Below are 72089 nucleotides of genomic sequence, written 5' to 3' on the forward strand. Positions count from 1 at the left end.
TTTACAGCTGCACATTCTGTCGTCTTTTTCCTGTATGTGTGTTTGAAAGCAGCTTCCTCCCCTATGCTTCCCATCACCCAATTTCCTCTCAAATAACATATAGTTCCTAAAAATATGAATCTGACCCCAACTGAGAGAGAAAGGTTAAAAGGAGCTGGCAGGACTGGATCCATCTGGTCAATCATATATTATGGCTCTGTATTAAATGCTGAATTTAATCACTGAGTACGTTACATATATGAGAGCATTAAAAAATAGGAAAGAACCATAGGGAAATCATTGAACCGATATATCACAAAGATGGCTCTGTTGTCAAGCTTTATTTTTCCAATTAGATCTGAACCATGTCACTTTTTTGAAAGAAAAAAACATGACAGAATCATAAGCTGTAAACTATTCTGTCATGAAAGCCACAAACTCCTACTGAAGACAAGGAGATCTTGAATGTAGTGAAGTCCTAATGATTTTATTTATTTTATTTTTACTTTAATAGGGACAAGATTTCATCAGCAAGTAGTCAGAAATCTTTAGGAGTTCACAAATAAATAAACAAATAAAAGGAAAATCAAGCTTGTTATATCTGAATAATAAATAAGAGTAAGCCATGATGCTAATTAGCTTTGTCTTTCTAAAATGCAGAGTCTATTGAAATAGAAAAAAGTTTTTATGATGCTCTTAATTGCTTGTGCTGTGGTTTTCATTTGGACTTTTCTCTCAAGATAGTTCAGCAGCAGTAACAGTAGGTGCTGACATCTCTCTCACAGGATGAGGACCTTGAGATGGGGAAGAAAAAAGTGATCTTCTCTATTATTATGGGTTTTTAAAATGTGACAGAGCATGACTTTTTAGTTCTGATTTTTTAAATTCATTTGCCAGCATTAAATTTGTTCTCTTAAACTGAAAATTCTTATTCTATTTAAGAATAGCTAACCGAAAGGGACTTGATACAAGAAGTTGAACTTTATGCTGCCGTAACCTGAAATTATTGGTTTTGCAACACCCAACTATATCTGTTAAACAAAACAAAGTAAAACAAACAAACAAACAAACAACCCTCCTCCCCCCCCCTCCCTCCCCCCCCCAAAAAAAGTACTTGACACACCAGGGAAATGGAATTCTAAGCCAAGAAAAATACTCAGTTTTTTTCCTTTTCAGTTCCCACTTATAGTAGCCAAATCTTTATAATCCAGCTGGGCTCCCATAGACCTGGGGAGCCCTGGGGCTCTAATTGCTCTGAGAAGCACAAGAATCAAAAAGCCTGGCACATTATCAAGTGATCTGCAAGAAGCCAAGAAGGATGGGGAGATCATGCCTCTCAAAGCTTCCATGTTCTTGGCTAAGACTTATCCCTCCAAGTGGTCTGTTGACAATCCTAAAGCTCAGAGAGGGGTTCTGCTTAGTAGCCAGGGAAGGACATTTTCATCCATTATATATGTCTACATTCCTGCAAATAGTTTAAGCAAATCAGCATTTTCTAGTAAAGCAATATTCCATATAAAAGTTTGCAGTCATTCGAATGCTGCCTTCCTAATAGAAAACAGAAGGATATGGACACTCACTGTCCTGCATCCCTACACTTATTTTTCCTGCCCTTCTATGCTCTTTCTACAATGCTGAGTTTCAATACATGACAAAACATACTCAGATCTTATATACTGCTTATTCTGTGTTTTTATTCTTCAATATTTCCTTGAATGATCCTTCTAATTCAGTGTTTTGTCTAAATAAGTTCTTTAAAGTTGGAATTTTGGTCAAGTTTGGTCAGATCATCAGTTTGAGCATCTGTAGTACACTACTTCCTTTCTGGATTTACTTTATACTCACTGTATGTTATTAAAATATCTGCTGCATTAAGTAGTCTAACGAATGTTGAACTAAGCTAGAATTCAAGAGCTTTTCATTGTATTACTTGTCATACACCTTGAACATTGGACATCTGTAAAATGGAAATACCAGAGACTTTATAAAGAGTGTTAATATTTATGGATGAAAATTAGTTTATAATCCATATTTATGGATGAAAAGTTTTTTTTTTTTTTTTTTTGGTAATAACTGCAGTATTAATTTTCATCCCGTACTTCATTAATAATAAGGAGATATCTGAATTACTCAAATGAAAGCTATTTACAAATAATAAATTTATTGCTGGTGGCAGAATTTGCTCTCCAGGTCTCAGAACCTCCATAAAAGCGCTGAAGAATTCAGAAGAGGAGTGGTTTAAAGACTCTGAAAAGGAGAAGGAACAATAACATGTTAATTAGTTCATGGTCTTTGTTTCATTCAGAAAATCTCAAGTAGTTTACAAACTTGGAGAAGATAGTTTAATATCCACATCTTAGAAACTGCATTCCAGTTAGAATCAAAAATATCCAGGTGCCTAAAACTCTATAAAATCACTTAAAAAATAAGCCAACATTTTCAAGTCTTGATGGCCCATTCAAGCCACACAAATTGGGCAGCACTGCTAACTGTCCCCATCTCATCCCAAGCAAGAAACTTTCTTATCAAGTCAATTCTTTATCAGTTCTTCTTTAAAGATGACATAAATTATGAAGAAGTGGTTCTTTAGATAACAGGAGCCTGCTTAGCAACAAGGACTCTTTATAACTGACTGCTATACCTGATAACCATAGTACATGAAGTCATGCTACTTCACAGCCAGAACTCACTTTGCCAACAGGCAAACCATGGAGATGGTTCCTTTCTGTCATAGATCACAATGGGAAGTAGAAGTTTTCAAAGAAAAATCAAACAGGGCAATGAATGCTGAACAAATATGCATATTTGTTGCAATTAGTCTGGATTTGGCAATTTGGGGAACATAGGGAACCTAAAAAATTGAAGACACAGTCATTTACACCAACTGTTTGTAAATAAAGATACTGCAAAGTCACTAGTGTGGTTCTGTGTGACGTTTACATTACCTCAATGTCCAAAATCCTTTCAGTACCAGAGCATTTTTTTCTTCAGAGTAGAAAGAATTTATATCTTTTACCTTTTTTTTTACCTGCTATTACAAAGTGTGCATTTTCTGATGTAATGATGGAAGTTTGAGTTTATTCTTCTTTGTTGATGCTCTTTCCACATGGATAAACTTGAACTCCCTTGTGCATCTTCCCAGGCATTGCCTTTAGCAGTACTGTCTTTTTGGGTGAATGTTGAGCTATTCTAACATTAAGAGTGATGCTTTTTATTGAATGACACTCTCAACTGTTTCACCTAATAGTTGTGACCAGGTTAGAGGCAAAATTCAAATCCCAGAAAAACTTTGAAACCTTAAGCCTCAGGAAGATGATTTAAAAGCGTATTTTATTATTATTATGTCAGTTGCTGTAGGTGATGAAATGCAACATCAGACAATTCATTCTTTGCTCCAGGTGCAACTTAATATATGCCAGGAAGAAGTAATTCAGCATGTCAAGGGGGCTTCACCACCTGCCTGACCCAACTTACTTAAGTACTACCATAAATAGGAGTGACTGATTAAGCAGATGTACCTTCATTGTAGTGTATGGCTAATTCTAGACCCTTGTCATGCAATGCCTCTGGGATGCTTAAGCTCTACGATAGATAAAAGATTTCAGTCAGAGTTTTTGACAAAATTGTCACGTTCCTCAGATGCCAAGGAAGTTTCTCTTCCACGCAGTCTTCAAACTAACACAAGTAAAGACTTTTGAAATTGGCTCAGTTTATCTGTGGTGAGCCCAAAATGGCAGAAACCCATATATCTAGAATAGGCAGTTTTAATCTGATTAACTGTTTGAAGCATAGTCAGTATGTTAGAGGAAGCTAGATCATTTTACCTTTCTTAGTGAAAAGCATATTCCCTTGAGCACAGCAAGTATGTAATTTACCCTCCGTGCAAGTCTGTTATGAAGTAACTACACTCATTACTTAGAAAAAAACTCAAGTAAGCATTTAGGGTTTTTATAGTATTTTTATCTAAAGACAATGCTTTCATTCCACATTATAGTATGGTGACTTCTATTTGCAATTTAAAGTTATTTTAAACCTTCAAAAATCTGAAAGCATGGATTGACACTGAAGTCAAACTAGCAGTAAAGGTTCCCTGACAGATCTCTTAGATGCCAAATTATATCTGGAAGCATTTTTTATAACCAAAATCTGAACTCTGAGATAAGGGTTTATAACGAACAGTTACAAAGGCAAAGCCAAATCACTGCATCTGGATTCAATGGGAGTGCCTTAAGGCACACGTTCTACATCTAAGTCTATATGAATAAATGGTAAAAACCTACAGTGATCTAAACATCTACAGAAGTATACAATCTTTTCTTCATGAATAAAACAGTGAGGATGTAGCAATAAAAGAGAAATATTTTCGTGATATGTCTATCTTATTATCTTTTATTTTTCAAAGTATTATTTCTAAATACATTGATGTAATACTTGCTACTGAACTCTATGTCTGTGCTGATAGATTTAAGTCTTCTTCTATATACAATCTGTAAACATTGTTTGGTATATATCATAGGAGAAAGACAGGACTTTTGCTATATCTGCATATTAGAGCAGCCACATATTTTGTGTGCTTCTCTAGTCCCAGCAGGAAGATAAATCAAATGTGTTCACTCTCCTAGAAGGATCCTGAAGGAGCATACTGCATGGTATTAGTATGGAATGGGATCTGCAGGTTGCCTGAACTCAGACTGCTCTTAGGACTGCAGAACCTTACAGCTAGACATGGATAAGTAAAATGAAGTCAGTAGAAAGCCGGCCACTTACTTGCCCTTTGTCCCATGCTCACAGAAATAAGTTGCTTTCAGTTTGATACTGCTGAAATATGTGTTTCTGATGTGTACTAAAAAAAAAATACAAAAATCACATACAGAATAGAAACTCTAATTTCCAATGTTCTGGTCCACTGGATTTCATTCAATCATTCATACCATGCAGCTGTGTCCAATGTTGTACTACTACAAGCTTCTTAAAACTTCTTACAGTACATCAAAACATAATCTAAAGCTGCCCGTATCTGCCCTAACATCCTGAGCTTGAGGAAAATATCCAGTCTTTTCTCTTTGTTCGCATTCTGTTACATTATTTACACAGCTCACACCCAAAATGATTACAACTGTTCATTCTGTAAGACTACATATAAGTGAATGAGAAAAGCTAATCATTGCTAAAATCCTCTAACCTCTAAAAATAAACATTGTTTTTGCCGTTTTCTTCTCAGTTCTCAGAGAGGGCATTACAAGGATGGTATCCAATAGTTATCTTTAGAGTTAAGCAAACACACTTCATGATTTCTCAGAGTCAATCTTCCAGGGTTAGTGATCAACAGAATCTTATTTATGACCTGGCACAAACTATTCAAAAACTACTTGGTACAGCTACCCTTAGTGCTACTATAAATGAGCTCAGTACCTCGCTTTGGGCCTTCCCATTTGGGAAGACTTGCCTTCAGGAATGTAAAATACAGTGACTGTGAAGTGAGAATACCAAAAGGGGTAGGATAGGCTCTTGCTTAAATAAAACATTTAGAAAAGTAGGGAAAACTGGAAGCAAAAATTGCAAGTTCAAAAATGGTTTCTAACTGGGCGTGCTAGAGGGAAAGGTGTTCAATGAAAGCAAGTGGCAGTAGAACTCTGAATAGTTTTCCAAACGATGCTATTAAATTTATGAAAAAGGTTATGCATCAGGATAGTCCGTGTTAATAGGAAGCTAAGTTCATTGGCACAACAGTCATATGTGCTGATTAGTGAGGTAATGTGACATGACTGCAGACTGCAATGTGTTTCAAGCATACATCAGAAAGGGTGTCAGCAGGACACATCTTGAAGGGAGGCCTACTGCTGAGAGGTGAGTATTTGGGTCTGTGTTTCATTGGCAGAAAAATCTTGCACAGCTGAGTAGAGGATTGGCAGCAGAATGACAAAGTAAGATTTTGTTCTTCAGTTTGAAATGTTATTCTTCAATATAAAATGAACATCAGGGGCTGAGAAGGTTAAAATTAAGGAAGTAGATAGATTTTTCACAATTTGCAATAGCAAATAATAAAGTGCAGCTTATGGTCACCTCGGTAAAGGGAAGGAAAATGGAGGGGAATGTTTACAGCACACTGCTTTAGGGCCTTCCTGCATTTTTTTCCTTAGATGCCCTAATGAACTTGAATTCTTGGCTAAGGAAGGAAAGCAAAGGAAGTAAATTTCTCATCACCTCTTTTATTTCAGCCTTTATTTTGAAAAGAGAGAATTATTTTTCATTCATCAGTTCTTTAGCTGGCAACATAAAGAAGGAATTGTAGCACTGTTATACTTTGTTTTGTAAGTGTGGAAGCAACACAGAAAATGCCAGACAACAGTTTCCATGTTATTACTCTCATGGAGTTAACAGTCTGACAGAAGCATTCTTTGCTGTTAAAAGAAGTTTCCTCTTCTCACCATTCCGCTGGGAGAAAAGGAATAGAAGGAGAGGAACAGAGTAAACCACATTCACTAAGAGGACACTAAATCTAGACCTCAAATGTATCTCTCAGTATAGATTGCAGAAGATACCTTCATTCATCCTCCTGGTCACAGTGCATCTTCCAATACCTCCACTTGTTGGGGGCATATCTTTCACTGCCCTTTTTTTATCGCTTGGAGAATAAAGGCAAAGCAGTGCTTTGTCTCTGCAGGTAACAAGAGGAATGGACTTGCCCTTCAGGTTTTCACCTGGATCACCTTTCAGATAAGCCAACTCGTAAAGCTCTGGTTTGGGAAAGGCCAGAGAGCTCAGTGCAACTGTGAGAGGGTGGATGAATGCTTGTCTGGCCTGGGCTCAGAGGCTGCCGGATGCGCATCAGCCCAGAGGTGCGTGATATGCCACAATGTTAGCGCAGCACTGTGCTCAAGCAAACAAGCTCTGCAGAAAGGCAGACATGGGATCAAGCTCACCCAACGACACAACTCACGTCTGGAGCTGGTCTGCATCCACAGCCCATGGGCTCCAGTCAGGCGGCAGCCACCCGCCAGACGTATCCAAAGGCTTGGGAAGCACGGGCAGTCATGTGACATCTTTGTTTGCACTGGCTAAAGAAATGGCTCTAGTTTGCCTGTGCCAGCTGACTGCCTACCGAGGCTGAGGTGGGCCAGTAATGTGATCTGTTATTAACTCCCTTCCTTTTGCTGCCTGTGCTTTTTGCATACTTCAGTGAGTCATGGCCCGTATTATTGCCTGGCCTCCCATATTGCTGACCTTCATTTTTCTTTATTTTATTAATCATCACTTACTCCAATTAGTTTGTGATATAAGTTGCCAGGCACCACAGTACAAACATGTGAAATGTCAAAAGCAAATAAAGGAAGCTCTGGCACCAGCAATAAAGTTAGCATGCTCTCCCAATACAAACATGCAGGGCCTGAAGACAAGCAGAGAACAAGTCACAACAGCACATGGTTATTATTTCTGTAGGTTAACAGCTTGTTTTTCTGCATTATAAAATTGAAAGCAGTCCATCAACTTTTCTAGAACTCCTCATTTTTCTGCTGGAAGTTAAACAAGGTCCTAATTCATCCAGAGAAATTTGTTCCCAATTTTCTGCCAAGTAGTAAAAGCAAGAGTTAATCTACTACCAGCTCCAACTTAAGGTATTTTAAAACAGCTGCTTTTCCACATATGTACCATGACTGGATTTTAGTCTTCTGGGCTCCATAATTCTGTCCTTCAGGAGAGAGCTGGGAAAGCCAAATTGTCCATGAGGTATATCCATCAGTGAGATTGTGATGACCAGCTCCTCTCTTTTCTGATTGGCAGCAAATGGAAGTCTTCAGCTTCAGAAAGTCTATCCTGTTCAATAAATGTTGTTCAGTGATTTCTCTTTCGTTCCTTCTTCCATGAGGCCATGTAAAGAAGACAGCTGAGGCAGAAACCCTGCTCATCCCTCTGGGAGTGACAGAACTGAATGCTACCAGCAGAGGAGGAAGCTGCATACCGTGTGGGCACAGGGCAGTACACCAAGTAGAAGCTTAGGCAAGAAAAAGCAACAGTGTGATGGCAAAACAACCCAAACAGGAAAACCTGAAGGCAAAGAGGAGATGTCTGAGGGAGGGTGTAGGAGGATCTCACTCGCTGAGCAGTGAGGTACTGGCACTGCAGCCGCAAGGACACAGCTGTAGCAATCCCTGTTCTAGAAGGTTAAGAGAACAAAGTGATCCACTGAGTGAAAGAGATACAAACTTTCCTATGTAAGCATAAGCACAAAAAATCTGCAATACCATCTCCTCTCTGATATTCTCACTCCACTTTCATCCCTTCATGACACTCAGCCTTGATGTCTGCATACCACCATTGCCTCACGGTATAGAAGTGCTTCCCACAAATTACTATTGTTTAGGTTCTAAACTTGATAAACTTTGTTTCAGTCCTTGATTTGGTTTCCTTGATCAAACTTGTCAAAAATGCTTGGGTAGGAAAACTGGTGACAGTCCTAGAAAAACCAAAACTTTATTCCTGATGGGGCAGCAGTGCTATGATAGCTTGCCAAAGCCAAAACATTTCAGAGTTAGTGGGGAAAAGGCAGTGAAAATAAGAATGATAGCTCTATTAATACCCCTTCTCAAGCTGTTATGCATGTTTTTCGCTTCACTGCCTTCACAGTCTTGTACAAAAGAATGTCATTAGTTTGCTGTCATCACCCTCCTACAACACGAGTTCTCATTCATGTGAATAGCCTTTTATCTTCAGGCTATCTTTCAGAAATGGTTTTCTGAGAAACTCAAAGAGAGAGTTGCTCCATACCATTCTGCATAGTTCTGCTCTGTTTCCCTTGCTACTACTAGCACTTTCCTTGTTAAGTATGGTAAGCAGCAGGTGCCGCAGCTGAAATAGCACATCACAGTGACATAGACATTTATCTCCACCATTTATTTGCTTCACACATCCTTTTCCACTCTTGTAAGATCTTTAACCAGTGTAACTGAAGGTATATTTATTGCAACAGCTACCAGACATCCTGACATCGCTTGACTGACAACTGACATATACCGGTTGCCAGTCTAGATACCAGTACATGTCTCTTGTTGAAATATCCTCGAAACTTCAACCTACAAAAAATAACGAGAACACAGTACTGCCCAGGCCTGTGCAACACCTATGACTACTTACCAATCACAGATAATCCTTTGCTGATAACTCCCTAATTGTATCTGCTACATAAAAATAAAATAAATCTGTCCTTAATAATTTTCCGTAATTTTCTAACTGGATTCAGCTGGATTCCATGAGAAATGAAAAATCTTGAAATAGGATAAATATGTAATAGAGCTGGATGTTCTTTTTATTTTGTCAAAAAAAGTTGTGTTTTAGCTAATGAACTGTTGATGTCATTTACTGTTACTGTACCGTTGCATGATTTACTGTTAATACACAAGCTATGGGTTGATACTGACATTGGCTTGTCTGAAAAATCATTTGTGTTAAAGACAGTGAGCATTGCATTAGTGATTTAAATGCTGTTATTGATTAATGTCACTCTAATATTTGTATTATTTACTTATTTATTTATTTATTTATTCAAAAACACCCTCAAAGCTTAACACAATTTTTTGAATGAAATTCCTCTCAAATTTCAAACTCAAAGTACCAAAGTATTTGCTACACAATCCTGGCAATCTGGATTTTTGTACCATGTTTTTTCCAGCTCTAGCTGCACAGATTTCTACATCTGCTTGAACCTACTATGTGATTTATTTTAATTTCACTTATTTTCAGAATGAACATGCCATTGAATGAACATTAAGTGTAAAAGGCTATCACAGCTAAGTCAACTGCAACTTCCTCTATGTATGATTGGAGTATCTGAATAGCTCCCCTCCCAGTAACAGAGACTGTATGCATAGTAATAGTAGCTTTGAGCTATAAGCTATGAGAAGGAGAGACTAGAGCAAGCAGGTGTCTACCCAATGGTAGAAGGGTCAAAATAGAAGTAATGATAATGCTATTATTTTAAACATAAAGATTGGAAAGTAACACTTCAGAGGCTGTTTAAATAATTTCATCAGTAATACTAAAAGTAATAGAAATAGCAACAGTAGTAGCAATTTGTAATAATATAACTCCACACACTACTTCTGGCTTGATAACATATCTGATTGAAGACTTGATATATTGAGTGAAACAAACTGTGTGTTTTCCCCATTTTCCAACATTTGTAGTGTTGTAACAGACGATCTGCCAAAGCTTTTCTAGATTTACTGTGACATTTGTTCAAAAAATGACATATTAAGGCAAAATAATTCCTTCCCTTCCCACTGCCATTATGGGTTATCAGATTATGCGTGGGTTGTGTGGTTGCCTTCAAACAGACATGAGCATAAGAACTCTGACCACTGCCATCTTCAGTCAGAGCTTAGTGAGCTCAGCTTTCTGTTGGCTGCTTTCAAACTGGCTCTACACACTGTAATTTTACTGGGATAAGTGAGGGGGATTGGATAATATACTGGTGGAGACAAAATGTTGCAAGTTGAGTATAGATATATGGTGGAAACATTCTCTGTGGCGCAGAAGAACTCAAAGCATTTTACTCTTTGGGGTCATTTTTCAAAACAGTTTCAGTCTTTGTCCAACTGAAAATATTTTCATTCCTAAGAAGTTCCACAGCTAAAACTATGGACACAAGCTTTTTCCCAAAACTGAATTTTTATTAGTGAATTTGGAAGATATGACTTGTCCAGTTTTAAACTGTGACAAGGGATTATTGCCAGCAGTTGAACTGGGCTTTTTTGCCTCCATTTTCTGAGAGCCACACCTTTCACAGGTTTCAGAGCCAATGGTTCATTAATGGTTAACTCATATTTTCATTTCATGTATTAAATTAATGATCATGTGCTTAACACGGCTTTACAGACTAGAACATAATGTTGTTCACCATGTTCTCACCTTAAAGGTGGAATTCACAAAGTCACAGAATTGCAGGGGTTGGAAGGGACTTCAAGAGGTCATTGAGTACAGCCCCTCTGCTAAAGCAGGAACTCTACAACAGATCACACAGGTAGGAATCCAGACAGGTCTTGAATATCTCTATAGAAGACTTCTCTGGCAAACTTCTCTGGGCAGTCTGTTCCAGTGCTCCATCAGCCTTACTGTACTGAAGTTCTTCCTCATGTTTATATCAGACTTTTTATGTTCAAGTTTTAGGCCAATGCTCCTTGTCCTACCACTACACATCACCGAGAAGGGCCTGGCCTCTTCCATTTATCTCCCACCTCCCTTCAGATATTTATAGACATTTATGAGATCCCCCTTCAGTCTTTTCCCTGGGCCGAACAGACCCAGTTTGCTCAGCCTTTTTCTCATACGGGAGATGCTCCAGGCCCTTTATCATCTTTGTGGCTGTCTGTTGGACTGCTTCTAAGAGATCCCTGTCTTTTTTGAAGTGGGGAGACCACATATGGACACAGTATTCTAAATATGGCCTCATCAGGGCAGAGTAGAGGGGCAGAATCACCTCCCTTGACCTGCTGGCCATATTCTTTTTAATGCACGCCAGAAATTCAAATTCAAAAGCTCCACACCGAAACTCAGAGCTTATGAGAGATCTGTGCTGATTTCTGCAACTCCTGGAAGATAGAATTCTTTATTGTTCAAGTACAGGTGGGGGTAATTGGTACACTGGGTATTTAGAGCACAGAAAATTGAGTTTAGCTAAAAAACATGCAGTGTAACAAGACAGATGGTGATAATCAAAACAGTCCTTTGTGATTAATCTGAGTGATGCCTATTTCACTGGACCAGAAATAAACTATGTACTAAAGAAATTTCTAATACAGTATAGAAATTGAGGAAATCGATCAGGTTGGATATCAGGAAAAATTCTTCTTAGAAAGAGCAGTGATGCAGTGGCACAGGCTGCCCAGAGAGGTGGTGGAGTCACCGTCCAGGGAGGTGTTGAAGAAATATGTGGATGTGTCACCGAGGAACACAGTTAGTGGGCATGGTGGGGTTGGGCTGATAACTGGACAAGATGATCTTGTTCATCTTTTCCAACTTTAATAATTCTATGATCTTATGAAATCATAATCACAGAATCTTAGAATCATAGAATCATGGCATGGCTTAGGTTGGAATGGATCTTAAAGCTCATTGAGCTCCAGCCCTCTGCCCTGAGCAGGGTTGCCAATGGAGTTCATGAAAATAGGAGTCCATGATTTAGTGATTGTAGTTTTTCCTTGGCAAAACCAAAGTCCACTTCTCAGGTGGATTTTATAGGTAAAAGGAACTTCACAACTCAATCTACATTCATTTGGTTCATCTTATTAGTGGTGCTGCCTTTTCCTGAGCTACTCTCATTGTCTCCCCATTCCAGTTTAGAGATTTTTCTGTTTGCCTGCATGTAACTGTGTCTTTCCTCAAGCCTGAAGCAGGAGATGAAATTCTCCCATACAGACCGGCTGCATGTTTCAGCGGCAGTGTTGTGACAGAGCATCCAGAGAACGACGGCTGCTTGAATACCACTACGAGAAGAACAAGAAGTCTAGCCTGGCACGTCCTGTTTCAGAATCACATACGGGACAGGGAGCTTGGCAAACTTAGTCAACATGTGTGCTTGAGTGTACGGGCGCTCCCGGCGCGCTGGACCTCCCCCGCTCCACACCGCAACCTTCTTCGAGCTCCAGCTCCCACCCCGGCCGAGGCGCTCCCCCTTCCCCGCAGCTCCCGCGCCCCCCCCGCGGCTCCGGCTGCCCCTCCGCCCCCCGCCCCCCGGCGCGGTCCCGCCCGCGCTCCCCCGCCGAGGGGCCGCCCACCCCGCAAGAAGAGCCGCTCCGCCGCGCCCTGCCCTGCACAGCGCCTGGCGCAAGGAGGCGGCCGGAGTGGCGGAGCGCGGCGCCGGGCACCCCGCGCCCCTCGTCCCCATGCGACCGCGGGCGAAGGGAGGTTGCCGCCGCGGGAGCTGCGCGCCCGGACCGCCCGGACAGCGGTGGGGAGCCGCCGTCACCCGCCCCCGGAGGGACGGGTTCGGCTCCCGCCGGCACTGAGGACCACGCGACTCGGGGGGACGGGCGACTTGCGGCACGGGAAAGGAGGGAGCAGCGGCACTATTCCCCAGCGCCGCCTCGCCCTGTTTATGCTCATCGGGGGACCCCAGGAACGGCGGCGACTTCTGCAAAATGACGAGCGATGACGAGCCCTAAGGCGGCGTCGAAACGTGCCGCCGCGGGCTGCGATGTGCCCCGGCGAGCCGCTGCCGGAGGGCCCGCGGGCAGCCCGCTAGGTGCCGGCCCGCCGCTCCGCTCCGCGTCGCCGCCCGCCCGCAGCGCCCCGGGGGCATGGGAGCGGCGGGCGGCGCCCGCTGAGAGCGCCGCGCTGGCCCGCAGGTAAGGAGACCGGGCTGCGGCGAGAAGGGGGCGGCGGCGGGGCGCCCTGCGGGCGGAGCCCTGCGGGGAAATTCTTCCCTAATGGGAAGCATCTGCCCGCGGTGACGGGCCCGAGGTGTAGGCGTCGATGGCGGCGCGCGGGGCGCCCTCCGGCGGCGGAAGGAGGCGATGCGGCCGCGCCCGGACCCGCGAGGTTCTGCTGAGGGCTGACGCGCGGCGTTGGGACTCCGCGCAAAGCGGCTCGGGCAGTTCTATGAGGTGCCCACTCCCAGGAGTGGGTGGGATGCTTTTGAAAGGTAGTTTTCGCTGAAGAGGGAATTAAGGAAAACGGCACCTGAATAGTCTCAGAGCAAATTATAAGCTGTTGGGTTTTGATTTTTTCTTTTTTTTTTTTTTGCAAAGAATGGTAAGTGTCTCATTAACTTGACCGCAGATATTTGAAAAACGTCTTCATCTCGATGAGCCTCTCCTTTGAACTTAATGGTTTGCACATGATGCAAAAAATGATGAAAAAAACTCACTAACTGGCAGATCTGAGAAAAGCTTACTTTTATACTAAAAGTAGTGACTAATGGAACTAATAATCTCCAGCAGAACTGTCTTTCCCTCTTTGTCACACTGTTAAACAAGAGCAGGAATGCTAAATTTCTGAGGCTAATAGTAGTTTGCCTCCTTGTATGGCTTTAATCTGAACAGCTCAAAGTCTTTTGATGGTGGAGATAAGAACAGGGAGGCAAACTTTCTTCAAAGCTAGGCGGCTTCATCTGTAATGAGACATCTGTACAAATTACTTGATACTCAGACTTGGTCAGTGCTCAAGGTGCTCATCAACAGTTGCATTTATTTGCCAGTTCTGACATAGTGTGCCTCTTCAAATGCCTCTCCATGAGTCCAGCCATTGGGCTTCACCTGCGCTGCTCTGAGAATTTGAACTTCAGTGCTGATGGACACGGCACTGCTATGGATACATCTGACCTTGCGCTTGTGCTTCCTCTGAGGGCTGTGCTTGTATTTCTAAATCTAAATCTAGTTAGTGGGCTAGGGACCTCAGGAGGTTGATTTGTACTATTTTAGGCAGTTTTCTGATGGGATAAATATCTAGTATTACCTTGTGATGAAAATGATTTATCTTTCTTTCATCGACTGTAGAGGGAGCCATGGCAACTTGCTTGAACTAGATGCTTCCTTTGAAATTCTGATTTTTAGATGAGATGAGCACTAGCCTTGGTGTGTAGAGCAAGCCTATGAAATGTATTACCATATGGAGACAGAACAACTTTAGTAGAATAGGTACTGAAATGTGTTACAAGAAAAAAAGTAGACTTTGAAGTGGCAAGACACTTGGATGAAATAAAAACTCTTTTCAGTTGAACTTTGCCTTAATTGCCTACAGAACTTCTGGGAGGTTGCAGAGCATCAAAAAGTATATAAAGCGTTTTCAAGGGATTAAAAAATCATCGTTTCTTCTCTCTGCCCCCCTCCCCATTCCCCCTTTTTTTGTTCCCTTGGACAATCCAGGAGGAGCGAGGCAAGGCGAGCCGACAAGATGCGGGAGAGGACCGCGGTGGGGGCACTCTCCGTGGTGCTGATCCTGGCGCTGGGGCTTCCACTAGGAGCCCTGGCCTGCCCCCACCCCTGCGCCTGTTACGTCCCCACCGAAGTCCACTGCACGTTTCGATCCTTAGCAGCCGTGCCGTCAAGGATTTCTAAACATGTGGAAAGGATCAATTTTGGGTTTGTATTGCAGTTTATAGCAAACAGTTTTACGTTCTTGGTGTGGAATCCTGGAATGTTTCGAACACATGCGGCATTCCAGGATCTTTGTGTCCACTTTTTAAGTAGAATTGCAGATTGTTGTTACTTCCAGACACTGTATTTCAAACATTGCAATTACAGGCATGAAGGGAATTTTAGTGTAAGTTCCATGTTTAAAAAAAAAGTTTTTTTTTTTTAATAAGTATTTTTATGGTGCTGTCATTTTTACGCTGCCACTTCTTATTGACAAATAGTACATGCATCTTACAGTGTTTGAAAACTGTATTGATTAAATCTGGGATATTTGCTAAATGTTGTTACACCTGATACACAAAAATGTAGTAGAAGTAAAATTCTCTAAGTAGCATTTTGGACCACAATGAGATAGCATATCTCAAAGCAGTACAGTGAAGACAAGTTATTCCATAGGATTTGGAGTTGTTTGTTTGTTTTTCCCAAGGAAATTAACTGTGATAGAAGTAGATATCACTGCTCTGGGGGGAGATAATTCAGGCTCCAGCTCACCTTTCTCTGAGTACTGCCAATTCACATCTATCTATTAGACTGTGAGATAAGAAGGCAGGGTTGAGAAGATGCACATGAGCCAGCAGTGTGCAAAGGCTGAAAGCCCACTGTCCTGGGCTGCATCAAGAGAGAGAGCCAGCAGAGAGAGGGAGGTGATTGTCCCCTTACCTCTGCCCTCGTGACGTCCCATCTGAAGTACTGTGTCCAGGCCTGGGACTCCCAACACAAGAAAGATGTGGAGATGTTTGAATGGGTCTGAAGGATAACCACAAGGATTTATCAAAGGGTAGGAGCACCTTTCCTGTGAAGAAAAGCTGAGGGAGCTGGGCTTGTTCAACCTGGGAGAAGGCTCAGAAGAGATCTCATTGCAGCCTTCCAGTGCTTGAAGGGAGCTTATAAACAGGAGACTGACTTTGTAAAAAGTTTAACAGTGTTAGGACAAAGGGGAATGGCTTTAAACTAAAAGGGGAGACTTAGGAAATTCTTTACTCACAAAGTGGTGAGGTTCTGAAACTCATTCCCCAGAAGAGTTCTGAATGTTACATACCTGGAGGTGCTCAAGGCCAGGTTGTATGGGTCCCTGGGCAGGCTGATCTGGTGCATGGCAGCCCTGCCTATGGCAGGAGATTGGAACCAGATGATCTTTAAGGTCCCTTCCAGTCCAAGACATTCTATGATTCTGTGACTGCTGACAGGCTGTATATCCCAGAAGTGCTGTGTAGGGCCATTGCATGACACAGCATGGTAAAAAGTTGTAGTCCTCTTCTTCTTGATATCAGAACTACTTCACCGGCTGGTATGAACTCCTTCCACCATCCCAAGGCCTGTAACCTGTGTCTGATGATGCTGAGTGATAGTAGGGATCTTGATTTATTTTTTCCTCTGTGATTAAAATGTCTGTCCACCACTAATTTATCCATCTAAAGTCTGATTTTATTCTCATATTCCCAAGTACTCAGTAAATCTGTATTGCAGAAATCAATTTTTTAAAATTTTCATTCAATTTTTAGTCATCTCAGAGTCAAATTACTGGAATTAATCATAACTGTCTAATTACTGCAGTTACAAATTGAATTGAATGAATGTCCAATTGGGTAAATCTTAAAACATTGTGTTTGTGTGAAGGATGTGGGTTTGTTTTTGTTTTTGTTTTTTTTAACGGGCTCTCAGCTATTTGTTCATGGTCCCCTCTGAGAAAATAAAATTTCATACACAAAGACTACTAATTTTGTCTTAACTTGATGAACTTAATGCATGACTCCAAAGAGAGTCATTGAAGCAGATTCATTAAAGGGTGCTTGCCAAAGAAACTGTAGTGCAGACTGGCCAAATTCTATACAGCAGAACATATGTCTCCAAGCGGCCTTATATGCCTCTTTGTGCAATGAAAGTATTTTGGAACCTGATCAGTAATCCAGGTCCTTGTTTCTCTGACTCATTACTCTTCTTTGAAGCCTACCTAATGTTACTTTCTTCAAAAATCCTGTCACTGTAGAGTGCATCAAATTGCCCTCCCCTTCCTTCTCCCACATTGAAAACTATACATATTCAGTCACCTCTCCCCTGTACATCAAATTCTACAAAAGCAAATTCTTTTCCTAAATTGGTTCAGAAAATCTTAAAAATCTTTTTCTAAGCTTCTAAATTATGTAGGCATTTTGTTTTGTTTGTTTGTTTTATCTTTTAATAAAAGTACATTATTTGATGGTGCTACCATAAAAGTCCTTTCCCATATTTTGTATTTTCGTTGCTGCAGATGACATTTTTGGAAACAGTCTTACCTATCTGTTGCATTTCTTTCATTTTTTGAGTGGACATTTTAGAATATTTCCATTTTAAGGTGCTATGTATTTGGGATGTAAAAATGATTCATTTCCTAAATAGAAATAATTTAGGAAAATTTAATTTGTAATATTTAAAGAAGGTTGTTTTTTAGTTGGCTTTTTTTTTTTTTTTTTTTTTTCCCCAGAAGGACTGATTTAAGATAAAGGAGTTTTAGTAGGATGGCTGCAGTATAAATATAAGTGGTCCGTGGTAGGACTAAAAATATCAAAATATTAGTCTGAATTTTTTTTAAATTCAGTATCTTCAGATAGGTAAGATGATGAGAATCTAGAAGTATTCCCTCATCAAAGTATTTACATTTCTCTATGTCTCTTCCCTTCATGCCTAGAAAGAAACTCTTAAAAATAGGAAAAAAATCTTTACAATTGCATGCTTTATTTGGAGCTATCATGCCCAGATTAGCACGTATATCTGATTTTGTGTCTACACTTGGAAAACTGAAATGCAGAACTAGGCAGCCAAACTTAAGACTTAGGCACTGGCAAATAAAATCTGACTTGTTAGTGCAAAGTGAAATCAAATAGTTTTTTTAAAGTAGATTTCCAGTATTACTTCTTAAATAAACATTCCTGGGCTCAAATTACATGATTGGAAGCTCAGTTCCTAGATCTTGTGTAAATAATTGATGCAGCCACTTAATTGATGCAGCCACTTAATTGTTGCAGCCACTTAATTGTTGCAGCAGTTAAGCACGATGTGAGATGTGACTTCCTGCGTCTCTTGTTGTTTGGGAGATATCCATTTTTAATGTCCTCTTTCCAAGTCTTCATTCATTGATTGTTAGATGCTGTTTTGGCAACACTGCAGCCCAGTTTGCCAAGCTCCATAGCATCATGGATTGGATACAGGCCATTAATTTATTACCATTCCATAAACTGAACTGCATGGAAAAACATACTGACAACTATTAGAACTTAAACGCCTATTTGTTACTCCCAGTTTTAAATTAAGACTAAAGTGCCATTAATTGATTTGAAAGAAATCTTAATGTAAACATGAGCTAAGTATACTTGGCCTTATAAAAATGTTTCAGTTACTTCTGGCTCTTTGACAATGTGCTAAGATGCATCCAATTTTTGCTGAAAGTTAAGTTACACTAATTTTACATTTGCAGTCCATGATCATTGAATCATCCCAGTTGGAAGGGATCTTAAAAGGTCATCTGTGTAAAATCTAATTACATTGTGATTTTTTTTCCAGGTTTAACAGTATACAGTCTATATATGAAAACTCCTTTGCAGGACTCACTAAACTGGAACTGCTTATGATACATGGAAATGACATTCAGAATATACCTAATGGTGCTCTGAAAGATCTCATGTCCCTGCAGGTAATACTCAGATCTTCCTAGATTTCCTAAATTCTGACTTCTATGAATAACTGAGGACAAAAATAAGCTTTTTTTTTTTTTTTTTTTTTTAATATATCTTTCTTAGAATAAAGATAACATTCCCACTGCCCTAAAATATTGGACTTCTGTTAACTTTGCCAATGTCACGCTTGTTAATGCCAAATAATAGTCAGTTTATTTTCCAGCTTTTGTCCAGCAAATCATTTTTTTTAGTGGTGCAAGGGATATTTGAATATGTGAGGAAAACTTTGGACTGCTTGTTTGGATTTAGATACAAAATCTAATCTATTTTTTTCTTTTTTTTTTCTTTTTTTTTCTTCTTAAGGTTTTCAAAATTAGTTACAATAAATTGAAAGTTATAACTGGCCAAACCCTCTATGGACTTTCAAGTTTAATGAGGCTGCATGTGGACCACAACAGAATCGAGTTTATTCATCCAAATGCTTTTAATGGATTAACTTCTCTGAGATTGGTCCACTTGGAAGGAAATTTACTCCAGCAGCTTCATCCACACACCTTTTCAACATTTATGGTCCTTAATTATTTTAAACTGTCAACAGTAAGACATCTCTACCTATCTGAAAACGCTATTAGCACGTTGCCTGCAGGGATGTTTCAAGGTATGCCACTGCTGGAGAATCTTTACCTTCATGGGAATCCTTGGGCCTGTGACTGCAGCTTACAGTGGCTCCTTGATTGGAGTGAAAATTCTGGAGGTAAGAACAAGATTAGAAATGCATTTTCAAGTCATAATATTAAAAAAGTTTTGCATATGAATAGCTTTGATATTTTTTGGGTAGCATTACTTACACGATGCCTGTGTGCACTATGTTGTTGCGCAAAGGAAGGAGTGTGGAAATCAAGTTTCCAGATTCCTCTGTGAGTCCTTTAACTTTGAACTATTAACTTTAATGCTGTTATTCATTGGCATTTCTCCAGAGACCACAACTTACTTTTCTGAGGGAGGCAGTTTACATCTATAATCGTGCTACTTTTTCAGAGGAATGTCTGCCACCATGTAGGCTTAGATGTGAGAAAAGTACCAGGCTGGAAGAGTTCTAGACATATGCAGAAGCAAAATATGAGAAACAGAAAGAAAACAAAACAGTTGTATAATGCCTGTAGGTCAGGAACCCATTAAATGTGGGCTTCTTTGAATGCTTGTTTTCAGTTTAGGTATCTGAGTGCCCTATCTCAGGTTACTAAGTGCTTATTGTATAGTAGGCCAGAGTGACTAGTGTTATACCACAGCTGTTAAAGGGGAAATCATCATTTAATTGCAACTGAAGAGGTTTTAGAAGAGTTCTGGAGTGATTTATATAACCATTTGAAGCATTTGATGATGATGGATCTTGTCATCTTAGAATATGTTCATTGCAATTTTGCACTTAGCTGTACTACTAGGAAAAGTAGTAGTATTAGCAGTACTTAGCTTTACTTTTAGAAGTGTTAATACATAGTGTAAGTGTCACTGATGGAGCCATAATTGAGGCGTCTGACTGTTACTGTATGTATGTAATAATGTTCTTATATATTCTCCCTTATCAAATAAGTGGTTATATTAAGATGCACTCCAAGTAGTAATGATGAAATATTAGATGATCTTCCATTCCCTGCACAGTGATGACTTGCTACCATTTTTATTCAAGTTGATTATTTTCTACAATAAACCAACAGTGATTTTAGGAAAGAGAAGATAATTATTCCATGCCATTTTCATGTGTGACAGTTTTTGTATTGTTGTACAGCTGTAGCACTAACTTCTGTGGGAATTCTGACTGGGAAACAGCAGTGCTGTTTCAGTGATCACTTTAACTATTTCAGACCAGCGTAGCAACTGCTAATAAGGTGACTATGTGCTAGTCCTATCATGGAGTATGCTTACTTCATCTTTGAAACATATATGAATGTGCAAGTGATAGACTGGTTCACTTTATTATTACATTTGTAAGAATTTCTCAATAAACCTTATATTTCAGACAAGCAAAGCATATGTTTTTCTGTTAAAAAAAAAGGTAACGACATTTTTGAAGTTCTTTTCACCTTCTTCTAGAAATTTGCGTTGTAATTCGTTCATTCATCCTTTGTTCCTCAGAAGTGATCAACATGACACTTATTCCTAGAAAAACTGGAATGCAGCATGTATCCAAATCAGTTATATAAGGCAACATTTGAAACTGTAGTAAAGTTAAACACAAATACATGACTGCTGTTTTCTAGACAAGAGTCTTATTGGCACTGATAGAACGACTCAAGGATACCATTTCTTGTTCTAATACTCCTCTGTTTAATCTTTATTTTTTCATTACAGTTTTGTTCTTTGTTTGCCGTTATTTCAGAGATCAGGGAAGAGGCGACATTTTCATTTTTTTCTTCTGTCAAAAGATTGCAAGTGCAGGAACTAACCAGTAAATTTAGTCGCTATGGGGGAATTTTTTTTGTGTTGCCAGTATAATACTCTATAGTTCTCCTGTAGCAACGAAAGGTTAAAAACCTTCTGGATTTTTTTTAATGAAAAATCTGGCATTTCTCAGGCAAATGGTACATTTTTGAAAGGTGGGATGACCTAGTCTTCAGAGGTCCAAAAGATAGGTAAGCAGGTTGTCATTGTATACATGCAGGCTTTTTTACACAGCATAAATATTTGCAGGCTTCTAAATTGTTGCTCTGGACACCCCAATTTCTAGTCACTTGATTCAGAAGTAACAAATCTAATTTACAACAGAGTAACCTGTCATTAGAGTCAGAAGAATTTGTGGTTGGTAGGAGAATCAGGCCCTGTGAAAACTGTGAAAACAAAGAGGCAGCATTTAAAAAAAACGTTGGCTTCCATATGCCACCTGTCATGCGTCATACCATGCTTCCCATGGCATCTTATGATCTCGGAAATTCTTTAACTCTGGGACACAATTCTACAGCTTACCTGTGTTTTCTTTTACTTTTTTAGTTTTTTCTTTGCTTACAGGTGTTCTAAAATGCAAAAAGGACAAAGCCTATGAAGGGGGACAACTTTGTCCTAGGTGCAACAGCCCAAAACAGCTGCAAAAAGAAGATATCCAAAACTTGAAAGATATTTCCTGTAGGAAACCTATCATTCAGTCCTCACTGAGGTACAATAGCAGCACTCAAGATGAAGAAGATGGTGAGAATTATGAACTCCCCCTGGAAGTGTTTCAGTCTTCTCCATGGAACATTACACTGAATATGACTGATGAGCATGGCAATGTAGTCCATTTGAACTGTGAAATCAAGAAACCAACAGGCTCTACCAAGATTCAGTGGAATCAAATCCAGACTCAGGAGATTGATATAAATGCTACAATATCATTGGATTTTGAATGCCCAATGAATCGAGAGAACTATGAAAAACTGTGGAAGCTGATTGCTTATTATAGTGAAGTGCCAGTCAAATTAGAAAGGGAACTTATGCTCAGCAAGGAGCCTAAAATAAGCTATCACTACAAGCAAGGCTCAGATTATGATGCTCTTTATTACACAGGTGTAAAAGCTCAAATACTAGCTGAGCCTTCCTGGGTGATGCAACCTCTTATAAATATCCAATTAAACAGGCGCCAGAGTACAGGGAAAAAAGTGGTGCTATCTTTTTTTACTGTGTTTTCTCAGGCAATTCATACCAAAGACATGAGGCAGCAGAGAAGCTGGGTAATGATAGAACAAAATCAAAGCACGAGGAAAGCACAGAATGTGGTAGAAGGGTCAGAGTGTCAGCTGAACTGCAATGTGAAAGCCTCTGAGCGTCCTTTCATTCAGTGGTTCTTTCCAGATGGGACAAAACTGCAGGCACCGTTTAATCAAAAGGACAGCAGATTTTCCATTCTCACTAGTGGTCAACTAGTAATCAAACCAGTGAGTTATACTGATGCTGGCTTGTATCACTGCACTGCCCAAGTGAGAGATGATATGGATATTATGACTTACAGACTTCTAGTGCAGCCTCCTGCTATTCAAGTAACTGACTCAGATATAGTGAGAGTTGAAAAAAATGTTGGAGATCCCATAGTTTTGCCTTGCAGTGCAATTGCCAGCCCAGAGGCACAATTGAGCTGGATTCTTCCAAACAGCCAGGTACTTAATGCTTTGTCAAACTCTTCAAAAGGATATGTGATGGATAATGGTACTTTGCTTATTCCAAAAAGCCACGTCAGTGACAGTGGCCATTACAGATGTGTGGCTGTCAATCAGCAGGGATCAGATCAGTTTACTGTAAGAGTGACAGTAAATAAAATGGTGTCTGACAGGTCATTTAAGAGGATAAAACTGAAAAAACGCACACGCTCAAAAAGCTCATCAAAAACAAGAGGGCAGGTCATAGATGATGGAGAAGGATCAGGCACAGGAGGGGTTGATGAATTCCCACGAAGAAAGAATCACCTGAAGGACAGGGAGATATCCTTTAAACAAAAAAGTGACCAAATGCTAGAGGCTCAAATTAAAAAGGGAAAGAAAGGCAGAAGGAAAATGAAAATTTGGAAAGGTACTGATAGAACCCAAGACAGCAATGTTGCGGAAGGCCGAAGAGCATTTGAATCTCGAAGGAGAATTAATATGGCAAGCAAACAGATTAATCCACAGCACTGGGCTGACATTTTGGCAAAGGTCCGTGGGAAGAACCTTCCTAGAACTACAACAGCTACAGCCATTTTGTTAACAACTGCACTGCCATCAGATGTGCAGAAAACTACTCCTGTCCCTCATCCAGTAGCCATCCCTCTGCCTTCAGAGACAACAGCTGATGTAGTAGATTCTTCTGCTGATGCATCACCTCTGGGAGAAAATGAGCCATTCTCAGTCACTGTTTCCCACAGCAGTAAAGCATTTTCAGCTTGGTCCACAATAACAGGGCTAGAAACTGAAGGCTTATATGACCAAAGAATTTTAAAAACACCTGCAAGTGTACACTCTATTGAAATCCCTGTATCGAGTCCTGTCTTTGCAACAGTGCAACCCCAAGGGCAGAAGCATCAGGATGGCAGGGCTGATTCTTCAGTTGTAGTCACAGAAAATATTCATGCTGTCACTAAAGAATCTTTGACCAAAGAAACAGTGACCAACTATCTTAATATTCAGAGTAGTTCATTCACAGTGGAACATATAGATGCAACTGTATCTTCTAAGTCAGAGGAAAATTCTGCTTTTGCTGAGCTACCACTTGATGCTTCTGTCCTAGCTGAATCTCAGACTGTAGATCTTTATAGTGTCTTGGAGAGAAATGAGAGATTCAACAAAGTGGATCAAATGAGTATCGGCAGTATAAGTTTAGCACCTTCTCAGCTGTATGACATCCCTACAGATTCTGTAAGTTCCACTTCATCTGTTACAGTAAAAAGCAATGACTTCATACATGGACACAGAGATGTATCCACTGGTCAGACAAAAATAGCAGATTTAAGTACAACTTCTCCAGCTGTTATATCTAGCAAGGTCCAGAGCAAGGAAGAATCAGAGACCCACAGAAGTACGGTGACTCAAGAAAGCGTGTCCAGCACTTACACAGAGAGTTTTCAGGGAAGAGAACAGAGAAACCTGTCTACTCCAAAAACAGATCCCACATTTGTTTCTCCAAGTACAAATGTTTCTTACATAAAAACAGAGAAGATAACTGCTGCTTCCATCACCAAATTGACGACTGCTGCCACAACATCAACACCCTATAGGAAAACAACATCTTCCCTAGTTACTCAGCATGCTAGGAAAAGGCCTTATGGGAGAAGGAGACTGAGACCAAATAGAATCCGCCAAAGAACAAAACCTTTCCCCGTTGTTGTTTTAACTACAGAGGCAATGCCTAACATTCCAAGAACATCTAAAGTTGAAGCTGTGACCCAGGCTTCCTCTACAGTACTTGAAAGTCCTGATCTTAAAAGCAGTGTCAAAATACAGGCTAAGGAAGAGGAACATAGGGAAATCACTCCTTCACTAGTTACTGATCCTGTTGTACTAGAGAAAATGACCAAAACTAAAGAGGTGCTCACAGCTTCTTTCTTTAGGCCTACTACTTCTCAACCTGAAAGAAAATACGTGACACACTCTACTCCTGAAACCTTGGTACTTCCAGTGACTGAACCCATCACAATTTTGTCATCATATGTTGCACATAACACAGCTCCCACAAAAGAGTCAAGTGCAGCTCAGAAACCAGAGCAAAATAAAATGTCAACATTTAACTCATTAGAGAATGTATCTGAAGAGAGGAGCCTTAAAGCACATTCTAAAGTTCCAGATAGTGAGGCAGAACTGTCAAGTACGGCTACCTCTGAGTATAGGAGCAGCTTGACATCATCTACAAAATCCATTTACCCAGAATCTCGGGAAGAGACCATCGCTTTTCACTTGGATGTTGTGTCTAATGAAGCTACTTCTGGAACATTCCAACCGATGTATCCTACCGTGACAGATTTAAGTATTCCTGCTGACACACTGGAAGTTCTTGAAGATGTCTCAGATTCAGAGGACTTATGGAAGCCCACAGAATTTTTAAAAACACCAGCAACAACGGAGACACACCAGCAACAAGAAATCATGTCTTTGTCCTCCTCCTTCAGCACAGTGGAAACTCAAACTTTTCCACCTACAGAAACAGAAATATCTATTGTGTCTCATGCTGGGGCAAAATCGTCTTCCATGGATAAGGAGGAAACAGTATCGAATGTATTTCATCACGATCCCACTTTGCAGACATCTGAAAAACCTCAGACTACACACAATGTCCTTATTCCATTTACAAAACCTCCTACTCTTCCTCCCCCCATCTCAAGCACTTTACGTCATTCTCTGCATTATACTTCCAAAGGCAGTAATGCCTTCAATCAAGAAAGGTTGCCAGCAGTAAAACAAGTTGAAGCAGAAAGTGAAAGAATGGTGGTGAGCTCAAGACTGAATGTACGCCCTACTCCTTTCTCTAGTCAAAACAGGATTAGCATACAGTCTAAAGAGGAACAGTTCAAAGAGATGTATAGTAGCAGGTCAAACAACAGTATATTGCTAAATCCAAACCTTCCCCATCCACCCGCTGGAATGATACCAAGCCTAAATCAAAGACTGCCAGTTGTACCTCCAAGGCATGTTCCAGTAAGAGGCACAGTGAAGCCTCCGTATGTTGTAACACAAGGTTCATTTCGTTATTTTATGACACATCAGCCTCTTCACTACACAAACAAACCAGAGATAACAGCATATGCAGCACACACCATCCAGGACAAAAAAACTTTTGCCTCTGAGAGAGAGACAACTACCCCAACACAAGCTACTCCATTTCACAGAACAAACGTATTCCCTACAAGCAAGTTTAGTAATCAGGGTCAGAATAGATACAATATTAATTCAAGATTTTTTGGTAGCAACTATGTTCCAGATAACAGAGGCACAGCAGGGAGACTACCAAGTCAAGAGATACCCTACTATCCCAGTTCCAGAGTGCCATTCCTGTTCAACAGAACAAGGATTTTACCTCACTTAGGTATACATCCTAAACCTCTGGTCCCTGGTCAACCAGTCCCAAAAGACATAAATGAGAAGAAGGTTGCCCAGGTCTCCCCTCCTCGGATTACAATGCAGAAAGCTACAGCTGTTCCAGTGCCTTCACATACTACAACCACCACATCACCACCAGCAGTAATTTTGAAGATAACCCCTCCATCCTTTTTCTCTCAGAGCAGAAGACCCCAGATATCCACTACACTTCAGCCTCTTCAGCCTCTTAAAAATGCCCAATATCACCAAAAAGTTCCATATGTGCCTTATGTGGGAGGCGTTACATCACACAATTTATCTATAATTCAATCTTCAAGCAATTTCAGGACACCTGGAGAAAGACCTAAAATTATCACAAAAGGATCTCAGAGCATATCCATCCTCGCTGAAACAGATGCTCTTATCCCTTGTGATGCAGTGGGTGAACCAAAGCCTTTTATTACTTGGACAAAAGTCTCTACAGGTAAGACAGATGAAAAAATCTTCTACACAGTTTTAACAGTACTAATACTTGGGATTTTACATAGAAATGCAACATAATTACAGGGATAGTCCAAAACAAAGAGCAAACACTGAATATTTTGTATCAGTACTGATAAAATGTGATTAATTGCAATCAATAGTTACAGATAAAAATAAGTTAGCAGTACTTCTTGTAGTAAAATAAAAGCTCTAGCATTTAATGAATTTATTTTTTGAAGGAGGAATAGCAACCAAAAGCTTGTTCACAGCAGTTGAACTTATTAGAAAGCTTGTGAATAACTGGTAGCTTTGCTACCTTAAACAATGTTGTATGAATTATCTCCATAAGCAAAAGAGAGATTTTCTGAAGTTCTAAAGTAAAGCACAGGGCCTGTAAATGTTCCCATACTGCATGTACTTGCAAGCTAGTATGGTTAGATTTGAACTAGAAACAGACTGTGGACTGTGTCAGAAGATGTCATGTGATCCATCTGAAGTTGTAGTTGGTGTTAAGTAGTTCTGTTGTCTTCCATGAGGCTTCTTTAGTGCAGGAATGCATGTCTAAAAAACCAACCCTTTGCCTTTCTATTTCTTTCTTCTCATTTTCTCAGGAGCTCTAATGACAGCCAACACCCGGTTACAAAGGTTTGAAGTCTTGAAAAATGGTACCTTCCTTATCCGAAATGCTCAGCTTCAGGATCGTGGACAGTATTTGTGCACAGCTCAGAACCTGCATGGCGTAGATAAAATGATTTTTGTGCTCACAGTTGTAGCCCATCAGCCCAAAATTTTACTTTCCCGCTACCAAGATGTCACTGTCTATTTTGGAGATACCATAGCAATGGAATGTCAGGCTAGTGGGATTCCAAGTCCACACATTTCATGGATTTTCCCAGACAGGAAGATTTTGCAGACAGTCACTACTACAGAAAGCAGGATAATGCTTCATGAAAATCGAACCTTATCTATCAAGCAAGCAACATTTTCAGACCGGGGAGTGTACAAATGCGTAGCTAGCAATGCTGCAGGAGCTGACAGCATAGCAGTGAGGCTCCACATTGCAGCCTTACCCCCCATCATTCAACAGGATAAGCAAGAGAACATTTCCTTGCCCCTTGGTAGCAGTATTAATATCCACTGCACTGCCAAAGCAGCACCTTCGCCCAGCATCCGTTGGGTGCTCTTTGATGGCACACAAATTCGACCTTCCCAGTTTGTCAATGGGAATTTATTTGTTTTTCCCAATGGAACTCTTTATATTCGCAATGTCTCCCCCAAGGACAGTGGGGTCTATGAGTGTATTGCCGCCAACATGGTGGGAGCCGCCAGGAGAATAATACAACTTCATGTGAAGAAACAAGCATCTAATGCTAAGATCACTGGGAGCTCTCCTCAGAGGACAGATGTAACGTATGGCAGTATCCTGCATTTGGACTGTAGTGCTTCTGGTGACCCATGGCCTCGGATACTATGGAGGTTACCTTCCAAAAGGATGATTGATTCCCTACACAGGTAAATTACTATTTCAGGTGTTGAAACTAAATTAGACTTGAACAAACATTAAGAAAAGAGAACTCATATCTGTTGAAATTTCACTCTTTTGTGAGTTTTGAGTTAGACCTAAAACCATTAAGGAAGAATTTGAAATTATATCAAAAGATGGTCAAGTTGTAATGTAATAGCATAACTTTCCTAAAAACAGCAGTACTCTTGAAAAGTCGGCTTCAAGTGTTCAGAATAATTTGCCACTATTTGTCTCTGTAAATGTAGCAAAAAGTCCAGTGCCAAAAATAATATATTTAGAGTTTGCATAGATCCATACTTCCCCCAGAAGAACTGGGATCACTATTTTTCAATTCTACTTGTATTTATCATTATACACTGTAAAAATGGGACAAAGAAATGATAATGACTTAAGTAATCGTGAACATTTTAACATTAGATAAATTAATGTTACCTTACTTAGATATTACCATGCTTAAAATAATACCTTCTCTAATGTTCATTATATCAAGTAAAATATTGCTTCTCCAAAACAACAAAACTGTTCTCATAGTTCACTGAAAACACAGTTTCTACTCTATAAATTCTCTTTGAGCACTGTATACAAGAAATATACTGAAATTTAAATACACCATTGCCAATAACTTTCTTAATAGTGGAATGTAGTCAGCATATTTTCATTGGGCAAACAGTGTATTTGAGTAATCTACAGATTATTGGTTTTTTTTTTCTCTTCTATGATCTTCATTTTATATAGCACACCTTCACGTTGGGGAGAAAAGTGTGAATCTACTGAGGAAATTATTTCTGGCCACAATGCACTAATTCCATAGTGCACTGGAAAGTAATAATAGCCTTTTAGCACATATAATTTTTTTTGCCATGTTTTGAAGTTTAGATCATTAATAAATTAACACTGTAGAAGTTACCTACTCTATATTATTGAGTCTAAACATTTTGCCTCTCTGAGAGTTTTCTGAGGGTTAAAAATTAATTAAAATTAAAAATGTTGAAACTAAGGCCAGAGGAAGTAGCTCATCTCGATTTGTTTTTAACTGAGTACTGAAGTATCAGACTCTACAGTTACATTCCATATAGGTTTGTATGGAGTATATCATTCAGATATGACGTGTTAGAGAATTCAGCATATGTAGTCAGAAGATTCAAAATAAAGGAATAATATTAAAGTCACTGCACAAAGCAGGGTAGAATTGTTTGGTTATGAGTCAATGGAATTATTTTTTTCCATTTTCTTTTTCATGTGACAGTCTTGGATATTTCAGATCATCTAATTGTCTTAACAACAGCTTTGCTCCTGTGTTTCCATACTGTTGGATTGTTGTTTTTCCCCAGGTTACACTCAGTAATTACTAAAATGTGATTTTGCAACTCATGTCCTCTTTTCTTTCCTTACAGTAACTTGGAGACTAGAATCAAAGTATTCAGCAATGGGACTTTGGTTGTCCATTCAGTTACAGATAAAGATGCAGGAGATTATTTGTGTGTGGCTCGCAATAAGATTGGGGATGATTATGTGGTCCTCAAAGTGAATGTGATGATGAAACCTGCAAAAATAGAACACAAGAATGAGAATAACCACAAGGTCAAGTATGGAGGTGACCTAAAAGTTGACTGTGTAGCTACTGGTCTACCAAATCCTGAGATCTCCTGGGGTCTTCCGGATGGCAGCATGATCAATACCTTCATGCAGTCAGATGACAGTGGCAGCCGGACAAAGCGATATGTCGTCTTCAATAATGGAACCCTGTATTTCAATGATGTTGGACTGAGAGAGGAAGGGGACTACACCTGCTACGCTGAGAACCAAATTGGGAAGGATGAGATGAAAGTAAGGGTCAAAGTAGTGGCTGAACCTGCAACTATCCGAAACAAAACCTATGTCATTATTAATGTACCCTATGGTGATGTTGTCACAGTAGCATGTGAAGCCAAAGGAGAACCTACACCCAAAGTAACTTGGCTTTCCCCAACCAACAGGCCCATTCCTACTCTATCTGAGAAATACCAGGTATATAGGGATGGCACCCTTCTCATCCAAAAGGCACAAAGATCTGACAGTGGTAACTATACTTGTGTAGTGCGGAACAGTGCTGGAGAAGATCGGAAAGTAGTGTGGATCCATGTCAATGTTCAACCTCCCAGAATCAACGGGCATCTCAATGCAATAACATCTGTAAGGGAGACAGCTATCAGGGACAGCAGGAAGCTTATTGACTGCAAAGCTGAAGGCATTCCAGCTCCACGGGTCCTATGGGCTTTTCCAGAAGGAGTAATCCTGCCAGCCCCCTACTATGGAAACAGGATCACTGTGCATCGCAACGGTACTTTGGACATCAGAGGGGTGAGGCAGACAGATGCAGTGCAGCTTGTATGCATTGGACGGAACGAAGGAGGTGAAGCAAGACTGATTGTGCAGCTCGTCATCACAGACCATTTGGAGAAACCTTCCTTCAGGGACCCTGTCAATGAAAGGATCACTGCCATTGCTGGGCACAGCATCAATCTGAACTGCTCAGTCCAGGGATACCCTGAGCCCACCACAAGCTGGATCCTTCCCAATGGCACGGAAGTGCTGAGTGGCAACCGTCTGCACAGATTTTACCATAAGCGGGATGGAATCTTACATATCAGTGGTCTTTCCACAGGGGATGCTGGGACCTACCGCTGTACAGCTAGAAACCCAGGTGGTTACGTGGAACGGGTAGTCTTCCTGAAGGTGGGACTCAGGCCAGAAATCAGCAATCAGTATAACAACCTGGTGAGCATCATCAATGGAGAAACTCTCCAGCTCCACTGCATCACCCAGCCAAACCAACGGGCGCAGATCTCCTGGACACTGCCCAATGGGATGGTCCTGGATGCTCCCCAGGCTGTGGGTCGCTTCTCCCTCCTGGAGAATGGCTCACTGACAGTGCGTGAAGCTTCTGTTTTTGACAGGGGCACTTACCTGTGCAAGGTGTCCAGTGACTACGGTACTTCTATTATGAACGTGCCTGTCATCGTGATAGCCTATCCCCCTCGGATTACTAGTGAGCCAGCACCTGTGATATATGCCAGGCCTGGAAATTCAGTAAAACTAAGCTGTATGGCCATTGGGATTCCTAAAGCAGAAATAACATGGGAGCTTCCAGACAAATCTCATCTGACAACAGGAGCTCAATCTCGTCTGTATGGAAACAAATTTCTCCACCCTCAGGGGTCATTAGTCATCCAGCAGTCTTCTCAAAGAGATGCAGGCTTCTATAAATGCACTGCTAAAAATATACTAGGCAGTGATTCGAAAACAACTTACATACACATATTCTAACACTAACACAAACGCCTTTGGCTCAGTGCTAGAGTTTCAGTCACTGCCAGCAAGGAAAGTACTGTTTGCAACAAAGCCAGGAAGGCTGATGGCAGAAAAAAAATTAATTCTGTTTTCATGCAAAGTGCGTTGCTTTTGTACTCAACATAATAGTACTTCCCTGCAATAGAAGAAGGCAGTAGATGTATCTAAATTAACACATTGGAAAAGGTCTTTAAATTGTTAAGACAATGTGATGTGTTTTTTCATGCTATTCAGTAGCATTTGAGACCTGAAGTATTCTGTTTTTGTCAATAGTCCAAAGCTATTCCGTGTTGTAAGAAGCACCTTAAAAGCACCAAAGAAGTATTAACTGCTAATAAATGAGCTGCAGTGATAGAAGTGCTTTAGTATTTTGGAAAAACATACTTTTCTTTATCCCCTGCAGCGCTTTTACATAATCTAGTCTTATAGAATATGATTACTAACTTTTCTGTTCGTTCTCCTATCAGCTCTTCAAAATCAAAAACTAATTTAGCAAATAAGAGTGATCTATTTTAATAAAATTACATGCAGACATTAATTACCATAATGTACAAACAAACCTTTTCCAGCTACTATGGATGCTCCAGTCAAGTCATCCGTATATATATTTTATATATATTTTTAAATTAGACTATGAGACTAGAAAGAGTAACAATGAATTTTTTGGTCTCATTTTATAAATTATTGGTCTTTACAAGACTCTGATGCATTACAGTGTTTTATAATGTTTAGGTCAATATACTGTACATTTTATAATAAAAAATATTTTCGAAAAATTGTATTCATTGGTTTTTGTTTATTTATTTTTGAGGAAATAGTGATCTACAGACACTGAGAATATAAAATTAAATCAGAAAAACAGAATTCATATATTGTTATACATATTCTTTTTCTTTGTAAACATGATTTCCTTATAAAAATACAACACTTCTGTTATATATAATTCAGAATGCATTTACATATAAATACTTAAATACTTTTCTTCCAATCAAGGATGGTTTTGTGGGTAACTACATAATTTTAATAAGATTCATCTATTTTGCTGCTGAAATAACACAAGTAGCTACAAGTAGCTGAATATGCCCACGTTTCCACTCAGAATTTTGAATAAGTTTAAAACATATGGATTCTTTGAGGTATTCCTGAAGTCTTAAACTTCTGATTGATTCTAAGATTTTTGCTCATATTTTAAAGCAGTGATGAGGAAAAAAAAAGCTTTCTTTTTCTAAAAATGTAAATTTAATGATTATCACATAAGAAAATATTAGATAGAATTTACTTTTAAGTTGGTGCAGGGTAAAACGTTTTGTAGCATGATGTACTGAAGTTGCACTTATGTTAGTCAAATAAATAGCACTTAATTACATCTTAATTTTTTTTTTTCTATGATTTAAATGCTTGATCACTAAATTAGCAAATCACAACTTAAGTTGAGGAATATGTCTAGAAATTTGGCAGGGAAGTTGCTGCGTGGTGGAGCTAATGAAGAAATGGATGAGTGTTCAACGACTTCAGCAAGATCGTTGACATGGTCTTTTCTAATCTTGCCAATTTCATTGAACGTGTCACAGATTAGGTGTGCCTTTAGTTACTCTGCTTAATTTTAAAACTTTATTTTATAGTAGTTCTTGTAAAATGGCAGTATAATTTTTGATAATAATATATCTTTTAAAGGCACTGAAGTTCTCATGGTAACATTCGATCAAAATCAGGCATTTTCATTCATTTTTCTATCTAATCTTCATTTAATATTTAAATGAATTCAGAAGTATTCCTGGATACTGGACTTCTAGATTATTCTATTATGAAAAAAAAAAAAAAAAAAATCTAAAATCAAATGTTTCATCTGTTGGGATGAAATGAAGCATCTGATAACGTGTGATTCATGAATCCAGAATTTGCTGCCAGAGGAAGCTTTGCAGGCATAAGAAATGAAAGATTTGGCTTTAGAATTCTTTATTCAGGTCAAGACCTGCATGCTTGCAAAATTCCCTCAGAATTGGACGTCACATTTTTTTATGTGTTATGATTTCCATTATGTTTACCTTTAACCTTTCATGAAAGCATATTACCAGTGAGAGGCCTACAAAACACAATTCTCTTCCAAAAGAAATATCGCTACAGCTTAACAAATATCAGATGAACATGTTTCACATTCAGGCAGTGTATGGCCTTATATTCTGCTGCTCTTAGGCCTAAGTCTGGATGTCGCTCCATATGTTAAAATATTCATTAAATGAAGGTAGTCATAAGCCTATGAATATAAATCATAATTTCTTCCGGTATTTCCATAATTATATGAAGACATTAAATAAATCAATGAAAAATTCACATTACTTTGAGCACATTACACTTCACTAATTTTTTATTCAGAATCCCTCAATCATCTTTCAGAACAAGCAGGAGCCATGCATTCAAGCCCAGTGGAGTTTATTGTTGCTCTTGATTTGAGAAGGTTTCACAATTTTTACTTGATTAATCAAAGTAAGTCCTGTGTAGTTTCCATGGGGGGGGGGAGGGGGGAGGGGGAAGGGGAATTAAAAAATCATTTTTTGCTTTGAAAATTGTTTAAAAAAAGATTTATTTGACATCTTTTTTGGAGAAACAGAGTAACAAGATGTCTCATTACAGCTGTGTTGATTATAAATTGTAATTGGAGTTCTATATACAATTTGTTGCTTTGACCATCACAAAAAGAGGTTTACTGTGACCATATCCCTAGTACTACTTACAAGCAATATAAGCCATGGTGGGAACATAAGCCAGAAAAGCAGAAAAATTTAAAGAAAGGAAAAAAAGAAAGAAAAGAAAAGAAAAGAAAAGAAAAGAAAAGAAAAGAAAAGAAAAGAAAAGAAAAGAAAAGAAAAGAAAAGAAAAGAAAAGAAAAGAAAAGAAAAGAAAAGAAAAGAAAAGAAAAGAAAAAAAGAAAGAAAAAGAAGGAATTAAATAGAGTGTTCATTGTTCATACCATCAAGATCTGATAAGATCCCTAAAACACTAGCCAGTTCATTTACATATTTTAGTGATTATCTTCAAAAGCTCATGAAGGCCAAGTGAGGCAGAAGAGGACTCAAAAAAATACTAATGCCGTAGTTGAGAAAACATAAAACAGCTGAACTCTGGTATCAGGAGAAGTATTTTGTTTAATTCATTACTAAACAATCTAAGAGCATCTGTTGAATAACTCAGTGATAGGAAGCAGCTGTTCTGCAACTTTCCACCACAACTCATGTCAAAGCAAACTAGTTACCTTTTCATAAAAGTAATTATCTCAGAGAATAGGAAGAGAGGATTGAAGTATTAAACAAAATTTTTTACAGTCACATAGGATGCTCTCATCTCTAAAGTAAGGAAATATGATTTATCTATTATTAAGTGAGAAAACAGATATATTCAAAACATTTAAAGAGGAGTCATGAATAATGGGTTGTGAGTTATGAGAACATGTCAACTGAGTCCAGCCCAGGTTGTTTTTTTCTGGACCAGTAGAGTTCCAAATTTTCATTTAAATATCTCAGGTATAGAGAATACATTCTGAAACTAGGTGGGTAATATAAAACTTGAAGTAGCACAGAAAACAGGATTATGATTCAGAATGATGGTAGATAAGTGAAATGACTGGAAATTGATGAATTTAATTTAAAAAGTGCAAATTCAATAATTTTACTCAGGCCGAAATTGAATAAACAAATAGAAAAAAATTGGTGAGGAAGACACAGGAGTGGCCAAATTATGATACCGTTTCAAACAAAACATCACATAGAAATGAAGGTTGTGTGAAAGAACACAATGGAGATAATGGAGGTAATTATTCTCTTCCCAGCCAGTCTCAAATTAAAAATAAACAAACAAATAAATAAATAAATTGAAAGGAATCCAAGAAAGTGTTCTAGGTAAGTTAACCTATAAGGATAAGTCATGTAGCATAGAGGTAGTATCCCTCTGTTCTTCAAATAGTTCAGTTTATAAAGCATTCTAACATCAGGCAACTCACAGAGCTGCACAGTACATAAACAAATAACTGCCAGGCCTTTAGGTTTTTATTTTGCCCAACTTGTATTTTATTTATCAATAAACAGAAAATGTATTTTCAAATGAGCATTCACCTTATTCCAATATAAAATTTCCCCAAACCTATGCGCATCTGGCTTGTACCTTCATTGTTAGTCATGTGATGTAATAGAGCGTATTCCCTCTCTCTTATTGTTTGCCACTTGACCATAGTGCATTGCAAGTGATGAAATATGGTTTAAGGTCTTTCAGAGAGCAATTAACAGTCCATTAATCATCCCCAGAAGAAAATACTCCCTCGAAAAGATAAACAGTAAGACAGAATCCATTGCAAACAGTGAGGAAACACATGAAGGAAATGTGGAGAATTATCATCTTATGGTAGAAATAGTGGGTTGTTAGTTGTCATTATATTGATGTATAAAGCTGAAGATTGGTGTCTGTGTTCTAAAGGGTTATGTGATTTTTCAACTACTCTATTTTGTAACAAAATATACTATTTTTTCTCTGAAAAACTTTTACTGCTGGTTCATTCCATTAACACTAACACTGAACAATTAGCAAAAATGTTAATAACTTTGCTAGAATAGAATATACTTAGTAGGGATGAAGAGCAACCCAAAATATTAACCTTTTCTGTAGCACTCTTTCAGAGATGATGTAATAGAGAGAAACAGGGAATGCAATAGAGGGAGGGGATCATAATTGAGGACATTCTTCTCATGCTTCCCTTCCCACAGGCAAGATTCACAGTCACTCTTGAAATGGTGAGAGTGATACATCTGACACCTGGGGTAGTGTGATGAAGAAGATGCTATGACATTGAACTGCAGCTGTGTACCACCTACTAAGCACTTGTTTGAATATAGGCCCCCCATAAAAGGAAATACATCTGTTGGCAGTAGTAGTGAACTATGGCTTCTTCTTTCCTCCTTGACTCCATTTGTTAAGCACAGCTGGCTGTAATATCAAAGTATTTATGCATTCTTGGTGTCTAATGGGCCAGATCACCAAGTGGGAACTTCTGATGGCTGGAGATGGGATGCAATGGTATGAGTTTTCAGAGGCGTGGGGGTGGAATGACATGAGATGGATAGTCAGGTTATAAAATTAAAAGAAGAAGCGGTGCTGTCAGATGCAGTTGCTTCCTATGGGGCTCCGTATCACTCAAAGCGAACCTGGCATCACATGTATATTGAATAGCTCTTGAAGTAACAACACTTTCAGGAGGCTCACAGTTAACTCCCATTGTTATAAATCATTAAAGCTCTGGCTTAAAAGTAGGTGGTTTTTTTTGGTTTTACTATAAATGCTCAATGGATTGAGCACTAGAAAACTGTAAGAGGCATGTTAACATTCTGTAAAATTAACCTGTGTCATTAAAATAATTCATATATATCATCTTTGGATCTCCTGTCTGTCACGCAATATGTTGTTTGTGTGGGCAAGAGGATTACTTACAAGGCAGCCAGGCAAGGTTGGGTGACCTGATTTAATGGGTTGCAACTACCAAATAATGCACTGTTGTACTTTCTCTGTTCCAACAGAAATTTTCCCCTAGATTGCTTACACCATCTATTTTGTTTAATGTAGGAAGGGAGGGAGGGGGGGAAGGGAAAGATCTGTAACCTTCTGCCTGATAAGTGGAGCTGAACTGGCTCATCCAAGAATGGTAACTATTGAAAAGTCTATGAGCAAAAAAGAAAGTACAAAGTAATCTGGAATGTAATCAGAAGCACCTCTTCCAACAGTAGTGAAAAGTTAAGCTTACCCTAGCACTCCACCAGACTTTGCCCTGTGAGTAATTGGAAATAAATAAATAAATAATCTCCCAGAATATAATGAGATTTTTGTATTATATCAAAGCTATTCGACATGCATCCTTTTATATAGTCTTGTGAATGCTTTCGTGGAGCATATGTAAGTATATATATATATATATATATATAACCATACGTAGTGATCATGAGCAGGAGACCACTCTATGTGGAGAAGTTGGTGGTCCACATCATGGTTAACCTAAGCAGGATCGGGCATCCCGTTCTGTGCCATGCTATACCATGTTGCATGTACAGTGTGTCTTTCTGGTCTGTGTTGTGCTGTGCAAATTCCTTGGCTGCAGTTGATTTGCTGAAACAGAGGAGCCCACAAGCAGCTCTCACTTTGTTCTGGGTGATAGTCTACTACTGTCACAGCCTTACCTTTATCTACGAGAGTATTAAGTGGTTCTTGCATGAACATCCTTTCATTTGACTGTAAAAAATGATGAATAGAGTTGTTTAATTCTAAAACATAACTAGAATGGCCAAAATGGGGTAACCCTTCCTAGGACAGAACATACACAGCGTGCTGCACCCTAATTAGAGACAAAATCAGCACTGAACAACTCAGAGTTACCAGCATCAGAAGGGAGATAAGGTTACCTATCTTAAAAGGTTACCGTCCTTTAATAGTGTTAGTTTTAGCACATGCCATTTTAAGCAATACTTGGCAGAGTGTCTGCCTCACTGGGATGATAATGAATGAGTACCTCCCAGTGCAAAGCACCATTTGTTCAATGCTCTTGATAGCATGAAAGCTGCACCACCTAATGATCATTCTAGTGAAGAAGTGTAATAATTAGAAAAGTCAAAGATATTATTCAGACAAGTTATCTTTCACAAAAATTCTCATTGTTTTCCTCAAAACGTGGCTTAATTTTAGATTCTCTAGACTATAAACAAACAAGGAACTATTTGAGCTGAATTAGTAGCAGCCTTCAAAGGCCAGAGGAATTTATGTAGATTTTTCTTTGTGTTGTGGATGACTTGAAGATTTGCCCTCAATTAGGCTGCATCCCTATCCTTCTCAAACTTGCACCAAAAAAAATTGTTCTATATCCTTGTAATCTCAACACACTGTACACACAACTGCATTTAATAGCAATGCAGCTAACAATAATGAGAACAGTGTCTCAAAAAAAATTCCTTTTCCTTTCATTAGTGAGTATTTTGAGTACCCTGGGAAGCACTGTAAGACACACACCTATAACAAAGGTCTTCCTGGTCCTGGGACATCATGCCGTATGTCATGCTGCTCCATTAATCATTGTGTTTTGACTCATATAAATTATCTGTTCCTATGTTGAGAGAGAGGGTTAAAGGGTTGCAAAGAGTTAAATACAGAGGAGACATGAGGTGAGACTCTGAATATGTGTCGTGAAATAAAAGATTTTGGAGACTAATGAATTTTCTTTGTTGTGAACCTTTTTTTTGGTATTTGAATCTTCATTTTGTGTGTATTTGAGCTATGTGGAGCCAAGCCTTTAAAACAAAATGTATCCTGTTACAGTTTCCTCTAACAGCTTCCAGTTCCATTCTTAAACTATTAGGCAACATTTAAGAGTTTTCAGTTTATCCAGTTCAACTTTTAAAAAAGAATTATTAGAATAAAAATAGTCCAAGTGATTCATACAAAATGCCAGTGAAGCTGAGAGAGATTCCCAGTTCATTAAAAAAAAATAATAAAAAACAGGCTTTCTTTACATAATCAGGCACAGAAACGCCAAGAGGCTTAGGGTTTGTTAGCTAAGAGACTCCAAAGATATATTTTTTAATCTCTCTAATTAACTTCATGTAAAACAAAGCAACACATAAGTATACTACCTAAATACAAAATATAGGAAGCAAAATAACTTGATCATAGGAGACTTGCTGAACAAAGATTTGTTTGAGCCCTTCCTGGATGAAGATTTCTTCATATTTGTTGACATATCCCATCAGCTAAATTCAATTACTGAAGATTAGAATCAAGCTTTCTGGCACTACGTGGATTTTCTCCAAAGTGAAGAAAGCAAAAATTAACAGTAATTACAGATGTCAGACCATCCCTTAGAGCAAAATGCATCCCAGAGTGATTTCTCATACTGTGTCACACTGACAATTTCTTGGGTTGAGACACCATTACTATGTTCTTTCACTAAAAGTAATTAAATTGAAGTTGATAAATCTAAATATACTGCAAGATTTCACTAAATAGAGACTGAAATGTGAAGATCTGGTCCTGGGTAAAGGAAAAACAAAATCACTAAAGACTGCCTCCCATTCAACAAGAGGCAAGTGGACTGTGCCATTCTCATTGTTACGGCCATTCTGTGAGATGCTGTTGCTTATGCCCAGTTTATAACAGCTTGGGTCACTAGTGATTTATTCCAAAAGTAATCTGATATTATGCTGTTCACCGCGGCTAACAGTATAATATTCTGTTTTCTGTCTTCACCCAGAACAAATATCCAGATAGATAACCTCAGAATTAAGCAGTTATATCAAGTCAGTTATAAATATGGGGCAATATTCTATACTTATATTCAATTTCTTTAAAGGTGCATATCCTGTGAATTTGTATGGCATACTCTCTTAATTTAGGTATGTGTATATAGCGTTCATATTTGTATATGTGCATTCTCTCTGTGTATACATATACATAGACATGTATATACATATTTCTTTTATGCACTCTCCTTCAAAGGCTCAGTTACTGCCCTTCATAGAAAAAGATTATCTTCCAGCATAACTTTGAATAGCCTCTCTTCATTCCTTTCAGCTACTCATTTTAGAAAGGTATGGTCCAGTTGCAGATGCTGCAGTGAAAACAGCAGATATTGCAATGCTTTAATCATCATCTCAGGAAAACTCTCAGCACTGGAAGACTCTTAACTTATGTTTTACCAGTAAAATTCAGAGAAGATGCTGGAAGTAGCACTTTCCTGATGTTATGTGAATGAGATTTACCAATCCACAAAAAGAAAAGAGATTTTAATAAAATCCAGTTTCATTTTCCTTGGCTTAATAAAACAAATGATCTGGTGAGAAGCACACTCCAAAGCTTTTGCAAATTTAAAAATATGTATTTTAAAAAGGTATTAATATTATAGAATCACAGAATCATAGAATGGTTTGCATTGGAAAGGACCTGTAAGATCCTCTAGCCCCCCCCGGCCATAGGCAGAGACACCTCCCTCTAGACCAGGTTGCTCAAAGCCCCCCATCCAGCCCGGCCTTGAGTTCCTCAAGGGGGTATCCACAACCTCTCTGGGCAGACTGTTCCAGTGTCTCACCACCCTGACAGTAAACAATTTCTTCTTAATATGTAGTCTAAATCTACACTCTTCCAGTTTAAGCCATTTGCACTCATCCTGTTGCTACCTGTTGATGTAAGAAGTCCCTCTCCACCATTCCTGTAGGCCCCCTTCAGATACTGGAAGGCACTATAAGGTCTTCCTGGAGCCTTCTCTTCTCTATGCTGAAGAACCTCAGCTCTCTCAGCCTGACCCCATAGGGAAGGTGCTCCAGCCTTCTGATAATTTTTTCTGATTTGCTCCAACAGCTCCATGTCCTTCTTGTGCTGGGGGCTCCAGAACTGGACACAGTACTACACATGGGTTCTCACAAGAGCAGAGTAGAGGGGCAGAATCACCTCCCTGACCTGCTGGTCATGCTTCTCTTGTTGCAACTCAGGATACAGTTCACCTACTGGGCTGCAAGCGCACATTGCTGGCTCGTGTTGAGACTTTCATCAACCGACACATCTAAATCCTTCTCCTCAGGGATGCTCTCAAGTCATTTTCCGCCTAACCTGTATTTGCGATTGGGATTGCTCCTCCCCCTTGCACTTGATATAGTTCCTAGTTAATCATGTTCTTGATCTCACTTTATTTATCCTAAAAATGCAAAGCTCCTCAAAAGGAGTTTTCAAGACAGCCAAAATCTCTATCTAGCACAGTAAGGGGGAAACACTATCTGCTGAACACAAGAATCCTTGACTGTTTGTGGATATTTATACAGCACTTCCTATTTAACCTTTCCCTTTGTTTTTGTACTGATCTGCAAGACATGCTGAGAAAGATAACAAGGAAGGCTACATGCTGCAACAGACAAGACATGCAGAAGTCGTCAGAAGATATATTGCTGTTATAAGAAGTGAGTGAATATTTATTTAAGTTGGTATAATCTTACTGAATTTGGTAAGATTAAATTGTTGATAATAAGGAAAAATTTTGACCAGTCATCACAGCTGATGCATAAACAGGTACACTCACACCTTGACCATAACTCTTCAGTAAAGATAAGTTAAGATGATTTAGAAACTTAAGAACTTTGAGATAGAAGGTAGCACATATTATTTTTTGAGGCTTCCTATTATCATATTATTATCATGTCAAGATTATCCTCCTAGCTTTTAGTTCAGGAAATGTGCAGAAGTAATTATGTTTGACATTCATTTTCAAATTACAGGACCGATCTTTGTCTAAGAATAGTAGGTTAAAACCAACCACTCAAAATGTTGGAAAGAATTACAACAAAAAGTCTAAAGAACAAGGTTAATATGAACATCACTAGAATCCACTGGGTTGTTAAAATCTCACTGAGCTAACTTTCAAGATTTAACACTAGTTCAAAAATGAACTACCTAAATGGCCTATACTTGCTAGTATAGTAGCTGATTATTTATTAATAAATTGTTATCAGTTTAGAACACTTTTCAGACATGGAATCTTATTTCTACATTAGCTGCACAAAGAGGCTGAAGAAATTTATGTATGCAGTCATCAAGTAATTAATCCAGTAATGGTGCAGTGTATTGTTTTATAGTCATATCAACCAGTAGTGTCTGAAATAAAATTACTTAACACTTTTCAATAAAAGCCTCAATTTATAGGTTTTTATGACTTTGAGCTAAAAGTAATTTATTACTAATTATTTTGGCTGAAACTTTCCAGCTTGCCCTTTGCTTCTGATTCAGGATTCATGTTTGTATTTTGTTTCTTTGTAGTTCATAAAAGGTTATACTGAAAATGGCTCAGTTGCTTCAAAAGTGAAGTAAAGGAAAAAATATCTGCCAATATTACAAACAATTTCCAAGTATTTCATTGAAGCATTTGGTGAAGACTATAATATTTGGAAGAACATAACTCTAGGATCAAAGACTCATAGAACAGCTCAAGTTGGAAGGGACCCACAAGGATCATTAAATCCAACTCCTCAGAGATCTGTGTGTTCTGTTTTACACCTTAATCTTATTTGGCTGACTCTCACCCTAAATGATGTGAATAAGGGGAGCAGAAACAACACACTGGTTAATATGACTCCCTGCAAGAAAATGTTCTGAACTAAATTCTCAGTGGTGCCCCCACATCCTGTTAGGATTCCAGATTCCAGCTTGGAAAAGAACCTAAAATTAAGTTGCCACATGCACAGATGTTCAGCATCTTTCAGAATAGGCTAGGACTCTTCAGTATGCCCAAATAAACCTCAAGTTAAATTTAATAATGATTTGACCTGCTTGTGAAGTATTGCAAACTTTGAAAATGCTGAACTGTATTACACAGAAAGGAAAAAAAAATTCCACATGGGAAATCAAGATGAACTCATGATGCCACAGGAATGTACTTCTTAAATTGCTTGACTTTTATGAATATACTTATCTTCAAATCAACATCTAGCACACTGCTGGATAAAAGATCACCATATAAAAATTCAAATGAAAATCTAAGTAAAAGACAAAGACAGGCAAGTATCAGAAGACCATAACCTTCATGCAAAAGTGTCCCACATTAATGGGGGAATGAAGATGTATGTGAGTTCATAATTTTATTTACAACTATTCTGAGAACCTGAACCTGGGGTAGAAAGAAGTTGAAATAGAGGCTTCAGGTTTCCAGAAAGTATGTTAATTAATTGTGAACTCATACTACAATGTTGTAAATTTCTGTGTGAGTCTAGAGAGCTTATTTTCAGACATATCTGAGAAATAATTGATGTGCTAGAAGAGCTCTTTCAGATGACTTTCCTTCTGGGAAAGTGCAACCAAATATGTGGCAAATGAGTCTTTCTCCTTGCCCTTTTTTCCCCTTTACCTCCAGTTGGATTTCCAGTGGGACAGAGTCTTGGACATAAAGTAGAACTGCTAGAATGATCAAATTCCTCCTGTGTTGTAATAAAATCTGCAGTTGAAAAAAGAATATGTTGTCTAGACTTACCTGCTGGGATTCGCTGCAGTGAAAAGCAGAGTCTTGGTCTCTTGGTCTTTCAGTTCAGACATCTGTCAGAGTATGTCAGAGATTCCTGCAAGCTCATATACCCAGGTGTCCTTTATACTTTTTTCTTTTTTTTTTTTTTTAAGGGAAAAAAAAAAAAAGAAGAAGAAGAAAACACCCAAACATGGAGCAGAAAGATGACTGGCATTCCAATATCCTGCCTTCTTTTGAATATGTGGTACTAACAGGTCATGCACCCAGACATGGGAATTTGAATGTTTTCCTGAGCTCAGTAATATAAATAAAAAAGTTCACCATCAAAAGTACTCAGAAAAAAAATATTGTTGCTTAAGAAGCTTTCCTGGCTTTTTTTTTTTTCTCTTGATCTAAGATGTGGCTTGCTTGGCTGACAGGCTTTTACCTACAGATTACAGCTAAGATGGTGTTTTACTACCTCTTTTTAAACAAAAAAGCCTTCAAACTATGGATCTGCTCAGCATTCACCTTGTATGGATACTTCTGGGTGTGTAAGTCTTTGTCTTACACAGTTTCCACTTTGGGGTTTATTTACAGTGCTTCTTAATACTAATCTAAGTAGTGGTTCTAGCGTTACAAGTATTTCTAAAATGTGTTAACCTAAGACTTGCAACACAAAACACTTTCTAAGTTTGTCTTTTACAGTCTTTGATCTTTTCTAGGATTTTGTGTTTCCTGTCTGTCCAGTCAGTCAAATTATTCTGCTGCTTGGGTTCCTTATGACATATTTCTAATGTGATCTTTAGTTTGAAATCTTAGCCACATAATAATAATTTTCTTCTGAATGGGGAACGTAATTACTGAAGTTGTGCTTGCATTCCCATCAGTTCATTTTTTGCTGCCCGGGGTATTAATGCAGGTCAATTATTTTTTCCTTTGTGGCCTTTGTGACTTTAGGCTTGAAAGTGCTTAGAGGGTTTACCACTACTGAGATGACACTAAACACAGACTGGTATCTGACATAAGCTGAAATGACATGGCGGTGTTCTCAAAGTGTAGGCTCACTTGATTACTTAAACCATCCTTTTGTTTATGCTGTATAGTTTCCTGAGCATTCTTCACCTTAGTAGTCCAGCCCTGCTGTCAGCAGTTTTGAAGTATTTGTTATTTTATACACTGTGGACTCCTCTGTGCTCATCATCAATTTATTTTCAGTTGAAAGAGTCTTTAGAGACTTCATTTAAGCTTGTTTTGATTTCTCTTACTGTATCTGCTGAAACCGGCGTCACATTTGGTAGACACTGTTTTTATTTATTGTTCTACAAACTTCCCTACATTATGAGTCAAGGGGATTGGCTTCTTTTATTTTTACAAAACTTCCATAACATTTTTGAAAATGAGTGTAGCCATTTCTATGCTTTTTTTGCAATATGAACAAGAACAGATAATATAAAATAGTACTAGGCTTTTAAATGTTTTAAATGTTACCATAAAGATAACTACAAGAGTTGTCCAGCCACAGCAATAATTAAGTCTTACCCTGCAGCTGTCTGTGATTTCTGCCTTCAGTCTACTTGTGTCAAAAAAATTGTAGGTTATTGTCTTGGGGGAAAAGTGTTCCAGTAATTAACTAGACAGTCATTGTTGAAAAGGGTACCCACACACTTAAGTGCTTTGCTGGACTGAGGCCTTACGCATGTAATCTGCTTACTCCAGAGTGATGTGATAGCCTTCCAAGCCTGAGCCATCCTTCCTGACTTGGAAAAATTCCTCCCCTTCCAACTTTTCTTGGCAGACACTCAAACATTTTGGTTCTTAGCACTGTGGATCTCTTACCGAAAAAATAATGCACTCCACAGAACTTTTTCTTGGTTTGTATCAGATTTTGTTACCATTTTACCAATCAGTCCAATATTTTTTAAAAGTCTGCAGTACATCTTTGATCTTTGGTTTGTATTACTCCAAAATAGAATTTAGATTTGGTGAAGCAAATCAGACGTTTTTATTTAGAAGAATAAAGTGAACCCAGGCAAAATCTTAATGAACCAATATATGTTATGTATAAAGGCAAACATCTCAAAACTGCAAACTATATATATTGAAGGATTTAGTACAAAGTTCTGATTCATATTTTACATGACTTTAGGGTGAGGCTGCAGCTGGAAAGATGAAAAGTTTGATACTAAAATCCATATCTGATTTATGTTTGAGAAACTGATTTCTCCTAGTTGACTGAAATTCTGCCCAGGGAAAATTAAACCTGAGCAATGCTGTTTTGTCTCAGTTATAACTATAAAATGTGCCCTATACTGTCTGTTCTGAGAATAAATGTTCATAAACATTTACACTAAGTTTAAGAAAAACACTAATAAACACAGCATTTTTACTGCACTCTTTCCTCCCCAGCTAATCATCTGGGGACTTCTCTGTCCTTAGTTCAGTTATACCCTTCCTAAAGTGAATTGAAATTGTGCTTTACAGAGTACTAGGAATTGTGTCTCCCAGGGAGAAGTGACTTTCTGTGTGTCTCTTACAGCTACTCTACTCCAAATTATGAAAACTAACAGATAAAAATAGCACAAAAACAGTTTTTGATAGAGCAAATTCTCAGCTACAAACCACTGTTTTTCAACAGTCATCATTAGCTATGCATTATACCAACAAACAAAAGCCTGTATGGTGCACTCCTAAAATTCTGCAGAGGTTACCCTCTGTTGCTGTCTTGACTGTTGAAAAGCACCACCCTAAGCCTGTGCTGAAATCCACTGTTTGGTCTCCATCAATATTCAGTAAGCATTGATGAATGATTGCCATTTTTTTCTGCATGGAGGTATTCAATTCCACACATTTAGTTCATCCACACTTCCGTCTGTGACATCATTCTGTCAGACTGCCCCTCTGCTACCATTTGTTGTACAGAAACAAAATGTAATGTGATATTGGTGGGAAGGTTCAATCCCTGTTTCCATACAGCCAACATCCACCTCAGAGATCTTGGGCCAACATCATAAAATAAGAGACATCAAATTTGAAGCAGCCCTCATACAATTAACCTGTACCACTTTCTATTTTCAACTTGATATTGATTCTTTTTGCTTATGGAAAGGTTCTTTAATCATTTATTTTCTCCGATGGTTAGATGGCTATTAACATGTACCTTAACACATCCTTCAGTATAATATTGATAGGAATAATTAAAAAATACAAGTTTGTTTATCTCTAAATCTTTCCTCTGACAGACCTTAGAATTTGATCTATGTATGTACCAGGTTCTGTAGATCTTCAGGTTCTCTGTACTCTCATAAAGACCACAAACAGACAAAAAGCAGGTTCCCAGCTATGGAGTTCTGTGATTAGCTGAATTTATCTGTGTCAGGAAAGCACTGGGTTTGAGTTTCAGCTGGTGCTTGGCTTCTTTTGTTGTTCCCGTTGCTGCCCCAAGCAATCAAAAGTCACGAGAGTTCAGCTGATGCTCATGACTACAGACATTCTGCTCTTGGGTGCTCCTGGCATTCAGGAAGCTGTCATAAATGTCAGCGACACAAAGCAGCTGTAGGATCTAAGGAGCTTTTTATTCTGAAACACTTTCTATATAGTGTTCCTTGAGCACAACTTATAACTTACAGTTCACAGAAAGTTTCAGAAATGTTTAGCTGAGATGGAAGTCAACAGAAAAAAACACGTCTGGATAAATAGTACTCCATACCAGAAATCTTACTTTATTCCCAGCTGCATTGCTTTTCACCCACCAAGCTGAACACATCAGAACAAACAAGGGGTACCTTAGGTTCTTTCCATACAGTATGTTTTCATTCCCCTGGTCATACTAGTAAACTTTCTCACATTTACTTTGGTTGTTTTGTAGAGAAATAGGCAAAACGTAGAATCACATAGTTGGAAATGACCTGCAAGAGTATCTAGTCCAATACACTTTGATTTGTACTATTTCCTTCACTTCTGTTGTGTTTTTTTTTTTTTCAAAAACCAAACTGCTACTTATCTTTTTTTTCCTCTTTTGTGCTAGTACAATTATTCTCTATCAAAATTTGCTATAAGAATGTTAAACAAGACCAATCACAGCCTTTATTTATCTCAGAAAATTCTGATCACAGCATCCTTTTTGATATTAATTTTAGTAAATTCAAATCTACTTAATAAAAGGTGTATACTATTCACTCATTCTCCTATCATACCTAATAAGATGACAGAATCAGGTGTTCTGAAAGAATCTGTTGTCTTCTGCATTTTTGTTCGTTTCTAGAAAGTCAAGCATGTTACGATGAGATGCCACATCTTTAGTAAAAATTTGCTCTGTTTAGAAACTTCTTTGTTTAACATCATGTTTCTCATGGTAACTTTTCTTCTGAATCTTTGGGGTTTTTTTTGTTTATTTACTTCTGTTTTTTTATTATTATTTTTTTAATTTTTCTTTTTTATTTAAACTTGGTCAGCTTTCTAGGGTCTCATCCAAAATGACAATATATTAAGAAGAAATTGTTTACTGTCAGGATAGTGAGACACTGGAACAGGCTGCCCAAAGAGGTTGTGAATGCCCTCTCCATGAAGGCTGGATGGGTTTTGAGCAACCTGGTCTAGAGGGAGGTGTCCCTGCCTATAGCTGGAGGGGCAGGGGGTTGGAACTAGATGATCTTAAAGGTCCCCTCCAACCTAAACTATTCTATGATTTTATCTATAGAAGGAAAAATTGGAAGAGAGAAAGAATGAGAAAATCAAGAAAGATTACTCATACTATGTGAGTGAACTCATTTTTAAATAAATTTTGTGATTTTGATGAAGGAATATTTAGAGAAAAATAGATAATGCTTTAGAAACAGAAGTATCCTCTTCAGGATAGAAACTACTACTACTAAAAACTACAAAATTAACTCAATTTTTATGAACATAAGTCACAAGATCCACTTAGAAAAGATAAAAAAGCATAAAAGATACATTTTTGTCATCACAGTCTCAAACAGGAATATTAAATGACAGCATGAAAAATGGAACTAACTCATTCAAAACTCTGTAAGAACAGAGCTAGATCTGGGAATTTGCTTTACCTCCTTGGAGTTGATGTCAATATGAATGTCAGCTCTTCAAGAAGTGCCGTGGAGAATTATACAATCATGGAAAACCAAAATTTGACAAAAGAACTAATAAATAACAATAGTGGTAGAATGATTGTGATGGAAATATGAAATATCTTCACAAGCTACACCACCAGGAAGAAATTAAGCTATTTAAGATTTGTTGTCAAGTAATTTAGACATTGTACTGAAACTGGAAGTCAACTTTCAGCCTTTCCGTATATGGGAGGTACTCCAGCCCTTTGGTCATCTTCATGACCCTCCCTGGACCCACTCCAAGCAGAGTGCATAATAATAATAATAAACACATACGCCTTTTAAAGTGTATCATTAAACATACATATATATATAGACAATTCATTTATCACCAAAATAACAACAACAATAAAAAAAACCACTATATTTTTCCATTTTAAAAGAAGATATTAAATAAAATGTTACTATTTTCTCATCCCTGTTTGTGGGAACAAAAGACCAATGGATTTTGCTTCTACAAATATTTTACAGATTAGTACTGGACTGGGCCAGTGTGTTTCCATCTTCCCTTGCCTTCCCTGTCCACTGAAGTAAATATCCTAACTTCTATACTAATATCATTTATGTACTTTCTCTTGGACCTAACAAATATCTTATTTGTCTTTGTTTAAATGAGTACGTTTAGGTCACACACTGTATGGTTACAGAGTTCAGAGAGCATTCCAGGAGGTCTGGATTCGTTCAGGCTAACTTAGCACTCAGAAGATTTAAGCTATATCGGGGATCATCTGGTCATGTACTCAGCAAGGAGCTAGGACAAAAGCACACAGCCAGCCTCAGCTCCATATCACGCACTTTAGTTGATTTAGCAGGACAGAAATGTTGGTATGTACTTATGGCTTGATCTGGATCACATTTTTGTGTATGAGTGATGCAGTGGAGGCACAGACTGGGAAGCCCAGTCTATTCACGCAAGGAGAAGCAGTTTCAACAGGAGGAAAGCAGAATTTTCTCCCTACCCCACAAATGCATTAGCACAATTCAACTGTCTTCTCAGAGTTGTTTGGAACATTACATTTTTCTCTTTCCATGCTTGTGGGAACCAGAAAATACTGTCTCCCAGGAATCGAGATAACAGCAGTCAGCAGCTGGAAACATCTGGCTCTCACAAACATCTCCCAGTGATCTAGCAGCTGTTGTCTCTGCTGAATGTCACTCAAAAGCTACCATTCTGCTGTCTTTGGCCCCCATGCCTTTGCTGTTGCCCCTCATGTATTTCAAGGTCATTGTGCATTTTCAGAAAAAGGATACAGATGCAACAAGACAGAAATGGACCAAATATTTTGCATCTTCTTCCATGTGTTTTGTAAAAAGAGTTTTTAATGCTCTAACCACAAATGATAGGCTAAGATGAAGTCCAAGGTGTAGCAGTATAGAGGTAAACAAACAAGTTTCACATTAAGAGTTAGACTCAAAAAGCCCAACTGTCTTCATGAACAGGGTTAGGGTTTTGTGAAAAATTATCTTACCTAGCTTTGGTAGCTCTTTAGATTTCTGTATCGCACTGTGTTCCTATTAACAACATACATAAATTTAAGTCTGATGTTGAGGATGAGTACATTTGTGCACAGAGGCCTGTATGTCTAAAGTAGTACAAATAAAAATGGAGTTTTCAGCACATTTTCACACACCTCAGAAGTATTTGACTCAATTAATTAGTAGTCATCAGAAATCATTGCAGGATTATAATGAAAATCAGACTTTTTTCCCTCAGCATTGCTTTGCAGGTTTTCTTGCCCTGTAATTTGTGTTTTGCTTTGGGACATTGAGAAAATTTCCCTCTGTCTTTTATAATTTAAACATTTTATAGATCTCAGTTTTTAGTATACATTGGATCAAGTATCTTACTGCATATGTGTCTTTTCTACTAGGTGTATTTAATTAGTACTTCACATTGCTCAATTTGATAGATTGCCTTTAAAATCATACAGTGATTAGACGATTTCATTTAACTTGTCAGAGGTTTGGTATGTGCAGTATATCAAAATTTCCTGCTTCTTTCACAAGAGCCAATGAAGTCATCACACATGCTGGCCTTCTTCAAAGGGCCAGTCTGTTTACTACCAGTTTCATAGGACCACTGGTTGGAGGATTTCAGCTAGCATTGTTTTAGGCATAGAAGAACCACTCATTGCAGGAGAAGATTTTATGCAAATGTAAGATAGGTGTCCTCTCTTTAGCCCCCAGCAAAGATTTGTAGACAACACTTTGTCATTTGGGGGTGAGATAAAGAAAATGAGAGAGAGGCAGAATAGTCTCTTAAGCAAAATGCACTAAAATTTAAATTAACATGTGGGTTGAAGAGTTTCATTTATTTTATGTGGAAGTACATTTGAAATTCTGTATGAATTTTCGCCAATTTTATCCATTCCTTTCTCCAAAACCATTGTGGACTCACACTTGACTATTTTATTTATATCCATGACCTGCTAAAGATTTCAAAAGCTTTGTATGATGTAAGCCAAATTCTGAACACAGTTGTACACATCTTGATACGGAGAAATATTACCTTATTTTGTTTCTGTAAGTCAGATACTACAGGCTAAATCTGAAGGCAGATTGCAAAAAGCAATTAAATATTATGGTTTTAAAATAAAGTGAGACTTTTTCTTTGAGTTTTTATTTTATATGAAAATGAACATTTAATTGAACTGACATGGTGAAAACCTTGAGCATGTAGTGTGCCAGTCAAGTTAGCTCAGCTAACCTTGCCCTTTTGTGAGCTGCAATGAATCCTGAAGTGAAGCTCTGGTCTGAGGCAGTAGATCAAAACCATTATCCAGGCTTCCTGTGAGAATTAGGTTGGATCCAACCCAACACAAGACTCCAGCTGTGCCTCCCTGCTCCTATTAGACAGGAAACAGAAATCTCAGTTAAACTAGCCTAACCACAAAACATTCACAGCTATATATTACATTCTTTCTCTTTGCAAAGAGTTCTACTTTATTAATCAAATGAGATCAGTTAATCTCATATGAACAATTTTTCTGTTGTCTATCAAGTGAATCTGTTCTCTGTGTGTGGAGAGAAAGAGAGAGAGAGAAAGAGAGAGAGAGAGAGAGAAAGTAGGAATATGTACATAGGCTATCCATGAAGCTGTACCATGTAGAAGAACACTTGTGCTATGCTTGAGACCTGTTAATGTTTTCTTTGGGTTGTTACAACTTTTTGTGTAAGAAAAAAAGGGAATTTCTATAAATCCGTGCCTTATCATTAAGAAAATCTTTGTCTCATTCCAAAACAAGCTGAAGCGATATTCAGGCATTCCTAAAGGAAAAAATATCAACTATAGCATAGCCAGTCGGAGTCAATACAGTGATGTCTGAGGAACACTTATTTCGTTATTTTTGACAGGTGGACCAAAGCATGAAAGGAGGAGACAATTAACACTGTAAAAGAGGTTGTTCTAACAGTAACCAGGTCTATCAGGAAATGCAGATGTCTTTCAAAGAAACCGTGCTGATGGCAAGATTCAGATTTAAAAAAAAAAATTAAAAAAATTGGATACTACAAATAAGCATCCACAGAAAACAATGTTCAGAAGTTTCCCTCTCAAAAGACACAATGGGCACTGTCCTGATCATATGTTCAAATTGAAAAGTAGCCCTTCCACCTTAAACAAACTTAAGGTGTACACCACTCTAACTACAGCATCTACTTTTTAGGCTCTCGCCAAAAACCAACTACTGCTTCTTATCTGCAGCAGTGAAAACCATGTGTTTCCCAATGTTTTTTTTTTAATATACTTACACATATTCCATTGTTGTATCTTCTTCCATGATAAATATGCTCTGCTTCCAGCTGTTCTGCAGTTCCACCCATATTTTAAGGATTTAATAACATCGTCTAAAAAAAAAAGCCACCACAGACTGTTTTGGCAAATAGAATCTCTACAGAAGTAAACACTGAAACATTAAGTCATCATCATGTTTACCTTCCACTGCTTCTGTGAAACATTTATTGCTTCTACTTTCTTGAAGAAGCAATTTAGGCAGTCATTTACAGTTTTAAAATGTGAGCTTCATTTTTTACAATATGACCAACAGCAAAGATGTAAAAAGTAATGAAAACTGATCTGAATAAGCATTCTCATTTGCTGTGACAACTGACTCCGTTTATTAAGGAACTTACAATGTACCCCACTATCTAAATTTAGGTATTTTCATTCACCTGTTGAATTCTGTTAAACAGTCACTTGTAACATCAATGTTACAACACCAAATTACCTATTACTGTTTGCACATTTAGATTTACACCCTTTTCCCTAAATTCTATTGTCCTAGCTATCATCAAACAGCTTAACCATGAATACATCTCCATTGGTCCTTTTTCAGAATGTTGACTTTCCAGATGTATCTAGAAACACAGATCCATAGGTGTACTTGCATAATGCATAAAAGAAGCTGCGCCAAGAGAGGAAATCTTTCTGACATCTCACGATTGATAGAAGTGAATGCCTATGGAAACAATGAACAGAACCTTAGCTGGTTTTGTTAGGTCACCTAGTAGATTTACATCTTTTGACAATTATCATGAGACTGTTTTTTCTATGGTTTTACTCCCGCTTTCTTTTTACTATGAAACAGTTCAAGAACCATATTGCTGACTACTTAGAATGCAAAATATTTGTAAATCACACTTACAGATTTTTCCTCTTTTCCTGTAAACAAACATTTTGATCTTTTATCAGGTCTTGTTCAAGGAGTTAACTTCTCATAGAAGGAGTGCTGATGGGCCACAAATGCCAACACATAAACAAGAGACTTTTCAAAATTTTCTCTAATATCTATATGATATTACCTATTACTGAAAGCTTACCTTCACAATTTCTCTAAAAATGTACATTTTTTCAGGCATGTGAGAAACATTGTCAATTGCAGAAACACAGATTAGAAGTAGACTTACTTTCCTATCCAGACTAATGAAATCCTGGACCTCCCTGAATTCTCCAGCAGGGGTGAAAATAATGTCTATTTTCTCAGGAATGGAAGGAGCCATGAATCTAGACATCAAAAGCAAGAAAAAAAATATATTGAAACAGAAAATACTTCAAAAGGGAGAGTGAACAGAAAATCCTCTTCCCCATCCCAGCTGACTGGACCGAATTGAAAAATCCTGTTTTTAATAGAACATTTCTAAAACAGAGATCCTCAAATTTACTTTCCTTAGGCAATCCCAGTTTTGGCCCTGATTCCCAGCACTGTGGCAGGCATTTCATCCCTCACCAGGTCTCCAAGAGAATCAAAATTTTATGCTGTAGGATAAAAGAAAGATTAAAAATCATTATTTATTAAATTACCTGCAAGTTAAAGTGCCAAATAAAGCAAGTTACTTTTGATTCATTATGATCTTTCTTTGAACATTAATGATATTATTCTAATATTATGCTAGTTATCCCACGTGATGCTTCCATTTAAAGATACTGGTATTCATTAGTTTTCAGAGATTTAAAAAAAATGTATTAAGTGGTTAGAATTATAGACCACGTATGTAAATTTCTAAATTTAGATTTATCTCTATATAATTCAGATGTTTTATCTATTTATGTCTACATATATACACTAACATTGTTTTTCAATTCAGTTTTGCTTAAGGATTTTTTTTTTAAGTTTTCTAGTTTTTATTAACTACATCATCATCATGTTCTCTAAAGCTTCTGAAGGGAATTATAACAGATACGCTTCTAACTGCTGACAAGTATTTTTATATATAGGAAACCAATTTAGTCAATGAAAGCTTTATGCTTTTTGCAGGGTTGTAATGACTGGGTATTAAGAGATAAGAAAATTCACATGATATGCATTTAGCATTAATTTATTAATAACCAGAAATTGTTATTACAAAGAAGTTAGACAATCAAAGTTACTGAGCCATTGCTCTTCTTGTTTGTGATTTAAACTTAAGACTCAATTATTTGTACATAGCCCATCCTCTGAGTGATGTCCTTGGTATCTACCTTCTAAGTGCCACGCCACAGGATTTTGGTTCTGCTCCTCAACTGGGAGAACAAAGATCTACAGTTACTCCACCCATAACAAATTTTAGTTCTGTCTGCTGGAATGCATTTTCAGACAGAATCATGCCTTACAAATTTCAAGTCTGCTGTCTGAAAACATTCACTGGAACACAAAATCTCAGATTATTCACAAATGTTACTGAACAATAAAACTGAATACAGTCTGAAGCCACACCCAGCATCTAAATATTTTGTAATTTTTTATATCTTTTTTTTATGCTGCTTTACCACTTCTAATACAACAATGCTTTCTCTTCCTTTTTGATGTATTTCTTTAATCCATGTGTTCTATTAGAATGGTTCATCCCATGGTTTCTCCCTTGGATCCATTTTGGGTATTATTTTTCATTTCTGCCAAGATGAAATGTAAAAATAGAGTATTTTTCATGGCCAAAACCAGTATAAGCAGGATAAGCAGAAGAGATGTGGTTCTTAGACTTATAGGTTCATAGGGCTGGAAAGAAATCACGTATCTTCTCTAGGTAATGTCTTACCTTTATTGAGTATTTCATATTTCATCAGACTGTTTTTCATTCAGGAAGTCATAATCAAAGTTTCAAAGTTTCCTTCACTTCATACCTGCAGCAGTTCAATACTGTGAAAAATAAGTTATGCCTACACTATCACTGATAATAATTTAAATGAAAATAAATTTAATTTAAAATTACAGCAATCACAAGATTTAGGAGCTTATTTATTCAACACCCGGATGGCATCAGAAAGTGAGGAACTTCTTTTAAAAAAAATTTAATATCCATAGTACTTAGAGAGTTAGCCTCAGTGTTTCTTGAACAGTCATATTGTAGATTTAAAAGTTCTCTTTAAAATACATTCTAAATTTCATGTTTCAGTTTTTCAATTTTACATTTCTTTGATGAAGAATACAAAAATTACTAAAGATTTTCAAATCTTAAATGAACAATGCAAATACGTCTAACAAAGAAAGACTTTTTCTCCTCAATGAATTTCTTCCAATTCATGATCTTTTTTGGTTCATCTTCTTTTCAGATTATCATCTTCTAAAATGACACAAAAAGATCTGAGTATGGCCAGAATTTTCCCACTAGCATAAAGTATGATTCATAACTTTAGCCTTATAGTTATTTTCAAGAAACTGAGTTGAGTTTGAAAAAGATCACTTTCTTCTATTAAATTCTTTTAATTTCAAAAATGAAGGTTTTTTTTCTATGTTCAACAGTATGCTTCGATTAATCCACTTTGCAATGTGCAAAATGAATACATTTCTTATGCATCTTTGCCCAGTATATGAGCATTTAAGTTCTAATACTTGAGAAAACTGGTAATAAGGAGATGAATTCTGTATTTGGTTCTGCTTGGCTGAGCATCTAAGGGTGGATGAAGGCCAGATGCTAAACAGAAGATCCTCAGGGGCATATTTGAAACAGAGTCGTATATTATTTACAACCTCTACTGTAACAAAGTCCTTGCCTGGATGTCTTTTATATGCAACAAATACAAGACTGTTCAACAAGCACCAAGTGACAGAGCTGCATGGAAGCTCAGATGTGATGTCCATAGTACTGGGCATGACACTTTTTGTTCACAGATGCTAATCTTCCATCATTACCAGTTTCTCTTCTCTTAGGGGAATATGTGGGTTAGAAAGATGTATTGCAAAACAGATGTCATGACTGTTCATCTCAAGAACCTATATTACTCTGCCAAAATGAAGAAATGGAAATAGATTCATCAGTGGAGCTCAGGCTTTCCAGCAATGGCCTGAAACCTGGAAGTCACTTGTGTAACTTGCCTGTACTGTAATGTCACTATCCCGAAACGAAAAGTGGGAGAATCACAGAAATGCTGTGACTGAGAAGACAGACTGTGGAATAAGGGAGCTTGTATTTGAAGTTTAATGAATGCATACTTTCCAGTTAAAGTTAAATTGTGTGACAGTGTCTAAAAATGTTCATGCAGGAGAATAAAAGTATTATTGAGTTTGTTCTAACTTATTAAAGCACCTTTCTCCATAGCACCATTGTCATTTTAGATTGGTGGACAGTTCTGTTGAAGATTTTCAATCACAAAAGAAACCAGTACTAGTTTAAAAGAAAGGGCAAGATTCATGGGTACTATTCCACAGAACAAAAACATTGATACTGGAAAAATATGGATTCGTTCCTATTTATTTTAATAAAGCATTTGTACATGCATTTTAGGGTTTTCTCAAACAGTGGACTTGAGGGAAATAGTGTCATATCCCAGTTGGTCTGGGAATACTGCCAGAAATATTATAGTTGTCTTGTGTTTCTGTTTCTGTGTTCAAACAGGCCCAAAGAATGTATCAGAAGATTATGAAAATGAAAAGCAGCTCAGCTTGAAGAGTAAGTGCATGATGCACAAACGTAGACTTAATCATATTACTTAGCATTCATGTAAATATATTTTGAGGAAAAAGCAAATTATTAATCAACATACTCCTTTTGGTTTAAGATGAATGTTCATAGTTTATTTATTTATTTATGTATTTATTTATTTTTAAATGAAAGATAAACAGGAAAGTAATTGTCCTACATAAGCAACGTGAAGGATAAATGAATATACGAAAGTCTAGGAAGTGTAAACTGTGCTTTTTGAAATAAGTAGATATCTTGTAAGCAATACTAGTAGTAATAATAGAAAAATTCTAAACTAACAGTTTGTTCTAAACAGTTTATGTGACTTGAGCCAGATTTATTCTTTGTGTATGTATATTTGCAATCAAGGCATGGATATGTTCCAAAGACTTGTAAAGCCAATAGTAGGAGAACTCCCACAGTAGATTCCTGATCAGGCCCGTCAGTATGCTAACTGGTAGACTTAAAGCACAATCATTATTTTTTTTCAAGAAAATCTTCAAAGCAAATGTTCTGCAGTATCAATTCACAAATACTAACCAGATCTCTATTAAAAAAAAAAAAAAGACAAAGTTTTTTAAACTTTGTGATGAATTACATATGCCACTATATGGTTCTAAGATATATAGTAAGTCAGAAACTTAAAGTACTCCTCAGATTCATTTAAAATTAAATAATGTACTTCAAGATGGAGGAGTTAATCACAGCACACACAAACCACATACATAAAGCAGAGATACGCATATGTATTCTATTCACATGCCTATTTTTGTACATTCTTTTTAGGAAATAATATTGTTATAGCTTATTCACAAACTTCCTGGGCCTGATTATCTACTCTCAGAACACCAGTGATTCACTTTCCCCTCAGTGGACCTATTGTGCACAAAGTGAGGACAACAGCAGTTGGTATGTGGCAAGTGGATAATTGAGTGGGTCTATCAAATTCATTGTATTCAGTGAATCTGGATCTTCAGCAGTGGATTAATTTGCCCTCCTGAAGTGGTCTCTGTAGATAGTTCTAAAACATTTTTTTAACTCTAAAGCACAGAAAGGCTGTAATTACAAGAGAAGGATTAAATTCTAAAAATACAACCAAATTGCTGCTCCAGTGGAAGCAGAATTCCTTTAAAGTAATCTATAGCACCATACAATACATGTCAATCTTTACTCTCTATGCCTATAATTATGGGTGACAGGTGTGAAATATGTGAATCTAAGGTTGCAACTAAATTCCTCTTTGTATTAGAAGAGAAAGGGGAGAAGAGAAATTATCCCCAATTTGATGAAAAGAAGGTATCCTTGCCTGCTAATAGCATGACTGACAGAACTGCCCGTAGAGATGGTGAGAAATCTCTCTGTAAGTAATGATTCCACTGTCCTACAGTGAAAATATGAAGTTAATAATTATTCAGTGTTTGAGAGAGCAAATGACTTAGTCAAATGGAATGCTTTTAAAATAAGCTAGAAAAAAAACAAGAAGTACAGCAGCAAAAGTCTTCGGATGGTGTAATTTTGTAGACACGTACAGTGTAGGATCAGCTCTGCCAATTGAACTAGGGGAAGCCAAGAGGTTCAGTCACCACAATGGGTTTCAAGTAGAAAATATAGATGTAGAAATTCCCCTGAAATTACTGCCCGTCCTGGGGGATGATTAAAACATATGGGCTGCTGTGATGTAATCACTTCTTAAAGGCATTTGACAGATGATGCTGTGCATATCTGTCGATGTGGAATAAATAGGTCTAAACTACTAAGATTCACAAATTACTTATTTCACCACCTTCTTTAGCTAGGAATACAGATTTGGTAAGGATGATTAGATAAAGCACAGTGAATGAAAATAAGCCTGAGTTAGTCATGGCTCTGTTCAGAGCAGAAGGGACAAAAACATTGCTGTGCCCTTCATTGGGCAATTATGACATTACTCATAATAGGCTCATCCATTCACTCCTCCTCTCTCTCAAGGCTCAGCGTAGGGCTATATAAATCCATGCTAATGAGAAAAGATTCAGTAGAAAATGTGTAAAGCAACAATCATTACTCATACACTATTTATGATGCCTGGATATTTCCAGACAGAAAAGAAGGTAAACATCTGTATCTCCCACATTCTTACTTCCAAGACGTGGAATAAAAATACATGGCAGGATCACCACCTGCATTCTTGTGTCTGAGGAAGGATTCAGCCAGTACACAAACATCCAGACAAATCTGGAGATGAGAATCTCAATGAGATGACAACTTTCCCCCCTGCTCCCCCCCAAAAAAAACATAATATTTTCTTACATTCTCTGCAGCATCAGCAAACAGCCCCAGGACTAAGGCCATGACTTTCTTCAGTGCCACCACTACCCTAGTGCCATAATGGTATCTACAGACCCTATGGACCACCCAAATCTTGAAAGAATTGGATCCAGAGTACCTAACCCTGACCCATAAACTGCATTTTTCTGGTCAGAACATAACAGTTAGTCCATGAAGCAGAAAGACTTATCCAAGTTTTTCTTCAGTATCCTTGTTGGAAAAAAAATACTCAAAGACAGATATGTACAGCCTTAAAAATGGCTACCTTGCCAGAATTCAAAGAGATGGTTAAGTAGTCAAAATGTCTACCTGAAAAGTCAACATTTTGTCCATCCTCACATTGTTATCTTGGTGTAAGCCAGTATTCTAAAGATATGAAAAAACAAAATAGAAATTCCAGATCTGAATTGTCTTAATCACGTCAGACTTAAAATTTATCTTATTGTGATGAATTCTACCTTGTTTTTAACAGTTGAAAGTATGTTGGTCCTTTCTTTTTGAATTTGTCAGGAAAGACATAAATTCGGTGTAAAAAACTATAACTTGCTTTTGAAAAAAAAGAGTGTGGATATGAAAAAGTACACTCTAACATTTCCTTTTACTTTACTCTTTACAATTTTGTTCTGCCGCATTTGATACATGAAGGATTCTAAAGAACCTATCTATGGGGTCTTCAGAAGAAGTATATAAGGTGATTTAGTAGGGAATATGGTCAGTAGCAGGGTGGAATGTCACTGAGGATTTAGGTTAATGCACAGCTTTACAATACCTCTCCATCCTACATACTGCTCCCAGACTAAGCCTATTACTGTGATGTATTTGGCTTCAAAAACAGGGAAACATTCCATAAGCTTTTTTTCATTATGAAAAACAGCTGAAAGATTATATGTATCCATATGAAAAGAGAAAATTGCTGAAACTTTTGAAAGGTGAAATTTAAATCTCCTTCTCACAACTTTATGTTTTTGAGAAAAAAAATAACTCTTTCTCTCTCTTTCTCTTTCTGCCAGACATTTTAATCCACTGGAAATCAGGTATGAAAAGAAAAATTTCAAATGTTTGTTGTAATGCAGAAATGAAACTTTATCAGTATTTTGAAACCTATATCAATAAACTAATTTTTAAATTAATTCTCTTGTGTTTTTAAAGCTGTTAAGGATTATCTGATTTCTGATCATTCACTCTGCTTTTTCCTCTGTACAACTGATTGATTTTCTTTTAGAATTCAGGAGGCTGAACTTTTCTTCTTTAAAATGAATGCACAAAATTCTAGCCATTCACATTCTTTCTCAAATATGGCTTTGCATTGGTATATACTGACCAGTACAAATGCTCATATCTAAACATCTGCATCTTATTACCTCTCATGATCTACTGTGAAATGATGATGAACATGCTCCTGTTTACTTACTGATTCACAACCATAATTAGGACAAAAATGAGAGAGGTGCTTTTAGCTATCCTGTGTTTTAAAAACTTTTTTGAAAAAGACTGTCTAATCAGATTCAACCAGCTAAACACCACGCTTTGTTTTCAGTCATTACAGTACCTTCTTTCCAATGGCTCCTGACTGGGCCAAATTATTCTTGCTCATTCCCTCCTTGTAAGGGAGACAGAATAGGATGGTTAGGTACCATATCTATGGTACTTACACTTGGACGAGATGAACCCAGACCTAAGTGAATAAAATGGTGGAGGTACTAATCTAGCACAAGTCTGTGGCTAGTAGATTCTTAAGAAAAAAAAACTGGTTTACTGTCTGCAGCAGCACTTCTGCAATTCTTATTTATCTTCTTTTCCTTTTCTGTTTTATTAAATCATTTTCACAGAATCACAGAATCACAGAATCACCAAGGTTGGAAAAGACCTACAAGATTATCCAGTCCAACCATCCTCCTATCACCAATAGTTCTCACTAAATCATGTTCCTCAACACAAAATCCAAATGTTCCTTGAACACCTCCAGGGTTGGTGACTCCAACACCTCCCTGGCAGCCCTTTCTACTGCCTGACCACTCTTTCAGAAAAGTAGTATTTCCTAACATCCAGCCTAAATCTCCCCTGGTGCAGTTTGAAGCCATTCCCTCTAGTTCTATCACCAGTTACACGAAAGAAGAGGCCGACCCCCAGCTCAATACAACAGGTAGTCATAGAGAGCAGTAACGTCTCCCCTGAGCCTCCTCTTCTCCAGACTGAACAATCCCAGCTCCTTCAGCCGCTCCTCATAAGGCCTGTGCTCCAGAATCATTATCAGTCTTCTTTGAACATGCTCCAGGGCCTAGTTTTTCAATGAAAAATACTCTTAGTCAGTATTTGTGTTTTAACAATTGTCTTTACTGTCATTATACATAGGTGTGTCTGAGTTTAAGGGATTTTAGTTGGTTGGTTTTGCTTTTGGTGGGAAGATGAGAGAACAAGAGCAGGAAAGGAAATGTAGCAGGACATTGAATAGGTCTAAAGACTTTATAAAAGCAAGCAGTGGAAAACTAAGGGAGACAAAAATCCTGAACATGTGTTGGAGACAGCAAGACACCTTCCCATCTGCTCTTACCAGTCTGTAAAAAAGTAGAGATGTGTAATAATGGAAACATCTGGATTAGAAAATACAATTCCCAAATTAGATCACCACAAATAAGTAGTTAATGAAACACTGGGCTGTCCTCAGTGTTGGAACAAATTATTCATTTCCAGCTAAAACTGTAGGGTAACATTTTCACATCTGAATGGAATGTTTTTCAATAATTGCTTATTTGCATTTATTCCCTTTTTTTACCTAAACTTTTAGTCCATATTAAATTAACTATTAAATGAATTTCATAATAAGGTTCACTTCAATGGTAATGCAAAATTAAATTTTAATCTAAAACAATGTAGGTGGTAGACAAATGTTAATGCTTATGCAACTGTACATGCCTCATAAATTCTATATCATAACAGTGAAAGTGTTTCTCCTAGTTCTTCACGTGATCCCAACTGTGTAAGAGAGCTGTATTTGCCATAAAAATTCCTTTTCCCCTCAGAAATATTTCCAGTTTGGAAAAAAATGTACCACACCATCTTTAATTGTTCCAATTGGTCCAAATGAACGCAGTATTCCAAACAATCTGGTTAAACAGAGATTACTCAAGCATCAGCAAGACAGAAAACAAATGAGTAATTGGCATGGATGACATAAGTGACATAAATAACAATAATAATAATCAGCTGTAGACATCTTTTTTAAACAAGTGTTCCAGACTCTTTATAGCAAATGTATACTTCGGTTGCTGATGATTACTGTTTTTAATTCAGCTTGACTGAAAAAAAGTGCATTAAAAGAGCCCCATAATAAATTTACCATTAACAATACAAAGTCTCACTTCTGTGCAATTTTTTAGAATATTAGATTTCTTTACCACATAAAAAATCACCATAAAAGTGTTAATCTAATTGACACCTAATTGTATAAAAAGGGAATATTTTTTCATGACTTAACAGTTGAAAAGGCTGTACAGAAACTGTTCTTCCCTCCAAAATATGGCACACATTCAACCCCTTCCCTGTTCATAGAATCACAGAATATAGAATCACTGAATCACTGAATCATAGAATCATAGAATCATAGAATTCATAGAAAGGCTTGGGTTGGAAGAGACCTCAAGGATCATCAAGTTCCAACCCCCCTGCCACAAGCAGGGCCACCAGCCTCCAGATCTGGTACTAGACCAGGTTGCCCAGAGGCCCATTCAATTTGGTCTTGAACACTTCCAGGGACAGAGCATCCACAGCCTCTCCAGGCACCTCACCAGCACCTCACCACTCTGTAAAGACCTTCCTTCTGACATCCAAATTAACCTTCCCTCCTTGAGCATAAAACCATTCCCCCTTGTCCTATCACTGTCTACCCTTGTAAAAAAGTTGATTCCCTTCCTGTTTATAACTCCCTTTTCAATACTGGAAGGCTGCATGGAGGTCTCCTCACAGCCTTCTATTCTCCAGACTGAACAAGCCCAGTTCCCTCAGTCACTCTTCCAAAGGGAGGTGCTCCAGCCTCCTGATCATCTTTGTGGCCTCCTCTGGACCCTCTCCAACACCTCCACATCTTTCCTGTATTGGGGGCCCCAGACCTGGATGCAGTACACTAGATGGGGCCTCATGAGAGCAGAGTAGAAAGGGACAATCACCTCCCTGTCCCGATGATCAGAAGAGGGGTGCCACCCCTCTTCTGAGGGAGCCTGGGATACCATTGGCAGAGTCCAAGATACCACTGACTTCTAAGGCTGGTAATCAGTGGTGTTTGAGGACCAAGGTGATTACTTTCCAGCCCCATGGTCTTGCCAGTTAATGAGTGACTATCATAAAATCATAGAATCATAACATGGTTTGGGTTAGAAGGGACCTTTAAGATCATCTAGTTTGACCCCTCTGCTATAGGCAGGGACATCTCCCTCTAGACCAGGTTGATCAAAGCCCCATCCAGCCTGTCCTTCAATGCCTTCATGGAGGGGGCTCCAATGTCTCACCACTGTCAGAGTAAAGAATTTCTTCCTAATATCTAGTCTAAATCTACCCTCTACCAGTTTAAAGCCATTTTCCCCCATACTCTCGCTCTACGCCCTTATAAAAAGTTCCTTCCCAACTTTCCTGCAGGCCACCTTCAGGTACTGGAAGGCCACTATAAAGTCCCCCTAGAGTCTCCTCCAGACTGAAGTGCCCCCACTCTCTCAGTCTGTCCTTGTATAGGAGGTGCTCCAGCCTTCTGGTCATCTTTGTGGTCCTCCTCTGGACCCACATGTAGTGTCTAATTCTGTTTCTGATCAAGGTCTGTGTTTACAAAAACAGAAAGGAAAATTGTGAGTGTGGTAACAGTGATAATTATCGTGGGAGTACACATGGGCTGGAGCCTTCATTCATTTCTGAATCTGGCCAGACTGCTGCCATAACCGAAAAGCAGTCACTTTAAAAGCTCTCAGGTATGTCTCTTTTTCACCCCAAGCTCTTTAATTCTTATACTATTGGGATGAAAGAGATAAAATTGGTCTCTACAGGATTACATCTGTAAATTAATTATGGCAGACTGATTTTTTTTCTTTTTCTCTAGGATTTGGGGAATTGTTTCTGTATATTAAAATGAATATGCAAAATGAGGAGGCCTTGTAAAAGTAAAGAAAATTGTTAATGAGTAAATTAATCAAGGAAAATACAAAGCAAGATTGTGAACTGCTTTCAAAAAAGATGATGAAGTGTTAAAATAGATCAACAATTATCAAGCTGATGGACAGACAAGAACCCACAGAATCTATAAAACTAAAAGCTATCTACATTTAATAATCCATTTTGCATAGATAATATAATAATTTATCACACGATTAGGCTTTTAAGTTTTCATATCTTGAAACCAGTACCCCACGATTAGACAAATATTCAGCCTGTGCATCTGACTCTCATGCAAAAATTAAGTTAGCAGATATAAAAACACAAACGTAAACATATACATCCACACAACTTTTGTCCCTCTGTGGGTCCTTTAAATAGTTTGACTTCATAAAATCAATGCGTTATTCTATTAGGCTTTTTGGAATAAATGAATTAGAACTGAAACAGGCTTTGGTCTGGAGAATGAATTATTTGACCTAATGCCATTTCTTTTTCATCATTAAAATTCATGCTTAATTGAAAGTTTTTGTTGTGTTCTTGTAATAAATGGAATGTCTTGAAGAAAATTAATTTTACACAAATTCAACATTCTGGACTTAACTTTATTTTGTTATTTCTTTTGCCTTACAGGATCAGCCATCTGGTCAAGAGGCTTTTAGTTGACATAAGTTCATTCTTGAAAGAAAATGAGAGGCAGGAAACATTTGCTGGAAAAGGCAGATGAAGACTTCATTTTTACTCTACAAGCCACTTTGGTATATTCTCATGCTGCTGCACTTGGTGTTTCCAAGCAAGATAAAGGGATGTTTCCTACTGTTTCAGGCTTGTATTAATTATTCTGCACATCTGTTCCTTCCAAACAGCAAGAACATACATGAATGCTTGTATAAATGACAAAAGAAGGGTGGTCTACAAGTATTTTAGATGTGTACAACAGCATTTTGGATGTGTGCAATAAAGATCAGGCTAAGACTGTTTTTTTTCCACTCTGCTGGAACTGTGACCTCTGGACTTAACATTTTTCTTATAACGGCAGCATTCTCAAATGAGGAATAACAAATTTCTTTCACTGAACTGTTACAAGATCACCTTCTAATCTCAGCCCTACAGTGAGCTGTGTCGTATACGATAAAAGCCTTCTCATAATATTATAATCAAGTCAAACTGACTTGGTACACAAAGGAAATGAAAAGAAACATCTGCCTTATGTAATGGTTTCATATGTAATTAGTTTTCCACAGACTGGATTTCATCCACAATTCCATCATTTTCTCCATTTTGTTGAATCCCTGTTGACATCTCAATAAATTTCTTCCATCATGAATAGATACTTCTACTCTAGCTGACTGGTGCAGCGGTATTAATAGTTTTCATGAGAGTTGCTGGGCAGAAACATGTGTGGACATTTAACCACACACACACAAAATTAAAGAGTTTTTCATCAAAAATGAAGGAGTGTCAGAATCATTTTTTGCAACACTGTATGAGCCAAATTCACACAGACCGAAATGACTGCAGAAAGGGGAGCATTTATTTCCTAGACTTACAAGAGGACTGGTTGTGACTACATCCACCTAAAATGGAGGCAGCTAAGTTTCAGTTCTCCTTTCTGCTTGGTCTTTACCAGCAATTTCAGCTTAATTGAACTAGAAGGAATCAATTTCTTGAAAACAGAATATACTGTTGTTTCGTAAGTAAATCAGAGTAGAAACAGGTAACCTACCCAAATGGTGACTATTTACACTATTACTACTGTTCAATTCAGCCAGAGATTGCAGTCTTCCCGCATTACAGTTTACTGGGAGGAGCTACTCCTGTCATCTCCTCCTAAGCATTTCAATGCTCAAACAAGTCCAGTGTGCAAACTGTTTAAAAGGCGTTCATGACTTCACACCAGCTTAGTCTCAGAAGCCTATTTTATTTGGTGTCATTCTTGTGGGTTTTTTTAAAGCAGTGGTCAGTATCAGTTTGACAGAGTAACAGGCATATTACTTCTGGCACATCTACAGCAACAAATACACAGGATGAGATGCAGTGGTACTACCAAGGGATTAAATAAATCAGTTATGCTTACAGCTAAATATGAGGGTTTTGTTTAGGATTTTATCTCTTTTCAGTAGCAAATAAATAAATAAATAAATAAATAAATAAATAAAAGCCATAATCTTCTTTTTCTAGAAAAACACTTTGCAGATGAGAAAATAACCCAAAACATCAAGTATGAAGGCTGTCTGTATAAAGGACTTTCCAGGCAAGGCTGGATAAGGCCCTGGGCAACCGGATTTAGCTGTGGATATCCCTGTTCATTGCAGGGGAGTAGGACTAGATGGCCTTTCCAACTCTAAGGATTCTATGATTCTATCTCTTCAGCCACCGTATCATGCAACACCTGAGTATCAGTTTAAAATTCTAATAAGAGTCCTGGACTTTTACCCTGTGAAAAGTAACTGTGTACATGCCATGCTCAGAGTGAGCAGACAGACTCATCTTACTATTTCCACACTCATTCCATTTCTACAATCTATACTAGATCCTACTTGGGAAATAGCACAGAAGCTTTTCTTTTCAGATGGTCTCTGCCACTGGATTCAGCTGGAAAAAAGATGAGATATTTTACAAGTGGAGAAATAGCACTAGACACAATTTATTTCTTGACAAGGAGCTTCCCTAGACATCAGAACTCACTTTCTCTAAGCGCTTTGTGAACGATCAAGCAATATAAGAGTGTGATACATCTGGATAATGAGATCTAACCAGCCAACACTGCTCTCCTAACACTCTCACTTCCAATAAAAAAATGAATTCAAGATTTACTTCCTCCTGTTTTGCTACACAAACATCAGAACAGAGACCATATGTCTGATTTTTCTTAGATGATTCAATTCTATTTTACCTGTGAATAAAATATGAAGTACATCACTATAGCTGGAGAAATATTTTACTTTGTGCTCTGGAGTGCCTCTTCATTTCCTTTCAGTTATGTATATAAATTTAAAACACATGTGCAGAGTAGGTAACTGGGAGATCTCTTCATTCTTTTCAGCATGAGTGATGCTGACTAAATTGTGTTGTTTGCTTAATATATGACTTGAACTGATACTACTAATGAATTTATGATTGATAACACCATCATATCATCCCCTTGCACATGAAAAGTATACCACAAAACTTTCTTCCCCATTGATGACCACTGAGATGACCTAAAGCTACAAATCTGTAAGCATAAATATGGGTTTCTATCATTAACAAAATTAGAAAAGTACAAAAAGGCGTAACTGATGAATAACTGTGATGCAGTCACACTATGCCAGGAATGAATATATTTTATTTCCTGATCTAAACTATGAATCTATTTTATTTCCTGATCTAAACTATGTCTTATACAGAGAGTCCAGGTCTCCTGGCTCCAAGATTAGTACCTCTGGCAGAATTTTAGGTTTTATAATTATGAAAGTGACTACAAGATGAGAGGTCTGTTGAGGCCTGACAGGACCCACCTGTCTCAGGGAGGGAAACAGTTCTTGAATCGTAGCCTGGTGAGACTGACTGAGAGGGCTTTAAACTAGGATCAGTGAGAGAGAGGGATACCATTACGAACACTGCAGTTAAGCCAAGGGATGGTACAGCACTGTCTGAGGGTAGCAAGGCTAATGGGAGCATCTATACAAATCCAGGGAGCACATCCAAAATGCTTGTATACCAGCACAAGCACTATGACGAAGGGCAAACTAAAAGCTTTGGTCCTTTTCCAGAGCTGTAATACTATCAGTATAAATAAGACTTAGTGGAATGAGTCCTGTCTACTGCTGAAGTGCTGGGAAGTGTGACTATTGGCTCCAGGTAGAAAACAAGAGAAGCCAAAGTTCAACTTTCATTGACCTTACTTAGAGTGATGTCAATAAAAGAAGTATTTTTTAAGTACATCAATAGAAAATATCATGGTTCAGCCTATGAGTTGGGTAGTTTTGTTCTTTGCTGGGTGATGATCTGGCTAAATAGCAGAGCTCAAAGAGTCGTAGTGAGTGGGAATACATTTGGTTGGTATTCAGTCACTAGCAGTGCTCCCCAGAGCTCAGTTCTAGTGCCAGTACTGTTCAACATTTTTATTAACGATCTGTATGCAGGAGCAGAGTGCATCTTTAACAAATTTGCTGATGATACTAAACTAGGAGATGCTGCTGACTGTCTGGAGGAACAAGAGGCCTTGTGAAAGGATCTAGACACACTGGAGCCCTGGACAATCAGCAACAACATGAAGTTCAACAAATGAAAATGTGTGGTACTGCATGGGGATGGAGCAATACCACACACACACACAGATTGGGAGAACAGGGGCTGGAGAGCAGCTCGGCAGGAAGTGATCTGGGTGTGCTGGTAACAGCAGCTCAGCATCAGACAGCAGCATGCTGTGGCAGCCAAGAGGCCAAACTGCACTGTGGGGTGCACTAAGCACAGCATGGCCAGCTGGTCAAAAGAGGTGATTCTCCTGTTATATTTACTGCTGGTGTAGCCTCACACTGAGTATTGCGTGCAGCTCTGAGCTACACAGTATAGAAAGAATGTTAATTCCTTGAAAGCACTCTGAGGAAGTCACCAGTAGCAGGGCTTGTCCCAGGCTTCTCACTGAATTAGCACACTTGTTCTCTGCCAGACAAGGAAAATCTGAGTTTCTTCCTAAGTCTCTCAGATGTGTTTTTTAAGATTACATAGGTGACAAAAAGTGAGCTTAGACTCCTAAGTATGTTTGAAAATTAAGGCTATCCTTAGTTCATCAACAGTACCTTCATAAATATATATTTATATATAAGTAACCTTATAAAAAGATGGAAATAAATATTACTGATGCATCTACATTCTAAGAAGATCCAGAAAACCTTTCTTGCAATTTCATATTTATTTAAAGGACTTGCATAAATCTTTTAAAGATTTACAGAACTGAATACCATGCAACTGTTATTTCTCAAATATAATCACAGAATTAAGCACAGAGGAATATAGCAGAATTTTTTTAAAACTTGCTAGACCAAGACAGGGCAGTTTAGATAAGTAGATCACTCCTCCATGGCAAAATTTTACAGATAAGTACAACTGATAATTTATTATATCTGTTTCCCTTATACTACATTTTTAAATAAATGACTGCATAAGACACTTATTTTTGTGACTGAAACATGCTGTGGGTTTGGGAGGTGATAAATCAAATGCAGCAAGAACTCTTTTAGTTTAGATCAGGAAATCAAGGACAAAACAGTCTTGCCATGTTGTCTTTAGGGAATGCACACCCTCCAGTTACCATCCCACAGACTTTATGTATGTGAGTTGTTTTATTGATTAAGAGTGTGATGAATTCATATAAATAAAATTAAGGGCCATAATTTACATCCTTGTTGCAACTATTCCTTCTAGATAGCTACTTTGCATCATCTTAAGCCAATATTTGTTGATGTTAACAGTAGTTTACAGAATCACCACATTGATTTCATGTGTGACTGCAGACTGTGAACTACAGCTGTTCTAAGAAACTATATTTTCTAATATCTTTGAGTCTCTCCTGTAAGAAGAAAAAAAAAAAAGTTTTCTTTGCCTCTACAGTGCTCCTCAAAACATCGTGATGGTAATGTGAAAAAGTCATAGAGTCAATCTAAAATTTATGTGACACTTTGGAGTTCTTCCACATAATTTCAGTTTGCCGTGGTATATAACAAGTTTAATAATCTTTTTTTTATATATATAGAAAAAATGAATCAACCTGAACTTTCAATAGCCTTTTATTAGCTGATTTTGACAAAACGTTTATTGTTTCTTCTAAATCAAGGTAGCTGGAGGTTAGTAGGTTGTTTCTGCAATATGAACATTTATCTTCGATATCTGTACTGGACAGAGTGTAAATAAATATTGTAAGAAGTTTCTGACATGTGCATATATCAAATATAATCTTCAATTTGAACTTTTGACTACACTTAATTTGTTTTAAAGCACAATTTTAAGGTAGAATTAAATACCAAGGGACTTCAGTAAATGAATACATCTTCCATGGAAAATAATTTCAGAAATATTAACAAAATATTAAAAAACAGAGAGTACAGTTTCTCATTTAAATTTCCCCTAAGTAGTTGTACAAACGCAATATTAGGTTAAGACACCTATAGGCTGGGAAGATCAAATAAATCTCTTTGGACAGTTCAGTTTTATTACAAAGTAAGTATTTATGACACCTTTATTCCTAATAACTTCTAGGGAATTTAAAATTTATCATAAACCTTTGCTAATGTCAAAAAAAAATTTCAGTTTCTTGACTGCTTTAATGTGGCCCAACTGATCTGTGCAGAATGAATGCTTCAGTTTCTCGTGGTGCTATGGAAAATGCTAAAATCCCCAAGTGCAAACATCATAGTCAAATCTGTTTTGTAGATTTTCAAAACGTTGTTAAAATAACTCATGATGAATATCCCCTACTTTACCAATGAGTTATTCATAATTAAAACATAGAAACACAGAGAGTGGTCGAAGCTGAAAGGGATCTGTGGATGCTATCTGGTCCTACCCTGTTTCAGCAGGGCCACTCTGAGTAGGTTCCCCAGGACCATGCCCAGATGGTTTTTATAAATGTTCAAGGAGGAAACTACAACCTTTCTGGACAACTGTGCCAGTGTTCCACCACCCACACAGTAAAACATTTTCTTCTCACCCAGGGAAACATCCTGTGTTTCAATTTGCACTTATTACCTCTATTTTGTGGGCACCAATGGAAAGAAGCTGATGAGGCACTGAGTTTTCCTAGTAAAAACAGGCATTTCTAATATTAATATTTTTCACATAAAAGTTAAATCCTCATAATCAGACTGATTGGTACCAATTTGAAGTATTTATAACAGGTCTTCTCACCTGACTCTTGGACATTAGAGAGAGAACTATGTCAGGATGATAAGCCTACTTTCTGGGGAAAATGGAGGAAAAACAGGCACCTTTGTCACATCAATGCATAGTAGGCAAGCCTGGATATACCTTGATATCTCAACTAACTCTGTGGGACCTGGCTGACATCTGTCCTCTAGATAGACCAATCTGGGGAAAATAGTTTCAAATATAAGTAAATACTTGAAACAAACTTTTTAGTGTATTGGTCACATAGCTAACTAGAACCTAAAAACATATTTTGAAATATTTTTTTGTATAACTTCACTAATTCCCTTAACATTAAAAAGAGGAAAATTAAAAGCACAATCTATTATAAATATTTCCATCAAGATAACCACACAAAATTCAGTGGAATAATCTGATTTTTAAGATTTAGTAGAGACTTAAAGCACAGCTGTGCTTTTCATTTTGATAAAGAAATTTGAGAAGATGCTTCAAGATTTCTGAAAAAAATCATCAGTGTTGAACACCCATGGACTAGACTGAAAAAGTGTTTTGAGAGAGGAAGAAAATTGCCCTAGTTGCTTTCTGCCAGAGTGGTCTCTACTAAGTATTAGGGTTCTGAAAGAGATGGCTGATGTGGTTGCCAAGCCGCTCTCCATCATATTTGAAAAATCATGGCTGTCTG

At 37.8% G+C, this 72089-nt stretch overlaps 1 protein-coding gene across 1 annotated transcript; it reads left to right on the forward strand.

Annotated features, from left to right (window-relative positions):
- Nucleotides 1-12726: 12726 nt before the first annotated feature.
- Nucleotides 12727-32384, forward strand: MXRA5 (matrix remodeling associated 5). Its single transcript, XM_085212828.1, has 7 exons — nucleotides 12727-13319; nucleotides 14838-15053; nucleotides 18645-18774; nucleotides 19121-19511; nucleotides 21761-26749; nucleotides 27360-28260; nucleotides 29668-32384. The coding sequence occupies exons 1-7, from the start codon at nucleotides 13123-13125 to the stop codon at nucleotides 31577-31579; spliced, it is 8736 nt and encodes a 2911-aa protein (XP_085068954.1). The 5' UTR covers nucleotides 12727-13122; the 3' UTR covers nucleotides 31580-32384.
- The last annotated feature ends 39705 nt before the right edge of the window (nucleotides 32385-72089 follow it).

This window comes from Meleagris gallopavo, chromosome 1, assembly GCF_905368555.1.
Source record: "Meleagris gallopavo chromosome 1, MGAL_WU_HG_1.1, whole genome shotgun sequence".
Classification (NCBI taxonomy): domain Eukaryota; kingdom Metazoa; phylum Chordata; class Aves; order Galliformes; family Phasianidae; genus Meleagris; species Meleagris gallopavo.

Coding starts and splice junctions, on each gene's coding strand:
- MXRA5 (XM_085212828.1), top strand. CDS start 13,123: ATGACGAGCCCTAAGGCGGCGTCGAAACGTGCCGCCGCGGGCTGCGAT. Junction 13,320..14,837: donor AGCGCCGCGCTGGCCCGCAG/GTAAGGAGACCG, acceptor TGGACAATCCAG/GAGGAGCGAGGCAAGGCGAG. Junction 18,775..19,120: donor AAGATCTCATGTCCCTGCAG/GTAATACTCAGA, acceptor TTTCTTCTTAAG/GTTTTCAAAATTAGTTACAA.